The 72,089-nt window shown below is 39.2% G+C and overlaps 1 long non-coding RNA gene across 1 annotated transcript; it reads right to left on the bottom strand.

Annotated features, from left to right (window-relative positions):
• Positions 1-18,382: 18,382 nt before the first annotated feature.
• LOC127384364 (uncharacterized) lies at positions 18,383-50,172 on the bottom strand. The gene is made up of 4 exons (XR_007889411.1): positions 50,089-50,172; positions 46,200-46,395; positions 21,989-22,234; positions 18,383-18,459 (listed from the first exon to the last, which is right to left on the bottom strand). It is a non-coding gene; the product is annotated as an uncharacterized LOC127384364 (long non-coding RNA).
• Between the last annotated feature and the right edge of the window lie 21,917 nt (positions 50,173-72,089).

The following is a 72,089-nucleotide window of genomic DNA, read 5'->3' as shown; positions in this document are numbered from 1 at the left end:
GCCTGTAGCACTTTGGCAACCCTTCCCAGCACCTGAGCTGCATGACCACTCGCATCTCACAGAAGCCATAGGGATTAAGAAATGCTAGTAAAACACCAGCTCTTTTTCTTTTTCTTTTTCTTCTTTTTCTTTTTCTTTTTCTTTTTCTTTTTCTTTTTCTTTATCTTTTTCTTTTTCTTTTTCTTTTTCTTTTTCCTTTTTTCTTTTTTCTCTTTTTTCTGTTTTCCTTTTTTCTTTTTTCTTTTTTCTTTTATTTTTTCTTTTTTTCTCTTTTCTTCTTTTTTCTTTATTTCTTTTTTCTCTTGCCTTTTTTCTCCTTTTTTCTTTTTTTTTCTTTTTTTCTTTTTTATTCTCTTTTTCTTTTCTTTTTTTCCTTCCTTCCCCCAAGTAAATGCTGAAATGCAATCTGATGAACAGAAAGCTCTTGGAACATGTCAGATGGCTTCATAGAAAGCAAAATGCTCCCCCTTTTGGGACGGGTATGTTTTCTGATGTTGTTGTGGGACTTTTTTTGGTAGGTTTTTTTGTGGGTTTGGTGTGGGTTTTTTTCCTAAGTAAAAAGGAAAATTGTAACTTCCTTTACACCAGTACATTAGCATAATACGTTCCTGCCTTCAGGTACTGTATGTCATTGTTATGAGTACATTTTGACATCTCTCACACTTCCAGCACTCCAAAGATCCATGACAGAGCTGAATGAAAACTTTTTTTTACTTGGCAGGCGCAGTAAGAACACATAAAACCTGCCAGCTGTCAAGGATGTAAATGCTGATTTTGTTTCACTTTTTTAATGAATTAAAGCAGGATTGAAACCTGTCCAAAGACAGCATGTTTGGCCTTGCAAGGAAAGAAAAAAAAAATGAAAGGGAGGGATTTTTTTTTTTTTCCCTCTTTTGGCACTTACACTCATGCAGTGTTTATTCTTGGTAGCACAGTATAGGACAGAGCTGCACTGCTGAAAGAGCCTTGGCAGTGACAATCAGACATGAGACACCTTAGCAGGCGCTGGTTCTCAGAGGGCAAGGATTTTAGGGGACTCAAAACAAAACAAAAAATCTGCTTTATTTCAAGCCAGGCACCTGAAAAAAAGTAGCCCCCATTACTGCCTTGGAGATAGTGGCAGCAAATCACTGGTAACAGTCATTTGGCAGGTCATTTATGCCAGAATCACACTGAAGCCAAACTCAAATCTGATGTCTTAGATCTTTGTTTTTTCTTACAAACTAGACTTTTGCTGCTGTTTCACTGATGCCCATTGTTGGGTGGGGACAGGTGTGTTTTTCATTTGTAGGGCTGGTGTTGGAACCATTGTGTACCTCTGAGTCAGTGTGGTTGGTCCACCTACTTTCCTTGGCTCAAAGTCCAAAACTGATAGGGGTTGGAGCTTCTGGGAGATGTCCTGAGTGTTCAGACTTACCCTGTGTGATCATGGCACTTTCTCTGTGGAAAAGTATTGCAGTTCTGAGTTCCTCTGCATTGCATATCCAGAACCTACATTTCTTGCTATTGAAATGTTAGCTCCAAAACTTGGTTGGGGAAAAAAAAAATGCCTGGTTTAGAAATTGTCTGCAATTTGATTCCCATTTTCTTTCTTGGCTTCTTAAATTTACACTTGAAATGCCTTTGACCATTATCCATTATTCAATCTGATTGCTTTGCTTGTGATTGGAATATTACAGGCTCGTATATCTATTTAGTTAGTGACTCAAATTGCACACGTAGCTGCATATCTACTCCCTGGTGGAGTTTTGCCCTGTAGCACATGTACCCAAGCACTTGTGACTACCTCTCTAAACACGTGGGTATTCCTCTTCTGAGGTGAAAACATAGTAAAAGGTTTGCCAGGTGCTTTGACTTTCATGCCATAATTCTGCATCAGGTTTTCAGGTGATCTCCTGCCCACGAACTAGCCAATTTTAGATCATAGTTTCTAAGCTGTAGTTATGAGTTCTGAAGGCTACCTCAAAACCTTAAACACTGAACTGCAGTTGCCTTAAATAACACAAGCAGAGAGAAATGAAGTCTGCTTTTGGAAAATGTGGCGCCTCACATCAAAATAAGTTCACATTGACTGATGTTCCTGGGCCAAAGATCATCTTGGAAATACAGCTCAGCTCCGGACTTGGGTCAAGCCCAGTGCAAGGCCATCTCAAACACTGAGGGCTGAGCTGCTCTGCCCTGCAGTGCTGAAGAGCCCACATGCCTGGCAGGAGGTGCACAGAGCAGATTAGCTCTTGCAGAGATCTACAAACAGGCTTCGACTTCTGCTCTGTGAATAGACCTATTAATCCAGTGTAGCTTCTCAGGCAAGCCAAGCCCGTGCTGTACCTCAGCCAGATGGTTTAGACAAAATAAAAGTGAAGAACTTTGTTCAGACAAAACAAAAGTGAATCCTAACTATTTTTTGAAAACTCAAGATGAACCTTTATTTCTGAAGAAAAAGCATAACTCCCTTTTCCTCCCCTTGCCTCTCCCTCAGCCTCCTAAAATCCTGGCACCTACCTACTTTAGCTGGAACAGAAAGGCTCTTCTCAGATTTCCAGCCTGTCTTCAGAAGGAAGTATAGAAAATCTTGCAGGAAAGCCTTTTCTTATGAGCTTTTCAGGGAGATTTTCTGAATAGAGAGTCTTACACATTTCAGTTCCTTACTAAGTCTTCTGAGAAGCTTCCATCCCCAGCTTTAATATAATTCTGGAGACACAATGTGAAATTACAGGATGAAAGGCTGCTAAACCCTACAACCACTTTACTAAACTTGGTAGGACTGCAGGCGATGAGAAATACATTGAAAGGCAGAACCCTCCTCTCCTTTGTTGGAAGAGAAATCCTAATTTATAGCCAGTTAATTGCAGCACTTGTATGAAAGCGTGGAAAGGGGTAACCTTGTGCAATGAAATGAGGCAGCTCAGCAAATAAACATAAGTCACAACATTTTCCTCACTTTGAGGCAGTTGTGCATGTTGTGTAAAGGTGCAGAGCACCTGCCTCTGGATCCTGCTCTCACTTACCAGCCTTTACCTCTGCCTCTGCAGTGGGGGGAACCTGCTCATTGAAATGAGTCCAGCTGCATTCTTGATGAAAATGCAAGCGTGGATCATAAAAGGAAAAGAATCCCTTCTGGCTTTCTAGGTCAATTTTTATTCCCACTTGTTTGGGTCTGGGGGAGATTCCCACACTGTGAGACTTCCCCAAGCAGGGTCGAGGCACATCTACCTCCATCAGTGGTCTCAAACCTCAGGCTAAAGGAGCTTCATGCCTGCAGCCACCCAAAGGAGCTGTGGGTCCACAACATAAACACCCATTCATAAAGGGATGAGACAAAGTGACTTCAATCTTGCTTTGAGAAGGAAGAGGGGAAGACAGGGATGGTTGACCTGGAGGGAAAACTGGCCACCCCCTGCCCTCCTGTCCCTCAATTGCAGCACATTTTATGTCACCAACACACAGCTCTGAGGTACACCTTGTGCAGGGAAGAAGTCAGGGGTGACTATTTACTCACCTGCTGAAGTGGTAATTTGTGCTATATTCTGAAAGTTTGGGGTTTCCTGATGTTTGGGAGGCAAAAATCCCTCAAATTAGGATACTTGGGTTGTCTCTGTAAATGGAGACAAGGTGCATGGTGTTTGGCTTCCCTTTCTTTAATGGGGCCGTGGCACTTAATCATGCTTTATCCTTTTTAATGAACATTTTGCTGATGCAAATCATCTTCCAGATCTCAGTTTAAAGGGAAGTACCAAAAAAATCTGTTGGGAGACTGACTCTGTAAGATAGACTTGGCTAAAATATAGAGCACTGCACAAAGGTGAGCAAGAAATAAGTGCAAGGTAAAAACATCTCTTTGATAAGCTTGGGAAAACATTTCAGAGAAGAAGGTTTTCTGACCTGGTGAATTTTTCATTTCATAGTTATGAAACGAGAAATAATTCAATTCTACTTTTTTTCTCCAAAAATAGTTCAAAACAGAGACATTCTAGCACTGTTTTCAACCGGGGCTTTCCTGTACTTGATACTTTCTTTCTCTTTGAAGGGAGGAAAGAACACAAAGTAACACTGACTGTTTTGCCAGTTGAAAAACATGTAGAAAGTGTGAGAATACAGACCAGGAGAAAAAAACCAAAACAAACACATCCTTAAGCTTTGTCACTGTTTTCAGCTGGAAAAATATCAGAAAGCTGAAAATGTTTTGTTTTTCATACATTCTTAATTTGTATAATGGTTTCATAGGAAAACCATTGTCTTCTAGAGAGGTATTTGAGAAAAATCAGAGTTTTAAAGTGCTTTCTAGGCACATGAGTCTCTATTGTTTCTACCCACTGACTGATAACCAGGGCATTTATCAGGCTGGATATTTACACCTAGAGATAATCTAGTAACATGAAGGCAGTGGCCAGGTAGATCCTTCTGAGCGTAACAGTTTTCCTTTCTCAGGACCCTGCACACTTACAAAAGAGCAATATATCCAACTTTTTCAATAGGATAATGAAGAGCACATGCAACAAAAGCAAATTCACAACTTGAATAATTATTTGCTAACTACTCCAGGTCAATTGACCATCTCTAATAATTCTTATTTTACTGGTTTTAAGACTTTGAAAAGCTTTTTGGCTTTGGATGGCTTAATCAATCAAAAGTCTTGCATAAAAATTTGACTTAGTGATCTTCCACCCTATCATCCAGCTTTGCTTGATGACCTTTCCCACTCTCACTGGCAGTTATTCTACTCCAATAGCACTTGGGGAAGTCTGGGCAGCTGAGTAATTCAGATGCACTTTGCATATCCTTTTGCTCAAGCCACCAGTTGCAAATTAGAGCATAAGGTGCCATGCTTTCCCCTGACTCTACCAGAGCCTATTGCTTAAAAGATCCAGGTCCTATAAAAACAAGCATAGGTCAAAACTGAAAGCATGATGGAAAGGCCCATTTTACTCATGTATTTTTTGGCATGGAACCACCAAGAGCACATAATCTGTATAAATGTTAGCTTTCTGAATAAACATAACCTCTGATTGCATGAAAGCAGGGAATGAAGTTGAAACTTGTTCCTTTCCTTAAGCAACCTTTCAAAACCAGTGCTTGTTTTGTTCTAAACAGCCATAAATCTTGACAAATGATAATAAACAAAGAGCAACAATAGCAACAAAGCCAACAGAGCTCCCATAGGCACGTTACTTTGTTCCTTTCCTCAAGCATGGAAGTAGCTTCCCCACTACACACCTTAGCCTTCAGCTTGCAAAGCAGAGATGAGAGAGTCTTCAGGGCCAGATCTGTGGAGCTGGTTTGGGTGGCTACGATGCAGTGGGTGTCAGCAGTGCTGTGGGCAGTGCTTGACTGTCCTCTCTTGATATCTTTGATGGTGTCAGCTTCCCACTCGGGATCTGTGAAGGTTATATGCTCTGGGCAAAAGTCACTGCCAACCACAGTCACCGGGCAATGCATTTTTACTCATCTCCACACTGCAATATCTAAACAGGAATTCTTTTGCTTTTGTGTTGTTACTGCAGTTCACTGTGATGTCACTGATATATGTAAGGGCGTTTTGCTTTTTTTCTTTAGTATAAAGGGGACAGCAGGAGCATTCCTTTCATGTGCCTGGAAATATAAGAGGAAAAAATAAAATTGCTCCACCTAAAGCAATTACATAAAAAGGAGTTTCCACATTTTTAGTGCACTGAAGTATTTTTTAAAAGAGATTAAGAAGTGGAGTGTTCTTCTGTATACCATGATAAAGAATGCCTTAAAAATCCATTCTTCCCTAGCCATTTGTTAAGGAATGCAAAGCAATGCAGATGAGAAGACACGAAGGTAGACAACAGCTTTTGGTGTTAAAAAGTGGCTCATCTGTGGGTTCTGTTCCATTTCTTCCTCCTGCATTCTTTATGCCCTTGCACAACACAGGCCAACATTTCTAGGACAAAGTTTTGCATTTTTACTAGCTTTCCAAAAACAAATCAGAATTAATTAAGTTCTTCATTGGAGAATATGTAACAAGCTGATAAAGTATACCCTACATCAAAACTAATGCATGGATACCTGCTATACAGAGGACATGATTTCCGATTCTTTCCCCACATCTACAGCAGTATTTACCCTGCTTTTTGTCCTAGGACTATTGCTGATCACTCACATGCTGCTTTTCTGGGAAGACCAGCACATATGAAACTTTGTGCCAATTGCCCACATCAAACACGTCTTCCCAGTTCATATTCCAGCCTTGGATAACACGGACACCATTCACATATTATAGCTGATTAAGTACACCTCACATCAAGGATGACCTGGGGATTGCAGAAGGTGTGATTTCTGTGCACCTGACAATACACACATGCTTCTTCTGGAAAAGGAGGAATTCATATTTTTTTTAATGTAGGTGCATTTTATGTCGCTCAGCCATTTATCTGAGGTAAAGATACAATATATTACTTTTTCTAAAAAAAACCAAAACAAAACCACAACAAAACAAACAAAAACAAACAAACAAAAAACACCATAATGCTAAAACATTGCCCAGTTACCCTGGACACTTCAAAATGGCTTTTGTTTCCCACTGGGCTGCACGGCAGTTGCAGGACCATGACCCTCATGAGTGTGTATTAATTTTCTTCCCCATCAGATCCAAACTAACCTAAGTTCCAGGATTCCACTGTTCAGTTAGTAGTGTTCACAAACTGCCTATCAGTGAGAAACACCTTACTCAAAAAAATAATAATAAAAAAATCTATTAAAAAAAAATAAGAAAAAACCCACCAAAACCCCCCACACCTGGTTCATTCCAACCCCCTTGCAAACAGCTACAGTAAAGTTTCTGGCACTTCAGCATGATTGACATAAAAGTGTCTGTTAATGTACTGGCACAAATGCCTCCTGATGAAGTTATCCCTTTAGTGGTCACAGAAGGTCATCTTTTATGTCTTTACTCCTTTGTAAATAAGGTCTTAGGTAGTTCTCCTCCCACTTTCATGTCTACACATGATTTCATAGTTTATTAACTATTTTGGTGGCTTTCATTGTGTTGTGGGTTTTTTGCTTTGGTTTTTGTGTGGGTTTTTTTGTTGTTGTTGACTGACACCCCAGTTTTGCCAAAATGTGTCTTGATTTGCAACTGTGAAAGAAGGGCTGGGGCAGAACATGACCCGTGAGCTCTCTTTGTCACACAGAAGATGTGCAGAAAGAAAGGGATAAGGATTAGCAGATAAAGCCTGTTGCTCTGCTCCCATTCAGAGCACAGAGCCAGCAAATCTGTGGCATGTATTGATCACTGATTTTAGCTCTACCAGGCCCTTAATCCTCTCTCAATGCCTCCTAGCTGAAGCAATGCCCCGAAGAGCTTTTCTCTGTTTCACCCAGCAGACAATTTGGACAGGAGAGCTCCACAATCTTCTCTTTCCTATGAAGCAGGAGGTTTGCTTACTGCCAGAGACAGAGAAACGGGACACAGGGCTCCCAAAACACTAGCTTAGGGCTTTTAGCTTAAGCAAAATAAACCAGAGTGAAATAACCCTTTGTTGAAAAATAAAGCAGTGTAGTTAAGCATTTTTACACCTAAAGTCAATGGAGAGCAATGCAATGCAACTTGATAAAGCCTTTTTATATTCCCTAAATTCCCAGCAAACTGTAACGGATGCAAGATCTCATTATTTCAGTGACTTTTCAGTGCCCACCTTATCTTACTCGAAATTAGACCACTCATACCCATCTGCTTTGGTAGAGTTTCTTGACTCATTTTTGTATTGAAAAAATCTCTCGCGTTTTGTGAAATGCCAAAAATCTCTAAAGGCATTTCTGACATTTCAGAAAATATTCGGAGACTCCTGTCAGCATGGAAAGCTGCATGAATATCATTAAGAAAACATGATAAAACATAATTTTCTCTGAATTATGTCATATTTTTATTTTTTTGAAGTTAAAAAAAAAAAGTTATGTAGATGAAAACACTCAATTCTATAGATGACTTGAAAGTTCAGACTTGCCCTGGAGACCTTGGTCCCAGCCAAAGCAGATGCTGTAATAAAATTACACATACAAATACTTAAACAGGTTGTTCCTAAAACCAGAATTGCATTTATTGGAAAATCCCTACCTGTGGCAATTCTCATCTACTTGCTATAATAAATACTCCATTTTCTGCAGGCAAAGTGTTCATTTACCAGAAGCCCAGAAAGCGTTTGTGAATTTTTTGCTTTGTCTTCCAACAGCCTCCAAACTAAACAGCAGCCATAAATCCGTCCCTTATCCTTGTTTAGTTATTAAATGTTTCTGTTGGATCTGTTTCTGAGACATTTGAACTTTTCAGATGATGCTTTAGTAATTTGTAACGTGTCCTGCATTAACAACATGCACTTTGTTAAGGGGTTGCAATAAACTTTAAGCTACAATGACATGATGGCATTGCAACTCTCTCTGAAAACCCCCACAATCTTACTTAAAACTACTAAACTTTCTTATGCAACACACATAAAAATTTTGGGTGCTTTAACTGTATCTTGATCTTGCTTAGAAATTGAGGAATAGAAAAAGAATATGTATTACACTTCTATCTGTAGATCTTACAGACAAAATTATATAGCATATATATATATATATACACACACACTATCATTGTAGTACATAAAATGTACATACAATGTAAAATGTAATTTTAAAATGATCTAGAAAGAATGCGTGAGCTGGCAAACCTTGGATAATCTGAAGGTAGCCAGCCTGGAGACCTGAAGGCAAAGAAATGATACAACTGAGGTTGCCGAGCACTTGCACTGGGAGGGGGCCAAAAAATTGGCCAGGCACGCGGTGAAGCATATTTGGGCAGATATGGGGAATTCTGGCAGAGCTCACAGAGCCCAAATCATGCCAGCAGAGAGGGGTGAAAGGCCTGGGGAGGGGACCCTGCAGGCACAGCCTCCAGGAGAGTTCTGCCCCACTTCTGATCTACAGCCTTGGGAGCCCCAGAGTGGCAGGACCACTGCTGCTGGAAAGGTGCTGCTTGTGCAGGGCCAAAAGGGCTGCAGCTGGAAAGACATTGTTTGAAGTTGGATCTATTTTATTCTTTATTTTCTTTTACTTTTCCTTCCCAACCCCCCCTCCTCAGGTAGTTAAGCATAAGGCCACTTTTTTGATCTTACAAAATTCAAATGCCAATACAATTCAGGAACAGAATGAATTAATATTTTTACCAATTAAGATGTAGGTCTAGTGCTAAAGGAAGAACTTTCTGTCCTAGCTGGTTTTATTTAACCAAAGTGGTAGAAGACTGGGCAGTATGAACCAGGTTAGCTGTGCTAGAGGGTTTGTCCTCCCTGTTAAACAGGGAGCAGAAACACTTTCAGATGCAGCTGGGTCCTTAGGGTGCTGAAGCTTTCAGTGATAAAACCAGGCTCTGATGCTATCTGGGATAAGCAGCAAATTTGTAGGAAGATCCTAGTTAAATTTTGCCTTGCATCTCAGCAATAAGGCTCTCCAGAAAAGTTTTGTTTGTCACATTTAGAGTCCTAAGCAAAACCCCTGAGTTTCCAAGATCTCAAACCAAAAGTCTAGTGGTATCAGCTGTGAGAGACCCACTCCCAGGCAGAGGGGGTCTAAAAGCCATTGACAAGAGGAAGTGAGTCTGGTGGCTCAGCTTCTGCATTCATTTTTTAAATTATTATTCAGTGAAACTATTCTTCAAAATCTGTTCTTTCATGTTATTGAACTTTAGGAGGTCATCTAGGTATTTAGACCAATTTGAAAAAGTGAGTAGCTATGTGGCATTTTAATGTTAAAATCTCAGTATGTCTCAGATGTTTTCCTTCGTGCCATTATGTCTCCCTGACAGGTAAGGGGAGGTTCTGACACTGTTAATGTAACGTAGGGTGTTAATCTTATAATCGCCCTGTCAGCACTTTGTGTCAGGGTGTTAATGACCACCTTTCAGCCACTCAGAGCTGCCTGCCAATAAAAATACCACCGGCACCTATCCAACCAGCAGCTATGCAGCTACTTTGCTTTTTCCCCAAAGAAAAAAAAAAGAAAAAACCAGAAAATTTCACTAGCCATGTGGCTGTAAAGACACTCCTCTCAACTTACTCATTTCCTTTCCTTTCTGTGCACCCGCTGGCAGAAAAAACAACTTTGACACCAAGTCTTTTTAATGCATTTTGCATGCTTTATTTTAAATTTTACAAATTCTTTCTCAAGTTTTAAATAAACATAACACCTTGGACAGGATAAAAGCAGAATTTGTAACAGTAAGAAGCACAATTATTTGCTGCAGCTACTTGCTATATAAACAGAACCCAAAGAGAAATGCTGTATTTCTGTAATTTCTCAATGGTTAATATGAGTCTGTATTTTTCTCTCTGCAAAGGAGAGGGGCTTTTCCAGCTGCCTGACAGAAGGAATTGCACAATTCCAGATGAATTACTTTATATGCCTAGAGGAATTTTAGTACACAAATAACAAAGGGAGGCAAAGAGAGGAAGAAGGAGAGAGCACACACTCAAAATAATAAACAAAGAATAATAAACATTCTTGCATTTGTCCATAGGGATTCCAGATGCTGCTCCATTCCTCTGCAAGGCCTGACTGCCTCTTCTTCAGACTCCTTCAAAGCCCATGTAAAACCTCTGAAAAATCTCACTCTTAAATACACTGAAACTCCAGGCTATTCAGAAGCATTTGTACCCAATAAGGCCAAAATTGCTATAATATATGCTTATTACTCTCTGAAAGACTGTTCAGTTACAGACAAATCCACACAAAAAGAATTAGTCTGTGATGTTATGGTCCATGATGGGATGGATTTCTGTTGCATTTCTCTCAACCAAGATCCTTCAAAGAGCCCATTGCCATAAAACTGTGGTCCTTGTGGCCTGATAAAGTCTGATGATTAATTTCCTCCCCGTCCCACTTACCATCACAAATCCTACACAACTCTAATTTAAATACCACCACAAGTTAACCTTGAATAAGGTGTGAGGAGACCAACCAGCAAAAGAAAAGCAATCTCAGAGCTATAATGAAATCCCATATTGCAGTCAGTTTGCTGCTCTTACTGTCTGGTTGGATTCTGTGTTTTTTTTACTTACATTCTTATAGGTTTCTTTTAATCAAGTGATGTGGCTGATTGGCCAGGGCTGGTTCCAGCATCATGTGCTATCCATCTGGATTTTATATGCATTGCTTTTTCCCAACTGAAAAGAAACAGACATACTGCCCAACTAATTAGAACTCAGTCCCAAAAAAAGTAACATTTTGTTCCTAGAGAAAAATTTGTTTCTCATGGGGGATTTTCATGCAGACCAAAAAAAGTAGCAAAGCGTAAACAATCACCAGTTACCATGTCATGCGAAGCCAAAGATGCAGTCAAAAATGTTTCTGTATTAAAACAGAATTTACTTAGCTTTTACTTGCTATATTTTATAATAAGTATGAATGCTGGAATTCCTAATATCTTGGATGCAGAAAGATAGTCATTGCATCATTAGAGAAAAATTGTTTTTTCCAGTCTTTCCTTAGTATTTGACATCCTTTGCAACAGCAAATTCAATATGAAAGATCAGACACTCAAAACAGACCGAAATTTGCTTTGTCTTGCATTGACCAGGCATTAATATTGAGAATACAAATCATTTTTGCAAAGAAGAGAATGGAATTGGATTTTAAATGTAAGGGGGTATAAGATAATCTATCAATGACTCCAAGAAAAACACGATCAGCCAAGCAGTCTCCACGGAGATCATCCCCTGATGCAAGCCATAGCAGCCACTGGACTGCCAGGCCATTGAAATAGGATTGGCTGGCACTTCTATATGTCTTATATATTTAAAAATCATAGAATACATTCTATTAATAGAGGAAGAGAAAGACCAGCCCTTCCACCTGCATGTCCCAGAGCACTGGATCACCCAGCCCAGGTCTGTCTGCCAGGGGATTTTCACATCCCAGTCATTAGCTGTGCAGGGATTTCAGAGTTTCACGTGTTGGTAAAAGGCTGAGCAGGTCACTGTAGTTCAAAACAAAGAGGTCCAAGACTCCTTCCAAACAGCTGTGGTTCACATTTGAATTGTAGCCTTAAGAACTGTAAAAACCCCAGACCCCACGTTCCCCAAGGAAGTCTTGCATAAGCTTTGTTCTCAATTAATGGAGCACAAAGTAAAAGGTCCAGACTTCAGCTGACCTTGAAACACAGAGTAAATGGTCAAGTCTCTCTTACATATGTGCATATATTTACCTCGTGGTATCAGTGATGGGTCTGATGTGTGCATATTGAGGGTCAACTATAACCCCAAAATAAGCAAATTACGAGAAGCTAAGAAAACTTTTTCTTTTTTACATTTTAGAATTTTGCCAAAATGAGTTACTCCAGAATTATTTTACAGGTTAAGCAAATCTGTTTATCTGCAGTGGGATTTCACCCTCCCAACAGAATGTAGTTATGGACCAGCTTTCTCAGTGGTTTAGTTTTGATAAGTGAAGTAAAGTCTCCAAGAACGCTTGTGCAAAAAGGAAGCAGCTGCTTTTAGAGATGAAATGTTATGGTTAAGGAAACCTCGTGGGAATGTTATGACAGGCACAGTGCTTACAAACTGTAGAGATGTGAGGAGGAGGGAATGCTGTTTAATTTTGTGATCTCCCTGGTGGGAAAGTGGTTTTGGAAGAGTGGGAAATTCATATTAACTCAATTTGGTATTTCTGAGGACAGACATTCTTTATTGATGGCCTGGGTGGTGCTAACATAAATGTGCCCCTTTGCACTTCATTGACGGTGTAATAGAGAATACTTCTAGGGAAGAGACAAGTTCTCCCTTCTTGTCTTTAAACCCTTCCTTGCCCCAAACCTTTGACAAGCAGTTATTTTGGAGGAATTTTTTCAAGATATTGACATCTTGTCTGTAAAATTTGGACTGAGGCCACCAAAGCAATTTTCTCAGACTGCCACCATCAGCTGGTGGTAGCTTTCAGTTGCCACCAGCCTCCATTTGACCAAATTGGCTAAATAGAGGGCTAAACTCTTCACCACTACCAGTGGGATTCAGCCCCAAGATTAAGAGAAGGTTAATCAGGAGTGCATGGTCAGTTCCCTCATGCCTCTACAACTATAGCCAGACCTCCAGCAGCCCATCAATAGTATTTTCAGCTGTCCGGTCTCCTCGCTGTTATTCCCAAAGTGATTGTCAAGATCAGCATCAGAAACACAGGGGTTTTGTGCATTTGACTGAATTACTGCTATGAAACCTGTGTGCTACAGGAGACAAATTCATGCAGGACTTTGCAGGATGGCTGGGGAGTAAGAAAGCTGCCTTCTGTGTTTGTAAAAAGGAAGATGTTCAAGCCATTAAAGACCCCCAGCAACAGAAACTGAAAACTAACTGTTTCTTTGAGACTGCATGGCTGGTCACACATCCAAACCCATATGAAAGTTAACTAATTTACAGATGAACTTAACAGAAAACAACAACAACAACAAAACACCATAAAAGAGGAAACAGCAATGGTGGAAGAGGAAACAGATATCAATAAAACCAGTCAAGTGCCTGTTCTGCCCCCATTGGTGCAGCAGAAGATCAAGCAGGTATGTATGGTATCTCTAGGAAAATGGAAAGCCTAGCTACAGTTATCATTGGTCACTTCATTTTCCCTGAATTTATCATGTTCCCTTGAATTTATCCTTAGGTGGAAGAGCTGATTATAAGCTAGGTCTTTTTTTCTGTGTCTAATAGGGTACAGAAAGAAAATCAAAGAGCAAGCACCAGTACAAGGAGTGCCCTGCACATTTTAGGCAGGACTTGGCTGGCTCTGCTCGTGACACAGCCTCTGTCTGGCTATGCATTTAGTAGAAAATACTTTTTAAAATGTGATCACACAGCTTTTAAAAAATATTCACTCTCTTCTGACTCTGGCACTTTCCATCTGTTATACCTCTAATATCAGCTTTTCTATGTGGAATAATCAACACTTTGTTTTCACTACTTACATACTATATTATGAAAAATCTATAAACACAAGACTTCTCACTAATTCTTAAAATGTCACCATTTCTTATAGCTAAATATTTATTTAATTTATACCAACAGCTTTTTTCCACTTAATGCAAGAGTGTCCATCACCTTTGAACAGTAGTTTCCTGGAGAGATAAGCATTAGAGGAAACTTCATTTTGCATAAACAAGAAACATAGCTTTAAATTATTTATAGTGTTGGCTCTTCAGAGCCACGGATTCTCCCATTCTGAGCTTGCACAAGCTATGTCAGGAGCAATTTGACCAAACCATCTACATGTTTTAAATAATGGAGCACACACACACAAAGTGCAGTATCACACTTTTTTCCTAAAAGATACTTTGAAAGATATTGATACATGCTATAATTTTTAAAGTCCTGGCTTCTACCAAATATAAACTGTTATTTTGAAGGATTCAAAAACTTTATCCAGTTCAGAGAAGCTTCCCATCATGGGGAAAAGAGCGACCTTGGAAAAACTGACTGCTTCTACAGAGAAACTTGGTAAATAGGTTCCTGTCTGGTTTCCTTTCATCATTTACAAACAAGACTAGTTTCCAAATGCAGCTAAACTGGGATTACAGAACTGCTTTTAGTTTGTGTGACTAATAGAGGGGAAACTATCTCTTACCACGTGCTGAAAAGCATTGGAAAAACAATGATGGCCCTATTAGATTAAGGGATGTAAAAACTGGCCTAGTAGCAATTTCAGACTGACCACCAGTATGCACAGTGGTATTTTTCTGTTCTGTTTACCATATTTATATAAATATTCACTAAGTTTTTACTTCTAGGACTTCATTTAGCACTTCCTGTAGACCTTAAAATTTCATCAACTTCAGTGGGTGTATAACAGGACACAAGTTCAGGCCTAAGGTTTTGAATTATGCATCACATATTTCTTCCTATCTGAATGGAAGCCTGTTAGTACAGTTCCTGATCTAAGCATCAGGCTGCTGGTGAATATTTATATTGGAAGTCAAAATCTTTAATCAAAAGAGAGTTTCTAAACAGATGAGGCTGCTTTGGAAATTCTGGTCTTAGTTACATAACGATTCATCACTTCTCTGCTGTTTCAAAGCTCATGTCACAAACATAACACAATAAGGTCTGAATCAAGCAAGTAGCCCAAAGTTAGCAGTGGTATTTTCCTTCCTCTAATATCTGCCTGTCTCGGTGAGGCATGTTTATTCCAAACTTTCACAAATTATATGCTAACATAAACCCAAGATACATCCTTGTCTAGAATAAGTTCTTGTCTTACTGGTAGGAAGTATTCTAAAAATACAGCTCAGAAAATAATACGAGTTGAAATAGTCATTTCAAAGGCAATTTAGGTTGCTATGTCTTCAACACACAACTGAGAAATCTGTGATTGCTGAGCAGATTAGGTTTCTGACTATTCTTTAATGTGTTTATATATACTGAAATGGTCTTTGGAAATACTGTCAAAGCTGGATTGTGGATTAAGTTTATTAGCTTTGCTTATTTCTGTCAGTCTTGACCTTAGGAGGAAGACACCCAGGGACAGCTTTGTCTTTAACCCAGTTTCAGTCATTACTTCATTTGCTGTTCATTATCTTTATGGACCTCCGTTCATGCTTGTCCAAAATGGCACATTATTATTTTCTTAGTTCCCTCCAAGATGCGTAGGGTAAGGAATTTTTTTAAGGCCACATCCATCTTTCTAATTCTCCAAAAGAGATGTAGGAGTCTTGCAGTTTTCTTGGTAGAGATGGATTAGGCTATTATGATTCAATAATTTTATAATGGTTAAGAATCAGGTGGCCTTCAGAAGTGTCTCTAGTACCACATAAACAGAAGACCAGTCCCACACACCAGCCACAGAAAGAAGCACTGAAAGCCAGATGGTCGTGGGTAGAGAGGTCCCTGCAGCTGATGTGGAGCTACCACAAACACGTTGTTTTAACATGCTATGCTATCTTCTAAAGGAGAAGAAAGGCCTTCAGAGGCCTTTGAGGCTGGTCTCTTGTGTCAGATACTATAGTATCAAATAGACTCTTTCATTAATTAACTGAGCTTCAGAGCAAAAGCAATGAAGGTTTTTCATCTGGCTGCAGCAGTTCTTGACTGGTTGGTGATCTTCAAAAACTGTCATCGTCTTCCGTTATTAGATATGTTTATAGCCCAGTTGATCATAGCAAGGCAATTCGATTAAAGCTTTTAAAGCATTTCAAAACGTAGTGCTGGAAAAAACTTCCATATTCATGGTTGCTTCAAAGTCTTCCTGCAGAGTCTTCTCTGGCCTTTTAGTCACCCCAACAAAAACCATGAGCATGTGAATGCAAAACGTGATATATCCCTGACAATTTTCATGCCCTGTCTCTCTTCACAGCTAGGATATTTAAGAAATTAAAAAAATAAAACAAAGTAGTTGACATTTATTGAAGGAAAGAGGTTATGGAATTATGTCAAGCAGAACACTGCAGCAGAATAAAGCATGCCAGTAAGTTTAACTCCTAGAATTTTATTGCTCATCATAATTATTAACATCTTTACTTAGAACACCATTTGGATATCATTAAAATAAATGGAAATGGGCTTGGCCTGTCCCTACTATCCCTAAGAATTTTCTTAGACATGCTTTTTTTGTCACCCAGCCCACTAATGGATCATTTTTATCATAGAGTACCACTTTATATACATTAAACAGTTTAGCAATGCCCAGTGTCCTGTTGAGCTGGAAATAAAATTGCACAGATTTATCACTATATTGCAAATGACTTCAAATAAATGCTTGCAAACTGTATCTTCACTTAGCAGAGTCTTAGCAGTGTGTTCTCAATAACCAGTCTCTAGGTTCACACTATGAACCCAAACCTGGAGCAGAAGTCAGTTTCAGCTGCAGCTTTGACTTCACTCAGGTACTTCAGTTGCAACATCCCCTACAACGTGTATGGCCATGGAGCAACAAGAGGAGGAGACCGGGACTCAACCTGAAATGAAATCTCACATCATTTGGAAGTGATTTGCTGTTTGCCCCCTAAATAACCTAAACCAGTGATTTAAATTAATCTACTTTATCACTGAACTGGGCTAGATACACTTGCTAGGGTATACACCACATCTGCACTGTTGAGAAAGTAAGAGCCAGCTGAGAAGTAGGAAGGGAAAGCTGGGGACAATACTTTATTAAATTGCTCCTCTAGATCCACAAAAGGATATCCGATTGCATGTTCATCAAGGCTCTTGCAGTACTGGCTAATTACTTCTTCCAAAGCCAAGAACTTAGGTTGTTTTTTTTTCATATCACTTTTCTAGAAGCCCTAATTCATCTTAAATTGATTTCATCCTAATGCAGCCAGATAACTAAATTACTTCCTTGTACAGAGTTTGCCAAGTTGTCTTCCAAAGCACACAAAGACTCTCTGAATTACAGATAAGACCACTTAGCTAACAATACATTTCAGCACATTTTCCAAATATGGTCCCAAAGGATCATTTTTGTTACAGAGCACAACACAGTCATGATTAATAAATTGCTTCTTAGAACATATTTTAATGATAACGGCAAATAAGCAAAACAAAATGTTAACAAAAGACAATATTCTTCCCCTTGTTTACTTGGGGAAAGGAATTTGAGGAAAGAACTTTTGCCTCTTCCTCTATAGAATAACACCAGGAAATCTACATGGCAGGATCTTTGTGATCTTTTTCAGTTTGTTTCCTCCATAAGTATTTCCTCCCATAGAGGGTATGTGGGAGAAAGATCAAGCTGGAATAACTAACTCTTTTAAAACATTCTCCGAGGTGGAGTGCTACTTGCTTTTAGGAGTTTGGTTTCTTTTTTTGTTGTGTTTTGACTTTTTAAGTTCAATGCATAAGTGATGACCAAGCTGATTTAATGAGCAGTCTGCCAGCCCTCTGGGAAACACAGATTTGCATGACCTTCTCAGTGCCTTCCAGTCTTTGTTAATAGGGCTGAAAAGTCATGGGTTTGTTACTGTTGTCTTTAAAACATTAAACTGAGTAAAGTGAAGATATTCTGCCAATCTGAACCTAAAACTGAAGAGTCCAATAGTTTAGGTCTGGAAGAAAGTACATCTGCTTAGCATTTGGGTTTCCTGCTGGGAATCTCATTGCAAATTCTTCCACGGCAACTTTCCAGAGGCATCTGTAGCCTGTAGTAAAGAGTGTCCCTCCAGCAACATGCTCACACAAACATTGAACTATTTTACTCTGTCACGAAATAGCAGGAGACTGCCACCTCTCCATCTGAAAGGTGTTTGGGTGAGCAGTGACTCCTCACTCTGCCAGATGGTTACACATCAACTCACTGCAAAGACAGACAAAACAATCTGATCTCACTGTCATTCTGCCATTTTGCACTTGTGGCTTTCTCAACCCATCCTTTAAGAAGAAAGCAGAGTAAAGGATTTTACCTTTTTCCGTTTCTTCATCTTAATAAAGTTTCTCTCATTGGACGATGGCATCTTCCATGATTTTTCTGATTTTAACAAGAAAAGTTCTGAAAAGGCAGAAGTACTTACTGTTATTCTGTCCTATATACTGAGATGGTTCTCTTTGTGGTATACATGAAGAAAGACGATATTCATAGACCTCTGGCTTGATATTCTGTTTCCATATATATGTATTACTCTGCGTTTGAATACTGATTGCACATTTACTTGGTTGTCACAGCTATCCCTCAGTTATCCTGGCAGATTATGTCTATCAGGTACCAGCCTCTCCAGCTGAAGCACTTCTCTGCATAAATAAAGTAAATGTTCATTGCACCATGAACCTGAAAACCATTCTTTCCTCTGCCAAGAAATATCTAAGTATCAAGCTGATTGATTAGCTGTACTCTCCTCCCCATCCCTCAAAGTATGCAATATATTTTAAGTAAAAAAAACAGCAAAAATAATCTGGAAGCCAAGCTAAAGCAGGAGGGATTTTTGAAAACAGGTCCCCCCCCTGCCTCAGGTGAATGCTTTAAATATTGGGATGAGGTTTACTCTGGCCAGTTTGGAGAATGTTTCATTCAAAGACCAGAGTCACAGTGGAGAAACCTAAGTAGCGTTAAATGCCTTACTGTAAGGGATACAGCTGACACCTTGCTGATTCTCTCTGGAAGAGTTCAGCTTGCTGGTCCCCAGTGACATTATTCCGAGCTGACTTAGCTCTTCCCCTCCATTCATTAAGGAAGAGATGTGTCTAATTTTGGAGCAAAAATTCCTGCTAGCTGACAGGCTGTCTTAAAGTTAGGTGTTGCACTAGCCAGCATTGTATTCTTTAGAGATATAGCCCTGTACTTCTTCCATGCAAAGCTGCACTCTTCAAGTATTAACTGATTAAACAATAGTTAATTAGAATTAGCTTTCACTTCACATTCTTTAAGGTAATTTTAAGACACAAAGATGCAGGTACAAATAACAACCAGCTCTATTCAGAAAAAAACAGGTGGCTTCCACTGAAATCACAGTTAAGATCAGCCAAGATGCTTAACACTTATTTTTCCCCGGTGCTAACATATCCTAAATAACTGTCACCCATGTCCAACACACTTTCTTCTTTTTGTGCAGTAAATAGTCTATTTTTAGTTGTGTGTTTGTTCTGTGACACAAGCAAAAGAATACTATTGTTATTTTTATATTCTTGTGTACAATGTATTGTTTTAACTTGGAACAAAAATTACAATGAAGTTTTGAAAATGGCTTCATTAAACTCTAGTTTATCAATATGTTTCAGATATGCAAATGTTTTGTGCATGACTTCATCACTTCCAGCTGAAAGTCATGCTGTTATCACACGGAGGTTAAACACATGCAATCAGTGCCACAGTTAAATGTCTCCAACTAACTTGGAAATTCTTTGCACGAGAATCATATGTGTAGCCCTATTTGTCTTTCACATGATGTATTTGAAAATTATTTTGACTTGTGAATAGCTTGAATTTTTCTGGAACCCAAGTTTATCTTAAAATTCCTAGACTCTGATAATGTAATCAGGTGTATCCATCATAATCTTATCCACTTAAATGAAAAAAAAAATAGTTTACCAACGTTCTTTGGAGTTTATCTTTCATTTTATAAAGGAGCTTTGAGGATGTAAAAACATTCAGTAGGGGTCCTTGAAACAGACAGTTTCCTGAGCTCCAAATTTTTACCCTTTTTACATCTATAATTTCCCTTCAAGTAAGAAAATATACCACAATGTGATGCTCTGCTTATGTCTGGCAAGGACTCCGATGGCAGAATTAATTTTCAGAAGCCAAATACCTTATTGAAATATTTCTTGGCATTTTTTATCAGATCAGTAATTACATGCCTTCCAATAAAAGGAGGAAATGTTTTGTTATGTCTAATGATAGCTGAGGTCTCAAATTCTTTGAGTTTCCATAATAATTTGCTTCCTGCATTTGACTTCATTCCATTCCAAATCAAAGGTTTTAGCAATGAAAGGACATGTCAACCTGTGGACAAATCCTATATGACTGTATATGGTATAATCTTATGAATGAAACAGAACAACCAGTAATTGGTCAGTCACTAAGACTTTGACTATGTAAAGCAAAATGTGAGACTGGCAGCTTTTCCTAATTCCTCAGCCTAGTTAAAAAAACCCCAGCATAAAAATTGCTTCTTAGATTATGCTTCTTTTAAAAATAAAAAAAAAATTAAAAAAATCAGACTATATGTGGTGATACAGGGTGTTTTTTTCCCCAAAATTAAAGACAAGGAGTATAGTATCTGGTCTAGTTGTTAGGACAGATCACTATGAATAATTTACAATCTTCTTATTTCTTTGTATTCTGCTCTTTTCCTAGCATATTATTAAAGTTTGGGGAAGTTGCTTAGTGTGTGACTTGGGCTCCTAAATAAGTCGTTTGATTTTTATAAATGCCCAGCATCTGAAGATTCTTAGTGTGCTTCTGAGCTTCAGGTTTCTCTGTCAGCTCATCTGTGTCTCTCTTTTCCAGGAATGTAACTTTTCAAGCATTCATGTTCTCATATCTTCAGATTAATCTCCTGTGCTTTAGTTATAAAAATACAAGCAACAGGGCCATTTCCACCAAGCACTTTGGAAGTCATAGGCAAAGAAAATAGGAGTGGAAAGGATGAATATTGCCAGCTGATGATCCTTTTGCTTTTTTTTCCTTTCCTGGCAAGAAACCCTCTTACTCAAACTGAGCAAGTGACGCTTACACAACTGTTTTTATGAGCAAACTTCTGAAAATGCTACCGTTTGCCAAATGTGTCAAAAATAATTTTCTGTTCATCTGATTTCAACTCAATATTTTTTCTAGATGGCCAAAACCAAACCAAAACAAAAAGAAACAAACCAAAACCAAACCAAAACAACAAACCCAAAACTACACACCAAACAAATACCCACCAACTAACCTCTTTTACTTAAATTTCAGTGGGACTGGTGGGCAGAGATTTCAGAGTTTTTTACAAGACAAGCAGGCTGACATTTAAGAAGGCTGGCACTGGCATAATATTGCTTCTGTGGGAGTCAACAGTAAAAATTTCACTGGCCAAAGAACCATGGTCCCTTCTGGAAAACTCTGTTTTTTACCCACATGCCATGACTTTATTTCTTTCAGCCATGAGGGACTTGACCTGGTTCACTTAACCACCCAAACACACACCTCTTATGGCAACAGCAGGACCTCAGATGAGTTTAATAGGATGGTTTTCTGACCAGAATGTGTAGATGTTTGAAGCATCCTTTGATAAATCCTTAGCACAATTAAGTTCTTGTCTTTCTGGATATTAATGAAAAAATTAAGAGAAATTTAAAAGCAATATATAAAAACCTTTGTAAAACCCTCCTGCATTTGCATAACCTAATTATCAGTTAAACATTATTTAAATATCAAGGTATCTGCTTGTGTTCACATTCAGAGATGTATCTCTAAGAGCTGCATGTGCTAAATCTTGTATCTAGAGAGTTCTGAAGGCCAACAAATGTGGATTGATGTTAGCAGCACCAGGCACTTCCCATGAACTGATGCAAGGAAAATGAGGTGTTTGCTAAGGTTTGCTTACCTGGCTTTGTAAAGGGTAGCCTGGCTCCTCAGCTTCCCCCAGAGTTCCTTGTACCACTGACATGTGTCAGTTTCGTGCTGTTTTGAAAACACCAGTGACGTTCTGAAGGGATTTACTGTGTGCGTGTCATCTCCAGGTACATTTGCAAAAGTCTCCTCAGTAGCTCAAATCAGCAGACCCATAAAATTTCCAAGGCCCAAAGTCCTCAGAGCTCCCAAGCCATTGTGTCGGAAGCAGACACTATTTCTGCAAGAAGAAGAGGAGAGATACCGTAAGAGGAAGGTTATCATATCTTGCCTTTCACACAGGTCCACTTCCCACACACCTGGTCTTTGGGAAAGGTGACTTAGCTTTAAATTGGCAAAGCCTTCAGTCAGAGAACAAAGCTGGCACATCTACCTGTCTTCTCATCTGTGCTACATCAAAGATGCACCCTTTCAGTTTTGAGCAACTGCAGTGGATAGCAGTGCAGTCAGAAGGGTCTAAGCAAACCTCACTGGCTGGAACAACACAAGGGTGTCACTACAATAAAAAACTGATTCACTCCCACTGTTTCTCTCTCCTTCCTTCCTTCCTTCCTTCCTTCCTTCCTTCCTTCCTTCCTTCCTTCCTTCCTTCCTTCCTTCCTTCCTTCCTTCCTTCCTTCCTTCCTTCCTTCCTTCCTTCCTTCCTTCCTTCCTTCCTTCCTTCCTTCCTTCCTTCCTTCCTTCCTTCCTTCCTTCCTTCCTTCCTTCCTTCCTTCCTTCCTTCCTTCCTTCCTTCCTTCCTTCCTTCCTTCCTTCCTTCCTTCCTTCCTTCCTTCCTTCCTTCCTTCCTTCCTTCCTTCCTTCCTTCCTTCCTTCCTTCCTTCCTTCCTTCCTTCCTTCCTTCCTTCCTTCCTTCCTTCCTTCCTTCCTTCCTTCCTTCCTTCCTTCCTTCCTTCCTTCCTTCCTTCCTTCCTTCCTTCCTTCCTTCCTTCCTTCCTTCCTTCCTTCCTTCCTTCCTTCCTTCCCCATGCCTACAAATAACAAATAGATGGGATTCCAGAGAAAAGAATAACACTTGCATTTTTAGAGCAGCTAGAGGAAAATGTTTCCAGTGTAGCAGATAAACTGCTTTCTGAGCGTTGGCCCTACTGAACAATCTAGAAATTTAACAAGGAATGTTACCTGCAGCTGCTGCAAAACTGTATCAAGAAAAGGCTTACATTTTGCTGAGACGTGTCTACTATGCAAAATAAAGAATTATGCAATATTAAGCCAGGTATATATTAAAACTGAGGGACAGCCTGAGAGGTTTAAAGTTACCATTCTAAACTTTAGAAACTATGTTTATAAACATCTACCCCAGCTGCAAGTTTGTCTCAAGGGTATACATCATAATACAAGGTGTGAGTAAACAAACTAAACAAACTTCTCAATTTGTTTTGGATAGTGACATCCTTGGAGGAAAGAAAGAATTTAATTAAAGACATATACAGCATTGCTCTTCATAAACTTGTCCAAGTAAAACAAATCATGAATCAAATTTGTTTTATTTATTAACTCTTGAAATATGTGTAGTAAACACAAATTAAAACAAACAAACAAACAAACAAAACTAAACTAAATGCATACAGATATAATCATGACACTTCCTGAACTCTGGAAAAAAAACCATCCCATATAAAAATCCATTTAGTACAAATCATCCAGTGAATCCCCATGAGTGTAATATGGCTCTTTTCATATTATCTAATTCATTATAAGTTGTAAACAATGACACTTCCATGCCAGTTGGGCCAGTGTTTTGAACATCTGCATGACAATAAATAGAAAATTAAGTCACTAAGATTTTTATCTAGGTAATATATAAAGAAGTTCAAGCTAGACATTTACCTGCAATAAATAACACAATTTTTCCATTTTATTTCCCAACTGACAATCGCTTGAAAATTTTCAGCTGATAGAATTAATGTAATAAGTACTCCACAATAAAAGACACAATTCTGGGAAAAATATGTGATAGTAAGGTTTAATAATGTTTTTGTTTTAAATCCAAACATGTTAAACATGGACCACTTGACAAATTTCCATAGTACATGCATCAGATGTATCACAGTGCACTTCGGAAAACTGCCAAGTAGTGATGCAGTCAGGACCTGAAAATTTAAAACTCAATTAATTCAGCAAATGTGACTGCAGAATAAATCTTCTATATGTGGACATTAGAACGTCTGTGGTTCAAAGAGACTTTAGATTCAAATTCTTTACGTTCAAGAGCCTCTGCACCTCTCTTCTGGAGACAGATGCTTTTTAGTCCTTCCAATTTGTTAAGGTATGCAAATATAGACATTAACTTAAAAATGCAAAGATACTTTCTTAAATTATTTATTAGATAAGGGGAAGATGTTAATATTTAGCTGTGATTTAATTCCAGTTATTTCTTAAGCAGTTACATCTCATTTAGGAAGTATAGAAACTGGCTTAATATTTCTTAAGGAATGGACTGCTGTTATTTTCACCTGCAAGCATGATCTTAATCTGTGAAAATGACTCTTTCAAAGTCAAAGCTCTTTGGTTAGTTTAGTGTTTAGTGCTGGAAGATGATCACTCTTTAGCATCCACATAGCAAAAATGTGGATATTTTTTATTTTTAAAAGTTCATAAACATGTAATTCTCAAATAATGTCTAAGTGGTAATGCTGAACTGGTAATAGGATCTAGATTGTTCATCATTAAAAACAGCCCTTGAATCCAACACCGTGCAATGTATTCAGTAATGCAATTATGCTGGAGAGAACAGACTCAATAAGAAAATAAGGAGTGATGAGATTTTTGACTGAGACAGAATATAGACTATTATTACATTTGTGAAGTGCAGGACAAGGGAAAGGAGGAGGGGGGAAAAAAAGGAAGAAAAAAGAAGTCAAGAGTCCTGTTATCATAGATCAAATATGAGAAAAAGGAAAAAGCACTGGAAAACATTCAGAAAAGTGACATCTTCACAGGATTTATATGAATGTGCTACTTTTTATATTCTTAGATATGAAAAATTAGCTCTCAGAAGACACAGGAAGGAAAAGCATTCAGATACTGATGACAGAGCTGAAGAGTACAAAAAAGAGCTCAAGAGTACAAGATCCACTGAGGGAGAATAAGACATCTAAAAAATGAACCAGCTGCTGCACAAAGGGTAATTTATAACACCATGAGCTTCAACATCACATTTGGACCAGAAAGATAAGAAAAGCAGTTCTATATTACTCAATGGGCACTGGCAAGTTCTTCTTTCTATGTTAAGTCCAGGGCAAATTCCTAGACATCTGGAGTCTGGGGGACACTTCTGAATAGCTAAACACTAAAGAGAAACTCAAGGCCATCTCCTGGCAGGACAGAAACAAGGGATGCCAAGTCAATCTGGGAATCGTGTGCATGAAAAGTCTGCTACTGAGGGTTAGATCATGTAGGGAATAGCTTGAGGAAAAATTTTGGGGTGGTTGGAAGGCACAGATAGGGGATACGGCTGGGAGGAGGACTGGGGGGGTTTATGCTGTTCTTGGCTTAAGGATCACAGAGGTCTGTCACGAGAAGTGAGCTGAGAACCTGGCACTTAAGCTAAGGTTAGTGGATAAATGGGGTTTTAGTCCAAAAGAGTAAGAAGTGCTAAGATGGCAAAACTGGAACTGGCAAGATCTCTGAGAAATGAGTAGGCTGTCAGTATCTTCACTAAGGTAGTGCTGTTTTCACAAATGTCTCACAACAGGCTCCTTCAGAGCAGACCGTCTTTCCAGTTTTCAGCCACCGGTGCCTCTGAACAGGGAAGCCTGTGTATGCAGATCTGAGTATCCTCATGTGCACGTAACCAGCCAACTGTTTAAATAAGTGTTTTGCTCAGACATGTTACAGAACTGTGCATATTTTCAGATGTGCACAATGTGCAAGCCCAACATTGACAATCCAGCCCTTTCACCCTGAGTAGTTTAGTATGTCTCTTTTCACCCCCTTCCCCCGTGCCTCAGCCTGACATGAAAGCACAGGCAACATTTGGAACTAAGCTGGCTAAAAAACTACTTGGTTCATTGCTACACTTCAAGCATACGTAAAAATACAGTGCTGCTGCCTTGTGGCAGCAACACAGCGTGTCCTAGAGGTTAGTTTTAGTGTATTTACTCTTCCAGTACCTCACATCTTTTAGCTAACGGGCAACGTATGATGCAGTTCTGGTCTCATCACAACATGTGCAACATCTGGGAGAGCTGCTGCTTCTCAAGCCAACCAGGGCTCTGCTGACAGACAAAGTGAGCATTATACTGAAATGCCATTCCTCAGCTGTTTGCAGAATTAATTTCCCTGTAGAATTTTCTAATTAGTTGGCCCTTTCCAGCCCGTTCCCCACAGAGGAAGCAGAAAGGAAGCAAAAGGCTAGCACCTGCTCCTAAAGCTCTGGCTGAGAAAAAAAAAAAAAAAAATTAAGGATGACATATACAGTAAGTATTTAGGCACTAGAAAGGCTTCTATCCATGCAGCTGTGGGGATGAAGTAACCCTGTTTGAAAGCTTAATGGAGGTTCTTCTGTGGGGAAGAATTTCCAGTGGCTCACATTCCAGACAGTTAACCACATTACTGAGGGGAAGAAAAAGGGATTTGTTCAAGCATTAAGAACTGTCTTCTATTAAAAAAAAAAAACAAACAACAAAAAAACCCAAAACCAACCAAACAAAAAAAACCCAGCCCTGATCTGTAGAAAAGACAGACAGAGGAATCCAGAACTAAGAATTATTAGATATGTAGTTCATTCAATCACCTATGGATTCTCTTCGATCATTCTGTTTTTCTAAAACTTCAAATTAAAATCCATTATTGTGTTGGAATGCAGTGTGTGATTTTATCTCAAAAGTAACAATTACCACAACAGAGTTTGCTCCTAACTAAAGTGAGTCATTGGAACAAAAGAAACAACATGGTTATTGCTTTGAAATTACATCCAGTAAGTCATTGTTGAGGAAGAACACGAGAGGTATTTAATGGAAAATAAAAATAAGAACAAAACAATCCAAGAAAAGCAGTTTGCATTTCTGACTACACAGGCACTTTCCAAAAATATAAAGCAAGATGATGGTCAACTAAGAGGGAGAAAAGCTCCCCTATTGTGGATGTTAGAATAAACCACAATAATTTCAATAAACAGTTTTCACTGTCTTTCTACACTGCCCTTACAAAACGGTACATCTCAAAGAACTCAGGACTTAGAATATGATTTATCATCTAACTAAATTTTCATGTACTTACAAAGCTGCCTGAGAGTTGTTTGTTAATAGAATCAATGCATGTGTATCAATGCATGTATATATTTATTGTAGGGACATGTGTGAGTAAAAGACTTTTTAGTTAATAATGGAATGATTTCATGCATCAAGACACAGTGTTCCATTTTTATAACGTCCTAATTTTCCAGCAAAGTTGTAGATAAATAAATGAAACATGGAGTGTAGGTAGGAGTAAAGATTCTGTTAGACCAGAGAGAAAAAAGAAATAATGTTGCCTGCCTGGGACAAATGCCCAGACCTTACCCCACTCAAAGACAACTTTGAAATACAAGTAATGAAATAAGAAGGGGAGATATAAGGCAAGGCTATTTCTCCTTCTCACTGAAAATGCTTGGTAATATTCTCTGGTATCCTGTCTTTCTGTGGAAAATCAGTATATGTGAGGCATTTATCCTTGTCAGACAAGGTGGCAGTAATGTCTAGATTTCAAATGTTTACAACCATTTCAAGTGAACTGCCCCCCAAAACCTACATTGAAGAGAATAATTTCAACTTCAGAAAGCAAACAACTCTAGCTAAAATTATCTGCAGCTTTGCAAATTTCCCATGATACTTTAGTCTGGCCCATTAGCTGCACCTGTTCTGCTTTTCTTTCTCTTCTTTGTTTTTGGGGGTTGGGGTATTATTTCCTCTTCAATAGCAGGTGTCTGGCTTTTTAAGGATGTGTAGAATATTTTATTTCATTACTGTCTAGGCATTTCAAATAAAAAAAAAATCAAAACCCCTTCATCTCATTATTTCCCCCTTTGAAATCAAAAGTGAATAGTGGAAGGAGAGTATGTGCTTAGAAACAGAAACATAACGTGAAGTGTAAATCTGTTTTCCACAAATAATGATCTAAATTACTCAATTTAAAAGTTTCTCTTCATTTTTCACTTCGACAAAAGTGACAATACAATTTCTTAAAAGAAAAACATTTCACTGAAATAATTTTGGCTTATTTCTAGTCTGGGTGTAGACTTTCCAGAAATATAAGCATATATAAGCTGCTACGGGCAGCTCTTCTCCAGACGACCTCTACCCTCAAGCACAGAATTGAGTTAGATGTAATTTACCTGTGGCTCATTTGAACAGGCTTTATTTTTTTTCTTAACAAGTAAGGTGACATGAATGATAATTTGAGTGTAAAAAAAGACATATTGTTCTTAGATTATCACAATTCATAATATTTTTAGCTAAAACTGAAATCAAGGAAACAAGGTAAGAAAACCTTTATTTCCTTGAGGAAAGAATCTCTGCTTATTTGCTACATAGTGAAATTAAAAATATATCAAAACTAAGTATGGTTGTGTCAGTGACCTTTAAAAGCATGTTTGGGGATTTTATATCGATTGAGTTCTATTTGGCTTTTGATTATTTTTTATTGGTTTGTCTATAAATCTAAAACAGATGAAGAGAAAAGTCAGCAGAACGGAAAAGAACGATTTTCCCTGGGAAGCCTCTAACCTGTTGTAAGGAAGAATTCCCCATTATTGGGCAGCTGGCTCAACCCTTCTTTCTCTCAGTTACCAAGAAAAGCAAAAAAGTCAATTCCTGTACCTTCCCAAAAATGCAGGAAAATACTGCATAAATCGCTGAAGACAAACCTTTGACTCAAAAACCAGAATACTGGTTCAGGAACCATCTCTTACTGACTGCCAGCTGCGTGCCACTGTTGACTGGTGTTTTCTGGGTTTTAGGACAGTAAAATCTCACCCATGCTAAAAGGGAAAGGCAGAATGATACAGTCCTTGGCTCTAACTTTGACAAATGTCTAGCAGTGGTGAGAACAGTACAAGAATCAAAATGTATGGTTTGATGTCAGTTGGGTGACACTGTTCAAATGCCTGGGGTTACTGCTCACTTTCCCCTCTTCCACTTTCAACTGCCAGATGATCTCTGCTGTCTCCAGAAGCAGCCCCCAGACATCCAGCGAGTTCTTCTTGCTCTCATTCGTTCTTCTTTGCTCCGTTTTTTTTCATCCTGTTTCTCCATTCGGATGACTAACACTGTTTTCCCTGAGCATACTCCTCTGGGCTAATGCTGTTAAACAAACGGCCTCTGGCCAGATCCCAAGTTCCTGTGCAGACTCACTGACCACCTCTCTTTACAACATCGTGCACAGCAGCCGGAGAGAAGCTAACAGGTTGCAACATGCATATTAATATCACTTGTTCATATTCTTATCTCTAACAACAAATCTCTGTAGCTCAGGATATGAACTGCAAATGAGAGATGAGGAACTGGTTAGTGCTTATCGGGAATGATGGAATTTGAGATTTTGAGATGAAGGGGGTTTGTTAGATTTTTTCATTGGTTTTTGTTGTGTTTTTTTTTAATGAGAGGACTGACTGATGTTTATCAGTTGACCCCGGTTTCAGGTAATGGAGCAGTTGGCAGGGAGCTATTCATACTGATTAGATTGAGTGAGCTGGTATTCAGATTAGCTTCTGATTTCCCCAGTATTTTTGTACAAGCTCTTTATTGCTCTGGATAATTCTCTACTTCCTGGTTTAGGAAGTGGAACTGACATCCTCCTGGAGCCTCACCACCACCTCAACAGATTTTATTAAGTGAGACAGCATGATGGTCATAGATTAACCAAACCTCTTGCTATTTTTCAGTAGAAAAATTGGACCTCTGTGAAATTTGCTTCATTTTAACTGAGCAGAAGTAAGACATAACTTTATAATCTGAGAAAGGTTTATGGTACTGAGACTAATCAGACCACTTTTAACCAATATTTCTGTGGCTAAGGCAATTGCTGTCTTCTTTCAGGAACCAATCAAATGTTTGTGCAACCAAGGTAGTTTTCAGCCTTTACAAGTGCTGAGAGTCCTCAAAACTCTGCTGTGGCTAAAAGGAGTTATGACATTCTTTCCTTCTGTCTCCACTGCTAAACTCCTGGCCTGCAGTATCTTTGGGTTTCTTTACTCTTTCACAGCCTGTTACTTGCCACTGTTTTGTTTCACTTGTCTTCACAAAAGATCCTTGAAGTGATCCATCAGAGGAGCACATTCACAATCAGTTTTCCAAAACTTCCCTCATTGTATCTAAAAGCATAACTACAGATGAGAGTCCAGGTAGAACAAATAACGACTTTTCACAGATATACACTAGGATGTCTACTACACCAGTAAAGACATTCTCATTGACATTTTCTTTTCCACCCTGGCTATTAAACCTCATATTTCACATATCTTTATAGAAGACGGGGTTTGGTTTCCATGAACGGACCACATTATGGGGTTTTAATGTTATTCAATCTCCTGCAGGCTTTAATCCAAACCAAGCAACTAAAATAAAGCATGGCTTCCTTCCCTGAGATGGTTTCATAGCCCAGCTCTCCAGCTTTCTCCCCTACCACAAACATGCAACACAATTGTGCAACAGCAGAGGAAGGAATGGTGAGATCAGAGCCGTGACTGCAGACATCCTGACATGGGGATCTGGCAGCTATTCAACACAAACACAATTAGAGGACTTACCCTTGCGTGAAGTATTTGCTTTCTTGATAGTCACCAGCCTTAACCTCTAGGAATGCTTATGAATCAGATAGCGTTCCTTGAGGAGGCCGAGCCTTTTCAAGCTCTTCTGTCTTGTTTAGCCAACACAGATAGAAAGAAGAAAGAAATTTCACCCGTGATACAACTTCTCCAAGTGAATGCATTTAAAAGGAGAGGAAAGCTGTGGTCTCAAAATCTCTGCCAAGGATTCAAGAACAGAAGATCCCATGGTGCTCACTCCTCTTCCCCTCCACTATTATCACAACAGGAAAAAAATAACATCTCAAGAGACTTTGAAATTTGCACCAACCATGAAAGTTGGGGGCTTCCTGAGTCCTGCTCATCAGCTTTGTGTTACAGCAGGCTTCTCTGGCAGTGGTGAATCACAGAAGGATGCCAGGGCTTTGCAGCTCTTAGGAGAGTCATAGGATGTGTGTATCTGCATAGCTCCTTGTGAGTTCAATACAGAAAAGGTTCATGATTTTAGAAAATGTGGCCTAGTGTACAACTTTGAAATTCCGAAGCGTGACAACCCAAGTATTTGGGTGGATTTATTCCAGGTAGTGGTAAATCCTGGGCTTTTCAGAAAGGCAACAAAATCTTTACCATGGCAAAAATGCCTGATCTTGCATAAAGTATCAGCTAGCAAGTAATCACTCTGGGGCAGCAGATACAGCAGGAAACTCTCATTCCAAAAGGCCAAGGCTACGCTACTGCTGGCGCGCCAGGTAACTCACCCAGTTCGTCCCAGGTACCTCTGCATGGCAGAGAATGGCAGAGTCCAGCTAACCACTGTAACAAAAAGCAAAAATAACAATACAAGAAAAGCATAAGGATAGTTCCAGCTCAAAAATACTGAAGTTAGATTTGCTGAACTATGTGAACTTCCTCAGCAAATCTGCCATCTCAGTGCGTGAGCACTTACCCAAGAAACAACTTCCAAATTGCACTGCTGAGCAGCAGTGTAACAGCTGCAGGAGGAACAGTTGTGCAGCATAGCTGCCTTCCCAAGTGGCTAGATGCACTTTTCCATTCTTAGTAACTTTCACAAATAACAACAATTGGAAAAGCAGTGGAGAGTGCCAAAATATCAGATAGCTGAATCCAGTCAGAATGAGACACTCCCAAAAATATTTGTTACACTACAAAATTTCCCCCCCCACCACCTCCCCAAATATCCAGGGACAATTTTTTGCATGGTACCAGAAGAACACAAATAATGCCTCAGCCAGATACTAATGGTCACAGAGTTCCACCTATAGAAGCTGATTTATGTTATTAGGGTGCATGTGGAAGAAGCAGGCTATGCTCAAAGGACAGACTACCCAAGGATGGTACTAAACTACTGATACCAAACCAGTTGCATCAAGCAAGAAAATACAGCAAACAAAACTAGAGTAGCTCTGTTGACATCTGCAGACCTACCCAAGCCAGGCATTCATCCCAAAATAAAAAACTGGCAACCAATTATGAATGGATTCTGGTCTTGACTTTTTTGTAACTCCAGTAAAGAGGTACAATATAAATCTGCAACCCTGTATCCGGGCAATAATTGAAATACATCAAGAAAATGCTTGCAGTCATTCCAGTTGGAGGAAAAAAAGAAGAAAAAACAAGACAGATTTCAAAATCTATCTGTGCTTATAAACAAGGATGTTACTTTCCCCTTTCTTATCCAGAACTGCCCTTAATTGAAAGGATCGGTATCTACAGCAACTGGCGCTGCCCTGCACATGAATCCCCATTGCACCTCTTCCTTCTTTTTTCTTCAGTGGTTTTATTAACATTAGTGACTTATCTAAGTATTAGAATGCTTGGCTGCTTGGAAGCTTATCAACAGCAAACTTTATGGGCTGTTTAGTGATGGAAACAGGAGGAGTTGGAGCTCTCCCCCCCTCAGCTACCTCGATATGGAAGTCTTCAAGAAGCCATGGAATGTGCTCTCTGGAATTTTTGGTATCTTTAAAGTGTCAAAAGTGCAGAATTTCTCTTGTCAGTTGTCACAGTGTGACTCACAATTAGAGCCATCTGCTCTGTATTCACCTCCCCAGGGGCACCGCTCGTTTTTCACCAGCTTCCTGTTGTTGACAGCACAGTTCCTCCCTGTATCACTCTCCACCAGCACCCATACTCCTCACAGACGTTGCAACAGGCTTCAGCGAATTTCCCTTGGGAAAGCCTTTACCCTTGTTTTGCTAGTGACTGGGGAAAATAAGGACTGTTGAGAAAGCTCTGAGGGCAGAAGCTGGGTCTCTAAAGGAACTGAACAAATTCCATTGATTTTTTTTTTTGTTTGCTTGTTTGTTTCAGAAGGACTCCGTTTTTTTGTTTGTTAAAAAATCTCAGCTTTTCTCTAAATCCAATTTTATTTTAAGCAGCAGAGCAGATTGAAAAATGAAACATTGTTTGTGCTGAGCTCTTTTCAATAACTGATGGAAATCGATGAGTAATACTATCTAAATATTAGTCAAATAATTTTTCAAATAGTAGAAATAATTTTTAATAACAGACTTCCGATGGGAAACACACTGTCTACCCTTCCCCCTCCACACAATAAAAAAAAGTTATGCTACAGATTTTTCACACCAAGTGCTTAAGCTGAGTGAGGCATGAGCATGGGTTTGTGCTTGGGTTGATGTCCGGACCATGCAGAAATACCACCTGGGCTGGGTGCAGTGAGCTGGCCTGAAGCACAGCTTCACATGGTGTAGATCCAGCTGTGGCATTTTGCCTTTAAACACCTGTGGGCTGGAGGTTTTATTGAACAGGCTCTAAGCAGTAGCAATTACAAGTTGGCCACCTATTATGGAAGCAACTACCTGAGAGATTATAATATATTTATGCTTCCAAGAATTCCTGTGCTAAGGACGGCATCCATTGAAGAGCTCAGGAGGCCACAGATGTGGGCATATAACTCCTAGTATTTTATGTGCTCCTCTGCTGGGCATAGAGTACATCAGGGTGAAAGCCCAAGCTCCTCCACGCAAAGAGTGGAGAAAATGAGTGGTCACCTCAGAACAGGAATGCAAACAGGCAACTGGATAGCTGCCAGCTCCTCACTGTTTGCCCAACTGAATTAATAGGAAAATAGATTTAAGATTCTGCTTTCCCTGAAAACCCAGTTTTCCTGAAACTATCTCCAGTCCTGCAGGAGCCTAAGGTCTTAGATACTCTCAGATTCTATAGTCATTCTTCCCAGTTATGCCTGGGTTTGGTCATACATTTACAGATTGTTTCTGCTGCATAAGGAGCAGCCTAACAGAAAATTCAAACATTCAACATAATATAAAATGCTTCTCCCACAATAAGCTACAAATTGTATGCATGTAACACTTTTGTCTGAGGCTTTAGGGCAGTTCCTGAGCCCTGTTCCTGACTTGACACTGGTGATAACTGCTAATTCCTGTCATGCTCAGGAACTCTGCAAAAACTGATAAATCATCGTATTTTCTACCACAGTCTAGCAATAAAGATTAGTTGCATAACTTGACTGTGATTTGCTGGGATCTTTCCAGAACCAGTGGTTGGCTTCTCCCAGGAGCAGACTCTCTCTTATGAATTCACACCCCTCCAAACAAGCTTAGCAGACTTCAGATCGTGATGCATCTGCATTCGTTCACTCACATCACGTCAGTACAATGCACAGAAGCTTTTCGTTTGCCTTCTAAATCAGGATAGAATAACAGCTGAAATATTTCTCACTGACCCTGGTCTTCAAGACAAAACTGATCTTCTCTTTGCTATTTCAACATTCCCTTCACTGGGATTACATCTAAGGTCAACACAATTTGGGTCCTGGATCCACACTCCTTAAATTATAGAAGAAAAAAAAAAAAAACCTCCCACCAGTTAAATCGGTCAAATATGGTCTAAAGAAAGATAACACACATCCTCTGTTTAAAAACACATTTCCAAAAAAGCAACTCTAAACTCATCTCATAAAACTGTTATGAAATCCCTAGTTCCTCCAAACATGAGGAGAACTCTCTATAGACTGGAATATGAGTTCGTATTTGTTGGGTAAGCTAGTAAATCCAGATGAGGAGAAATCGGAAAGAGAAAAATGAAAGATTCTTTCTCTGCTGCCTCAGATTGCTCATCTATTATACAGCTCTTCTGTGTGGAAGGTTTGCAGTGTTCCACCACTGTATTCTTACTCAGAACCAGCATTTGCTGAAGGCATCAAAACCTGGATTGTAATAGATCTCTGTAGGATCAATTGTGGAACTGCCACTAAAAGCCCTTAAAATGCAATTACCACTTAATTTACTGTTCCAATAGCCTGATACACAATTCTGTGGCAAATTCTTTTTACAAATTACAAACATACTGACTTAGCCACCTATTAAATGCAAACTCCTTGGACTGAAGGACTCTCTCTGATAACTGTCAAGTTGTATTTAACATTCAGTGAAAGTCAAGGCTAGGCATTTTCCAAAATCCTCCCTGTTCAGCCTTCTTGTCCTTCTTTCCAAGTCTTCTGCAGTGATAACATCCTCCTCACTTACCTGTCTGAAGACTGACTCTGAATGATGGGGGAAGATGTTCTGCCATTTACAAGGTTAGCAGGATTGGATATGACAACCTGCTCCTTAGACTTCATTCTTCATATCTGTCCTTCTGTTTCCTGCTCATTATACCTGTAGCTTCAGCCCATGCACTGTAGTAGCGTCCAAGCACTTTAATTATGGAACTATCATCAAAACTATGTAACTAAATAGCTTATTCTTAGCAAATAAAGTTGTGTTTGCACCCCAGGTGATACCTGCCAGAACTTGCAAGGTTTAAAAGTAACATCCAGTCATAAGCACCAAGTTGTACTTTGAAATGTAATGGAAATGCTCTCTGTTACTAGTGCTTTGCAGAAGAGCAACATGCTAGTGAGGTCAACTAAAAAAGCAAAATTATACTGAAGGACCTCTCTTTTCAAGCAGAAACCGTTTAATGTATAAAAATTATCATGACTGATGGAATCTGGTTTTGCACTGAAAACTTCAAGCATTATGTCACAGATAGACCTGAGGCCTAACATTTAATAATTAATTTCATAAAAGATCCCAAGAGTAATAGAAAGGTCACAAGAGCTATTCCAATCCATGGGCAGTTAAGCAGGAGAATACTTCAATGCCCTTTAGCCTTTGAGTGTGCTGCAGGACAGGGGAGTTTGGTGCTAAACGACAAATTGAGTTAGAAATATTTGAGCCATAAACCATAGTAAATCTTTTAGCACTTGAAACACCATGTGACACTCCAAACTGAGAGCAAATGAAGTGCTAGTTTCTGCATGTTTAAAATGCATGGAGGCTGTTTACTGGATTATGCATTTTTTAACTATGTCTCCTCAGGAGCCTTCACAAGCTGATTGTCCAAAGACCCACCAAAGGAAACCATTTACACAGTGCTCCTCTTGCATGATTTAAGAAAAAAAAATGTCTCTCCCCAAAAGCAAAATTATTTAGGTTGCAAAGTCAAGGACAGCTAAATTAGGAAGTGGCAGATTTATGTGTGCCTGCGTAACCTCTACTCAGCCCTCTTGTAGGTCCCATGCCCTGAGTGAGACAGAGGTCCTTTGGAAAAAATAGTATGTGATTATGCAATTAAAGACTATCTCTTAATACAGAAAGGAGCTGAACTAAGCTTCTATTGGCAGCTATGAATAAAGCATTTCCTAATACTTAAGTTTTAGGCTTTGTGACCTTGGCACAGAAATTTTGGGAGGTGACATCTTCAGATGGCTTTTATATATAGTAAAAAATTAATTCTACTGTGACTACTGAGGCTTTATTGCCACAGAACAGCTTTCTATTTACCTGAGTTGAAGAAAGAAGAATATTAGGAACCATCTGGAAAATTATGCTCTTCCTGAAATGGGAAACAAAAAATCATTGTGGCCCTGAAGCTGAGTTGGCAGAAACTTTATGTAAAGATGGTTCTTCTGCTCTTGTTTTCTGACTAGTGTTGTGATCAAAATGGAAATTACAGCACTGAAACAAAAATTATTGCTGCCCTGATCTGAATCTTACCACATGCATTTTGCTGCTTTGGTTAATTACTCCAGTTATCAAAGTCCACCATCTAGTTTTACAGCAATACAAATTGTTCAAATTGTTTCTTCCTACCCAGTTTTGAGATCCTGCTCAGAATTCCTAAGGGAAGTTCATATTGACAGGAATCTTAAGTATTACTACCAAAAGCCTTCTGATCAACAGGATTGCACACTGCCAGGAAGAAGGATGTCTTAAGAAGCTGTCACCAATGTTGCTGCCACTTCTTCACGCCAAGTCCTTCCAGGCCTGTCCTGTTCTGACAAGACCCTTTCACAAGGAGGGAGAGCACAAGCATTTCTGCTATTTCATTCACCAGCAAACTTGCTTCTCTGCTAAAAGTATGCAGCAGAAGCCAGCAAAGACTTTGAACAGAATTTAGGTCAAGGTAGTTCTTGTTATTTTAATCTTTCTTCTCTTTATTTTATAGATTTAGTCAAGAAAATTAAATATTAAAAAAGCACATTAAGCACAATGCTAGCTGAGACTGTAAAAGTGCCAAACTGATGAATGAACAGTTGCTAAAAATTGGCCACCCTCTGTAGGTATATGAAGGTATAAAGTCATCACCCTACAGAATAACACAAAATGCCACATATTTCTGAGGCACTATAGTTGCAGATAGTCACTGCTTTTGATTTCCTGACTTTCATACTTCTAGAACCTTAGTCCTTCTTTTGTACATGTGGCATTTTTGGCTGAAAAGTTAACCCAAAGCCTGTGTATTCTAACAGTCATACAAACTAAAAAAAAAAATGCCTCTTGCTCCAGATCTTAAATGTGAAATAATTTCTAGCCAGGAATAAATGTTCACCTATGCATTTAAACATTGTGTTCTCCAAAACACTGTGGCACACAGTATAGGTGCAATTAAGACATTGTAGTCTTGACAACATCATGCAAGAAATGCAAGTATTTCTCATTCGTGAAAGAAAACTGCAGTACTATTCTTTTAACTCAGAATATTTCACTCAAGGATCTCAAAACCATCACCAAAATGAACTAGCTAAATAGCTATCAAGATGAACAATATTTTGAGACTGTTACATGCAAAATGAAGGTACCTTCATTGAAAAAAACAATACAAAGCAATACCACAACAGGACAAACTGCTAAAGCTTGCAGAAGCTGTGGGGATGTTTTGGGATTAGCTCTCCTACAGTGTGATTTTTTATGGATAATTATCACAACGGAAAATGTGGATCCTGGGGTCTTACCCAGGGTGTCAGTCAATCTTTCTGATGGGTTTCAACAGGCCTCACTTTTGTCTATATACTCTTGTGTTGCTAAAATAGAGAAGGGATTAAGGAAAGTCCATGACTAACAGCTGGACCTCCCAGAACAAGTCTAGCACCAGGGCTGTTACCAATCTGATCCTTACAGGGTAGAAAAATGTTCTGCCAGTGGGGAGCAGATGGAAGAAAAGTAGCATGGATTGTATGCTCAGTCTCCTAAGAGGTTATCATGGTGCAGACAGGAAACTGTGGAAGCCTTTGGGCCCAGATGTAAAATTACCAGGAACTCAGGGACCACTTCTGGGTGCAAAGAGGAAGGTGGCAAAGCTGTACCAAGCTGGCTGCCACCTGAGAGGCCATTTAGCTGTGTCAGTGTGGCACTGCACCACAGTGAGCAGACCTGACGAAGAGAAATACTGGCTGCCACATGAAGAGCAAGGACTTCCCTCTGCTAAAGAACAGCTTGTGAAAAGGTAGAGCCACTAGCTCTGCAGTGAGCATCATGCCCAGCGAGCAGCTTGACACAGAAGTCCTCAACTTTGAGAATGCTTTCACTTCAAAGGATTTCACTTGAACACGAGGATACACGCTGGCAACAGTGGGCTCCTTTGAGGTACCTTTCCCCTTCTAGCTATATTTACCTAAGCCATTTCATGCACAGAAAAGAACTAGTGAAAGGGAATACTCAGATACCTGTCAAGAATGGTCTTTATTGTTATTTCTTTTTCAGCCAGCACTTTGTTTTCTTTTAGTTTTAGTCTGACAGTCATAAAAAGCCATTGTAGGTGCAGCCCACTGAGAAGAGAACCACAGTCCTGCCTGCAGTGCAGAGGGCAGGGATCATTACATCGTTAGCGTGCCATTTGGAATTCAGGCTTGCTCTATTAAATTAAAGCATTTCCTGTAGCAATTGAGGCAGGCTAAAGAAAATAGGTGCTATTATAAAAGCATTGTATGGTTGGCCTTTTTCTCTGCAAGCCATTAGAACATGTTAGATAATACTTTTGAATTGCTGGGTCCCTTACCTCCCCATCCATTACCAATATGACCTAAATGTGAAGGGCTGCCCCTGGAGCCGGCAGCATTGCTGTAGATATACAAGCTGTAAATGAGACAAGGATTGGTCTACTGTGTTTTCATTCTATTTTGCCATGCCCAGGTTATGTATTCCCTGCACTGCAGGTTCCTATCTCTCTGGTTAGCCACTGCTCTTCCTGTGGGACCCTCCCGGGTGTCTGCTCCTCCCTGCATTTGCTAAGGAGATTATTTCGAATGGAAGTAGACAAGCACAGGTGGTAGGACCACCTGCTACAATCTCTTCTGTGCTTTTGAACAGCATAATAATGCTTGGGTTTAACCTTTGTATTTCCTTGGTATGTTTTTTTCTTTCTTTTTTTCTTTTTTTTTTTTTTTTTTTCAGCTGAAGTTAGTTTTCAATTCATTTATGCAGGGGGCTGAGAGGAGGGATTGTGACAAAAGACACTGTTCTCTAAGTCCTGGAAAAGCAATTTTCTAGAATATCACACCCATGGCAACAGGCTCTTCCTTTGCATTATTTCAAAACCTCTGGCAGGCCCAATAAAGTACAATCCAAAAGCTCTTTTTAAAAGTGCATTCCCCATCTCTCTCTCCCTTTGATACCTAACAGCTCCATGTGCCTTATTACCTGCCTGCTCCTGCCAGCTCCCAAATTTCATGTGGCCTTGCACAGCAGTAACAGAATATCTCACTGCCTCTTTTGGGTCTGCTACAGCTGAACACCAAATTTAAATGGTTCTTCATACACTTAGAATCAGCAAAGAAGACCTGAATCCTCAAGAGTTCACTGACAAGGAAAATCTAACAAATAGGTTTGAGAGAGATACTACAGCTTCCAGACAGGGGAAATAAATAGTTTCTCAGCTTATTTCATGTTCAGCCTTTATTATCACAGAAACATTTTTGCTAGAGTTTAACATCTCTAAAGAATTTTGGTGAAATTTATCTAAATAACTTTTGCTTCAAGTAAGGCTGGGTTTTCATTTTTTGTGTAAATTATGCCCACTGTAGAAAATATTACCAAACTCTGAGGTCATTTTACGACAAGTATCTCTGGGAGCACAACAAGAAGCACCAAACGCAAACCAAGCTTTTCAGGTGCACTTGTCGTAAGTGCTCTTTGGGGCTTAGCAGGAATCACTTAAGAATCTGAAGATGGAGAATTTATCCTTGAGCTGATATGCAATATTAGGCAACTTGCTTTTCATCTTGGTATTTGTTTTCGCTTGCAGAAACTAGCGAAAATTTTATTCTGTCAACTTTGAACAAAAAATGTCTAGTCACATCTTTATTCACTACTGAATGTTGCTTCATTTGCATTTCTGTATTACAACCCTCAGGAGGTGGTATTTTATAACAACTTGAGTCAGAGGCATACAGTGTTTCATTTGTGTTGCATGTGTCATCCTTCACTGGGATCCCTGTCTCCCCCTGGAATTAACTCAATACTTAGCTCTCAAGATGACAGAAAATTGGACTCAGCAAGCCAGCAGTGACAGACCTAATTGAAAACACTTATAGCTTTAGAGAACACCAGTGACGCAAAGATTTACCTGTGGTTATGGAGGGAATGTATGCAGCCTCTGTCTCACAAAGAAAGACTGTGTATGCCATTCTCTTCAAGAGTGTGTCTTTTGTACCTTCAGTACCTACAGGAGTGATCAGGAATGCGCAGAGTTTGCATTCCTGCAGATACATTATCTGAAAGTGTGGCCCTTTGTTTGCTTTACTTGTTTTGTTCTACTAGTCCTTCATTGTAAGAGACCTGTTCATACATTCCATTTTTCTTGGCCTTCTTGGCACCTCACAGTCAAACACTACTCCAGATTGATCCTTTGATTTACAATGTAGTGGAAGTACAGTCTATGTAAATTTTAGAAACAGACAAAAGAGTGTACTTGCCATCTGATGATTTCATTTCTAGCTTTCCAGCACCTTTGTTATTTCAGGGTATTTTTTCCTGGTGGGAACAGGCACATTCAGCTGTTGTTTTCATGCTGAAAGACTGTGTGGAAGCACTTCCCCCCCCCCCTCTTTTTTTTTTCTTCCAGACATGTCTTTCAGCATGTTTCCAAAGGCTTGGAATCAGCACATTGTGTTGTGACATGTGCATACTTGACATTGCTTTGTTCTCTGACTTCCTTTTGCTTGCAATCTTTAGGAAGTTATCTTACAATTAGCAAGGAATTTTGAGTCAGTGTTATTGCAGACCCAGCATATTGTCCTCTGCCATCTGCAAAGAAGAAAGCTTGGAACAGCACGAGGGAAGAATGTAATTTTAGTATTTTTAACTGGCTGAAGCATGTAGGATTCTAGCTCCAGTTCACTGCATAGAGAGACATAGCTTTGAATGTAGCCAGCTGAGAAAAAAAATAAATTACACACTACAAACATTATCTTAATTAAATTAATTAAAGGAAAAGCTAGACCATTAAAGTAACTATTCTCAGATTGGATACATCCTTTTTCTGTGTTTTGGTCTGGTTTAGTGATTTTCTCATCATAAAGCAGAGTGAAAAGGTATCTTTTTCCTGCAAAGTTTAAACAGAATTGTTTTATCTTCCCAGTTTTGCACCTTTATGTATGTGAAGCATTCTGATGTATCCTGTAAACAAAGCTGATAAAAAGAAAACAAAATAAAAAATAAAAAAAGAAAAAAAAAAAAGAAAGTTTTTTGTTTGCCTCAGTGACAAATATGTTCCTTCTCTAGCTGGCTGAAAAAACATCTTTTTATGGTGCTCTGTATTACCTTCTTGTATTTTAGACCATCAGCCTCCTGGAACCCAGACAAGAAGCCAAGTTGTTTTGAACTGCTTCCCTGTCCAGACAGCACAGCTCAAGAAAGAGAGAAGTGGCAGCCCTTTGGGCACAAGGGGATACCTTGAGAGCTGTCTTGGAAAAACTTCCACAGGGAAAGCCCTAGTTTCCCACAGTCCTGTCAGGCACTACCTGGCTGTGCTCCCTGTATGGCAGGTGGCATCTGGGGTTTGTGTGAAGAGCCACTTCAGGCAGGAGCAGCCTGGGAGCTTCCCATGGCAGCTGGATCAATTGCCTTTATGCCAGTGCCTCTGTGAAAGACTGTGGTCCTAACAAGGCTGGCAGCTGCCCTAGGTGCCTATTCTTCACAAAGCAGTACTGAGAACACCATTAGCATGGCAAACATGCTGAAAACCTCACCATTGTATCAGAAGAAGAGTGAGAGAAGCAATAAGAAACTGTGCCAGAAAGAAAGCAGCCACAGGTACATACCTATGCTAATGCAACACAGAAACCTTCTTGACTGGTAACTACATCTGTAGCCAGCTTCTTATTTCTGATACAAATCTTGTTATGCCTGCGCAAGCCATGAAGAATTGGCCTGATGTTCAGAGATGTTGAGGTCTTTAAATCTCACTGACTGCCAAAATTAGATTAAGTGCCTGAATCTGAAAAGGAGTCAGAGACATACCATGTGGTCAGTTGCTTATGCTTCAGTGGGACTTCTTGTAGACCATGATGAAAAGCATGTATGTTAGACCTTGCTCAACATCAGCTTGCTCTGGATATAAACACTCAAGTTTTAACATTTTGGCATTATTGCATAATAGATGTGTGATTTATAACAGCATCATCCAGGAAAATGTTGTTTATCCATTATGGGAGAGGTGGGGAAAGTATCTCTCTAGTTAGTATTTTGAGTAGCTTTTTCTTTATGTGCCATAGAATACACATTCTATTATTTGGAACAAAAATTTTGCTGTCAGGAGGCCCCATCTTCCTGCTGAAGTCAGGAGATGTTTTTTTCCTTAGACTCAGTTAATGTGTCATAAAACATCTGTTTCAGACTACAAGAACAGACCTGAGGAAAATAGAGCTTTTCACAGATACCCACAGGATCTCGATGCATCTGTCCTAGGAGTCCCAATTTTATATTGTGTGAAGATATGTCTCCATTAGCTTCTCCAAAAGACACAACTTGAGCATGTCTACACAGTGTAGCGGAGCGTGATACAGTGACACACAAATAAACAGCAGCTAAACTAGTTACCAAACTGGATGCTGTGGGAGTGTGTGGGTGCAGGGCTCTGCTCCAGTTGTGAGACCAGCTCTACCGTTTCCAGACAGCAGTGTAGACAAACCAGGGTTTGTCAGAGGCAGATCAGATATGCATCCCAGTCCTTGGCACTGGATAGACATGCTGAGTCCATCAGAGTAACAGGAAGTCCTGAATATTGAGCAATTATTCAACTACTGAGCAAGACAGAACGGTTTAGATACCAAATTTTAAAGTGTTGCTTAATTTTTTTCATTATGAATGCTCCTGCTGAAATCTATAGTTCAGATCACTAGATAAGAGGGAGAGCATATCTGAAAGTCTGTACAAGACTGAGAGCTTGCAACATAACAAGGAACGAAGTCCAAAAATGCATATTTGCCAGAAACACATCAGTAATGATTCATAAAACTAAAGTAAAAGGAAAGAAGACTATGGTGTAAATTCTAACACAAGAAAACCAACAATAACGGAATTGCCTAATCCTTGAAAAAGAGGGCATTTTTAATATTGGAAGTTTAGGTTTTGCTTGTTTATGGTAAAAAGTCCCCACAATTCAATTTACTAACTCAATAATCTAAGGATTACAATGTGTGGAGCATAAAACCAACCAGAGTAAAGAGAAAATTCTGTCTCCCTTGCAAATTTGTTTTCAGTCATTCAGTAAATGCTTCCTATTACTGGTATTTTCCTCTGATATAAATGGCATTCTGGGTGCTCACTCATGACAGCTGCACAAACTGGAAGTTTGTATAATGTCCTGTCCTGCATGGAGCACACCAAATGATTCTTTATATATTAAATAATTCCTTCTGCAATACATTTTCCACACACAGATGTACAAATCAATAAGCTAGAAGAGAAAGCAACTGTACATAGTAATGGATAGATTCAGTATATTCCTCTAAAAACTGCTTGGTTTATTTATTTCTTTTTTAACAGATCACATCAGAATAATCTATCATTTTTTGGCACCAGTGCTATTTATTAGTGTTATCTAAGTTGTACTACTTTCCTTGTCACATCATAAGTTAACCTTTCCTAATCACCACCCTGGACATTTACCAGGCTTTCCCTGGGGGTGTGTTTAACTAGAGCCATGATTTTCCTGTTATTAAGTACTCTAGAGCTCTGAAAGCTCATGTTGATTCTAGTCAGAGACTGTAGATAGATCCATGCAAGTCTGATGTTAGGGAACTAACACACTAATTGGACATAGGCTTATGAACTCCATAGTTGGTAGCGTGGTAAGATAATCAAAGAATCCTGCCTTTTTCTCCACTTGATAAACAGTTAAAAGTCTTCCCTCTTGGAAGCTGAATAGAAATGTTTTCAAGTCTTCCTCTTTTCTCAAAACATCCAGCAGTTTTCTTTCCCTAGATGCCCTTTGTTGTCTTGGCAAAGCACTGTGTCCTGCACACAGCACAAAGGACTGCAGACTAGTACAGCACAATCCCCTTCTGCCAACCGGCGCTGGATGTAAGCTTAGGTTCCCAAGCACTGACACAAGCTCAGCGTGTGGTTTTCTCTATGACCCTCACAGGAGCCTTCCTCTGCACCTCACCACACACATGTGGTGGAGTGTGGGGAATTCTACTAACATCTAAATTTGCAGCCAGCTGCTTAATCCTACCTCAGGAAGGGACAAAATGGCAGAGATCCTGGGAAAGGAAAAACTCCTTTTGAAACCACTAGAAGGAAGCACTTAAGCAACAGACATGCTACTCATGATAGAGCATTGCAATGCAATCCAAAAGCTCAAACAAGACCTTGAAGACCAATTGAATTGGTTCAAAGAACCAAACAACCAGACTAATCTCCAGTTTTCAATAGCAGAGATATTGACTGAGCAAAGAGTTGATAATTCAACATCTACTCTCTTGAGGGATCTTTTTCAGCCTTAACAGAGTAAGTTGTTGCCAATACATCTAAAACTAAAAATTTCTTAGGCTAGGAGGGGAATCCAACATGAGACATCCAGCTGTGCTGAATTAGAACACTCTACTTAAAACATCCCATCAATCACAGAGCAGGAGAATGCTGACATTATTTGTATGAAATGTAAGAGTGTTATTACTCACCTGCAATTAAAAAGAATAGTTTGATTTGGTTTCTTGATGAGAGTTACGTGAATATTTTCCCTTTTGCCAGCTTATGAATTTTGCCAGCTTCCACAATCTGAAGGTAGCATTCCAGATTCTGACTAAACCTTCAACAATGACACGATAAAAGTAATACAATTTTGGAGGGGAAATAATTCTTTTTCTGAAGCCTAAGTTATAAATCCATTTTATTCATCTGCACCCTCTGCAAAGGGCAGGCTTGCAATGTCATGAAAACACAGTTTTAATTGGCATACTTGTTGGCACAGTCTGAGAAGAGGCCAGGATCTGCATGAAGATTGAATTATTCTATCTTCCCTAGATTTGGACCCTCAAGGCATGGATGAAGATGAGACACTAATGGGGCAGCATGCAAAAGCTTGTATTACTAAGATAGATCTCCTTCATGGATAAAAAGAAATAGGAACCTTCAAACTTACAACTCTAAATGAGAACAAAGCTACAGATAGGGAAAAATATCAGACAAGGATCTAAGCAAAGATTGGTAATATAATGAAAGCATCGGAGCCATCTAGAGGGGATTTTGGCTAGATTACATCTTCCAATATTAGGAACAAGAAGTCCACAAGGCTCTGAGTGCAGGTTTATACCATGTCTGGCAATTTGAAACATTTCATGTGCATTAAATGCGCATGCAATTAAAGGGGGGAAAAAAAAAAAAAAAGACAGAAGACATGCAAGGGCAAGTAAAGACAGTTATTCTGAAGACAGAAACTCTTCAGGTAAATGCCTTTGGTTCAATTTATATTTTTTTTTCAGGTTCAAATCTACAGTTTTCTCCATATTATAGCACTTCATTTTAGCTGTCATTAAGTATGTCTCATGCCACATTAATATAATTTGACCATGTTCATCACAGGAAGCCAACATAAAAATTTTGGGGTATCAAACACAGTTTTTCTTGCTCCCAGAAACATTTGCTTGAGCATTTCTCTATCAGCAAATAAAAAAAAATTAAATACTCACAGGAGTAGAAAACAATTAGTGAGAGGAGTACCAGTGCAGCCATCTTAAAGCTGAGTGTTGATGCATGTCATGGGAACATCAAAGTCAGTTAGCCAGGACCGGTGCATTTAGGTCTGGGTGTAACTTTCTGTTGCATCTTGATGCCATATTAGACAGATATCCAGATGTCCATATGTCCATCCCTTCACTTTGGTTTCTGGAGGAAAGAAGTCAAGTTTGTGAGCCTGAAGGGTGCTCTAACATGCTTCAATGAGGCCCCTGTTTTAGTCTAATGCTTCAGAAGATCCCTCACAGTGCTGATCTAACACAAGCAAATACAGCCAAGAAACATAACTTCTGTGTTGCAAAATCAGGCATTTTGGATATCCAGTAGAGGAAAAATAACCACACTATACTGTGCTCATCTGTCAAAACTGTATCTCAGAAAAGAAGGTATATTGTGTCCCTTGAGCTTCCTAGCTCCATTTTCTCTTCAACACATGTATGACTTCATGCAGAGCAATTGCCTGAAGGCCTAATTTCTGTTAAATTTTCCCCATGTTACAATGCAGAGCAAGGTTATTGATCATGCTAGCAGGAAATTCACGTAAACACTGGCTCCTTTTACTACATCACTCACGCACTTTTCCCCAAGGTATTCTCAGAGACTTTCCATCTCAATTACGAGAAACTGTTTAAGTGTTTCATCCAGAGAGTCGATATTAAAAAGCAATGACTAGTCAAGGTCTTACAAAACACAAGTATTTTGTCAGGTAAATCTTTCTATATCAGTTCCCTTCCTTGGGGCTTTTTTCTGTTTCCCAAACTTCTTGAGGATGTTTGAGGGCTTAGATAACACAAAGTAACCTATCTGCTTGTAGTAGAGAGACAGAATGATTTGAAAATAGCTTATCTAAGGGTCATATCCTGCTATTGATTTTTTTTCAGTGCTCCCTATTGATTTCAGAGGTGAGTTCCACATGCAGATCAATACCAGGATATGGTCTTTATTTATTAGTATACTTCTGGTCATTTCACTCTACCCTAATGCCTCAAAACATATGGAGCTAATTATGGCTTTCAACATTACATTGGCTTTGTTGTCTTTAGAGTGAAGCCCTCATTTGGTCAACAGATTAATTTGAAAATATTGTTTGGTGATTTTTGCCGTAGATCCAGAAACAGATCCTGTGGCATATTATTTCAGGGCAGGACTGAAGCAGAGCAGCAGAGACACATGGATAAGCATGTTCTTTGACTAACCAGCAGCTGCAAACTAGCAGCAGTACTACATTCCCAGTAGAAGTTTCAGACAGTTTTTTGACAACAAGCAACTGTGCATTGAGTCAGTGGTCTGATTCTTCTGAGCTGGTCTAATGTTTAAAGACTTCATGTACTAAAGAAATATATGTCAGGCACTTGGATGGAAGTTACCTACTATAAATATCTTTTACTTATCAGGTCAGGAATACTAGAACAGCCATTTTCTAGCAGTTCACTAAGCTTGCAGTTTTTACTCCCTGGGGCTTGAAGGCCCCAGCTGACCTGAAAATTGTTTTTATGTATCCTCAAACTAGCTGTCAAGAACAGGACTGAATTACAAGACAGTTTTGTCAATTGTTCTGGCTCACTGATAAACCTTGGCCTCCGAGTCCTTCTTCTACCTACCTATGGCTTTACCAGCTGTATGTAAGTAGATTGCAGTCTGTGTGAAGAGGGCAGTGGCATTTTGCAGGTCCCAGGTTTGATACCGACTGTAAACTGGACAAGAACTGAGGAGTGAACTTCCTTTAAAGAGGCAGTGTATTTTCATCTCTCCCACTTTCCACACCATTTTAAAGAATTAGCCATGGGTCTAATTTGAATACTCTGCCCCTTAAGAAACCAAATCTTCTACCCAGAGTTCTAACACCTGCATGGCCAAAATGCAATGCTATATTAAAAAGCAGAGTAAATTAAACCCTTCCTATGTGCTATTCCTACATTACCTTTCTATACCCTGTAAAAAACCCCCACAGATAACCCTTCTCTGCATTCAGAAGGCCTTCTCTTTAAAAGCACAAAAGCAAATAATCTTGTCTTTACTTCTAGATTTACATTGGAGGCAGAGTTAAAGATGAACAGCCCAAAATTTTTCATCTATCATATAGCCAGTACAATGTAGGATTTGGATGCAATAATCTGACAGCTGCTTTTCAAATCCAGGTATGTTTGGCTTAACTGAAGAGAGCAAAGGTACAAATAAGCAAAGAAAAGAGAGTCCAGAGGAAACACAGAGCTTCACCATTTGCTCAACGGAGTTGGAGCCTTAAGAAACATCAGTGCTCTATTGACTTTTCTTCTCTTGTGCTCATTTACATCACTGGAGGGTCTGGCCTGCGCTTTAAAGAAAATACTGCTCCTTCTCAATTGTTAAATAGTGACAAAGTCCAGGTGACCCTAGCACAGAGTCTGAATGGTTTATGTCAAGCCTGGAGACAGTGACTCATGAAGTCACAGATGATCAGTTGATAAATGTCACCGGTATCAGAAACTTGGCCATTAACATGAGTGATGTGAGAACTAAGAGGTTAAGTAAAAGCTACCTTCATAATGAGGGTGCGACACAGAAAAGCAACATTGTGACCTGGGCTTGGATTTTTGGTTTCTCATTTCCCCTTAAGATGAATTTGGTTTTGTAACTTGCTTCTAGTTAGATGCCTTGTAAGCTTGGGGTTTTTGAATGCAACATACATTTTTCATGGACTCATTATCTGAGAAGAGACTACAAGAAATGTTATGAGTAGTTTCAGATGAAACAGGGGTGATTTTTCCCATCGGTCTGCTGCAATAATGTAGTCTGTTCACAACAAACTAGGAGGCTTTGGAATTGCCTGAGCTTCAAAGTGACTTGGGAGCTGGTTTCAAAAACGTTTCTAGTACAGAGTAAACTGCAAGCCACGAGTTCCCTTATCTACAGTTAAACATAAAACTAAGGACCTTGCCCTGACAAAATCTTCCAAAGTTTTCTGCTTAAATTTATAAGCACACAACACCAGATAACCACTGAGTTCCCTTCTCAGTTGCAAGTCAGAAATTCAATACATCATTCAAGTCATATACAAAGTAGAAGGTAGTATTTCATAGTGGTGATGACTACCTATGCAGTACATGAAGTATGTATGATATATTTTCAGTTCACCACACATTTTCAGCCATGTCTCTATTCTCCATCCCCTTACCAGCCACGCTTTGTTAAGAAAAAAGAAAAAGGCCACCAATATTACAGACAGATTTACCAGAATGAAGTCCAGTCATCAAAAGATTTACATAAAGAAATAGAAAGGGGTAAACAGTCCATTGTCTGTGAAGACTTTAGGCATAACAAAGAACACTCCTTTCAAGACTGAGTATTTAATATTTATCACACTAGTGAAGGTATCTTCCAAGACAAGAGTCTAAAGTACAATTGCTCAGATATTCATCAACAGATAATATGGACCATTAACAGAAACACACTGTGCAGAAATAAATCCTTTTCTGTTGCATTTCAGATTGAAATTAAGTTAGTATTTACCTACAAATACAGGGCAAGGGAGAAGGGTTTCCTCCTTAATTTTCCTCTTTAAAATTATTTTCATTTAATTTATCAGACAGTGGGAAATAGAAAAGTAAGCCATATCAGAATGAAACCTCATATGTGATATTTTCTCAACACCTTTCATAAGATTTTGTTTTGGTGGAATTTCTAGCCACTTGAGAAATTTTCTCCTTCTCATCCAGAAATAAGCAAGGCCAGCTTTAAGTGATTGCTTGGAAATTATTTTATCTTATGACACTCATCCTAATTCTTATCTACCTCAGCACTTGAAAGGAGAATCATTTACTCATCCCTTCCCTTCAGTAGCCATTCTGGACTCAATGAGTGTACCTGGTAGTTCCCCACATTTGCAAAGTGTCTTCATCCTCATGCTCTCCACATTCTGTCTTCCTGGCCTAATAACACACATTAAAGTTCTTGCAAGATCTGATGCCCACAACATGATCCTCCTCTTTCACCTCTCCCATGCTAGCTTTGCTCTACTATCAAAACTGCTAAAAGCTTAGTTATTAACTCAGCTGTTGGAACAAGTTGTGCTTCAAACTTGTGACTCCTGGCAACAGAAGAAAGGTTCCTTGTATCTCTGCAGAGCTGGAATTGCAAAACACGTATCGTGCCCCAGAACAACTGGGGAGGAATGAGACCCATCAAGGGATGCATCAGAGCCAGCTGAGCCTAAGTCTGCGTCAAGAAGAGGCAGATGTCCATTGGAGACTCTCTTATGAAGGATCAACCAATCTGCCAACCTGTCTTGCTTCCCAGGTGGCTTGTTGCTTGATAGGTGTTTGGTCTGGGATGTTGCAGAGATGTGAGACTTGTCAGGACCTTGGACTGTTACTCTTTGCTGTTCATTCATGTGAGCACAATGATGCAGATAGGAGTGAACATTCCAAGAGTGACCACAAATTCAGAGAACACAGGTGAAGAGGAAAGGCTTAGGGAGAAGTAGATAAATCTAGTAATCAGAGAGCTGATTAGGGGATGTGCTCTGCCGGACCCATTACAAACAAGGAAGAATTGGTCAAAAATGTGAGTGCCAAAGGCAACTGTAGCTGAGATTGTGAAGCTGAAAAGCTGAGAGAAGTGAGCAAGACACACAGTAGAATCACAGCCCTGGACTTCAAGAGAGTGGATTTCAGACTATTAGGTTTACCAGGCAGGATACTGTGGGAGGTCCTGACAACAACAATATGAGCAAGCAGTGTGCCCTCGTGGCAAGGAAAACCTACAGCACCCTGAGCTGTATTAGACTGCAGCCAGCAGGCAAGGAAAGTGACTGCTCCCATTTCTTGGATCCTTGTAAGGCGTTACATGGACTGCTATGTCCAGTTTGGGGCTTCCTTAGTACAAGAAAGATATTGATATATTGAAGTGAGTCCAGCAGAGGCCACACAGGGACTCGGAGGGCTGGAGCATTTGCCAGACAAAAAGAGATGGCTTTGTTCAGCCTTATGAAAAGAAGACTTAGGGGGGTCCTTCATTGTGCTCTGCAACTCCCTGATCAGAGACTATAAAAAAGACCAAGCCAAACTCTTCTCAGAGGTTAGCACAAAGATAGACTGAAAAATTATGAACACAAGTTGGAACACCAGAAGTTCTGAGCAGCTAAAAGGAAAACTTTTTTAAATCACAAGGGTGATCAAGCATTGAAAGAGCTTCTGGAGAGGCTAAGGAATCTCCATCCTTGAAGATGCTCAAAACCCGACTAAAATAGCTCTGAGCAGCCTGGTCTAGCTGAACTTGGTTTGAGCAGGCAGATTGCACTCATTCTCTGGAGGTCCTTTCCACTCTAAGATATTTTTTTCATACATTCCCTGTCTAGTAAATGATTTTTATTTTTTTTTTTTAATTACCTCAACAATTTAATCAGAATCAGCAAATAGTCCAAGAGTAATACCAAAGGTAAGAAGCCTGCAATGTTATATGTGTTTTCACTTTCATGAAAGACAGCAAGACCAAAAAAAATCAGACAAGAGAAAGGAGGTATCTTTCAAGAAACTATGCTACAGGTGATCGAGCAGGTTTCTTTACCTTTTTCTTCAAAGAGGGGAGTGGTGGCTGCTGAGTGATGTCCAATGAGGTTAATAACATATATGCTGACAGATGCTCTAAATAAAGTGTCAAAGGATGATTCCCAGAAATACTGTGTAAAACAACTGGGAATAATTTTTATCGGGTAAGTTACTGCACATTACCAATTAGCTGCATATGAGACATTGAATCCATCAGATTTCCTATTTGCAAACTCTCGAGGATTCTGTACTTGACAGCCTGAATGCATCATTGATCAAAAAGATGTGCCAGCTAGCATAAATAAAAGAAAGAAACCAACAAACAAAAAGTGCATATTGTCACTTGTGCTGACTGTTTGCCTCCTAATAATGACCTGAGCTGTCTGCAGCACCAGAGCACTCACCAGTTAGAAAGTCCTGAAACTTTTCCAGAGGCTGTTTTGTTTATTTCTGTTGCACTCAAATCCACTTAACATGGCACTGTGATAAACACCACTTTCACTTAAGTTGTCCTGATGGCCAACAGATTTCTTGCCAGGTGCTCTCAAAAAATAATTGTCCGTCTCATCCACTTAAGAAGCAGAGCTTACATTCTGTGCAAGCCTGCCATGTTTTCCTAACATACCTGCTAGTTTGCTGCTTGTAGTTTGTTTTTAGTTTTGTTAGCTGTGAAACAGCCAATGGTTTAATAAAATTTTAAGCCATTTCCTGTAATGGTCAATTATACAGCTACAAAAGACATTCAACAACTCAAAGTCCCAGATTAATAAATGTCTTCAGAAGGATCACAAGGGCTTGAAATCATAAAGGTCTGGTCTGAACAGAACCATCATGCTGGAGTTAAGGTTAGGTCTGGGTTTAAAGTCAAGCATGCTAGGGTAGACAGGGCAACCTGACGAATGACAGGCGTGACAAACAGTTATTTCTGACCCACCTAAGATGGGATACAGAAAACTGTTTGTAAATACATTTTTTTCTGTCTCGGAGTGAGATAGTGGAAAACATTCAGTTTTGCGGGATTTGTGGATAATGAAAACAATCTGCTAATAGAAGTATACTGGAATTTGTCATAGAGCAAAAGGTCAAAAAAACAGATCTAGAAAAAGTCTCTAAGACAGCTTAAAGCTCATTGTTGGTGTCTGTGTGAGACAGATGTGTGTTCTAATTTGCAAGTTCTTGATGTTCCTGGACTAAACTAAAATGTTCAGCTCACAGCTGAGACTTCCTTGGGACTGAGGTGGCTACTCTGCTGAGGACAGACTCACAGACACAGTTTACAGTGCCAGATAGTTTATACCCCTGGTCAGCAGCATATCTGGGGCTGGCAGAACTAACAGGGCACTACTGTGAGTTAGGCTCTGCACAGCACTAGGATTTCTGTCATGCTGAACCAGATCCCCAGCCCCTGACCTCGACTTAGGACTGGTGTTGGCCTGTGATGGCAGCCTTTATTTTTTCTTTATCTTTTTGTGCTGTGCTTTTTTTTAACAAAATAGGTATGTGAGAGCTTATGTAACAGAGGTTGCTAATAACAGAGTGCACATCTCTTCTTAACACAAGGAGTGTGGTGAGAAAATAGATCTTCTTTCACCTAAATACTCTATCTGAAGGAGCAGTCGAACAAAGTCAATAAAGAATTGGTCTAATACTTACATGAGATTCAAACACTATTGTAAATCTGGTTTTGAAAGTGTTGATTTTTCAGTATTCTTAGATTTTTTTTCTAATCCAACTCATATAATTATAAGATGAACCTTCAGTCCAAATTAGGACATTCATGTTGCAAGACTTTCACCTCAGTCAGTTTGACAGAAAATGTGTGAGTATTGCAAAACATCCTCTTTTTCTGTAAGCAGATAATGACCTGGTCAGATAAAATACTGGCAGTAATTTTCAAAAGATTCTTAAAGACATTTAGGTTATGTCTAAGTGACCTTAGTGACTCAGAGGACTCTGTGACCTCAGAATGACTCTGGCAAACACATTTGCAAGTTGGAATGAAATTTTCTGTGCATTTCCCCAGAATGAGCATCCAAATTGGAAGAACTGAGTGAACCCAGCACCATGAGCCTTCCAGGCACCTTACAGGAGCCACATACCATTTGGGGGACTGGACAGGCAGGAGCACAGCTGGCAGAAACTGCCTTTTGCCATCAGCAGTGGTGATGCACTAATGGTGGACACAAGAAAGCCAGGGCATCAGACAGAGGACCTGATGCCTCCAAGGAGCAGTCTGGTGGCCTTTTGCTGACACAGCCCCCATTTCAGTTCAATGTCATCAGCTGCTTTATTGGAGACTTGGCTCCAAGGGATCTGGGGATTCCACATTCCCAACCTATTCAAGAGGGAATTTCCTCTGGGGCATGCCTGCAGCAGTCACCATAGCTATCTGCTGCTTGGAACATCAGTCAGATCCCCACCCTCGTGGGAGGGCTCCTAACCTGGTTTCTCTCTGCTCCCACCTCAGCTCTTGTCTTGTCCCTCAGGAAGCTGGACAGCCCTGTGGCTGTCCATCACTAATTTTTATCATCTGGATGATGCTAATCAGTGAGATAGAGAATGGAGTAACTGTCTAAACTTTAATTAAAGTTAGATGGAGCTACTGTAGCTGTGAGTTACTGATCAACTTCTATAATTAACTGCATTATTTTGCCTGGCAGCCATTTAGCACAAAGTTAATTCATGCTTTTAAGACACAGAGATGACTGTCCATCAAATAGTCAGCATAGGAGAAGAATGGCTATTCCCTTTTGGTTAGAGACAAACCTCACTTTGAGTGGGAGAAAAAAGACTCTAACAGTTTAATAGTTTTAGTGCCATAATAAACTAAAGTTATATTGCAGTGCTGTCTGCAGTTCCTAGTAAAAGCAAGCACCCCCATCCACCAGGGTAGACCCCTGTCTCCATATAAATGCTTACTAAAAAGCTAAATCACCTTAAAGGAAGGATTTTACTGTCCTCCTGCTAAATAAGCTTTATGAGCCATTTGCTCAATTGAATCCTGTGTCTCGTCAAGAGCACCAGCTGTATACCACACTTGTCAGCATTTGTTCTCACCTTCCATTCAGTTGTATCTTTTTATACATTGACAGCTTCTATCATCAAATTTAATGACGTCTTTTAGACAAAGAAATAATTGACCACTGAGATCTTCTTTTATTTGCAGTATGCCTAATAAACAAATTTCTCAGCAAGCCCTCAGACGATTAAAAAGCATGTTCAATTTCTATAAAACAGACGTGATGCAGAAACCATCTACATGGCACCAGGACAGGTGCAGAAGGATGAGACACAGAGCTTACTGACTTTTTTTCAAAAATAATATTTTTCTCTTAGTCCAGTTAATTTTACTGCCTCCAATGAAAATATATCTTCTGCAAAAGATTCTGCACTAGACAAATTTCTCTGTGAGCCTGAATCATATCTTACACTCACAGAATCACAGAATCCTAGGGGTTGGAAGGGACCTTGAAAGATCATCTAGTCCAACCCCCCTGCCAGAGCAGGATCGCCCAGAGTACATCACACAGGAACGTGTCCAGGTGAGTTTTGAATGTCTCCAGTGAAGGAGACTCCACAACCTCTCTCAGGGCAGCCTGTTCCAGTGCTCTGTCACTCTCACAGCAAAGAAGTTCTTCCTGATATTCACATGGAACCTCCTACGCTCCAGTTTGCACCCATTGCCCCTTGTCCTATCACTAGACATCACTGAAAAGCCTGGCTCCATCGTCCTGACACCCTTAACATACTTGTAAACATTGATGAGGTCACCCCTCAGTCTCCTCTTCTCCAAGCTAAAGAGACCCAGCTCCCTCAGCCTTTCCTCTGTCAGTTTCTTTGAGACATTTTTTATGTTGCCATCCCAGTAAAAGTAAATAAACAATTAAAAAAAAAAAAAATCTGAAGTTTGCTGAGCCTTGTTTCCAACTTTGTAACTTGCATTTCTAACATTCCTTGTCTTCCACATAAACATGTCTTCCTCTTGAAACTTATGCAAGGCAATGCAGACCCTGGGAATGTCCATGCAATTGCATCAGGACAAAGTCACCTTTAGGTATGCAACTGTCAAGAGTCAATCATGCCACAAAAAATAAATATATAGAGTGTAGTTACAGTTATTATGATTCTTGGTTATGAGAGATAAGGTGTAATTTCCATCAGTAGCAGAGAATCCCAAACCTGACAGAAAGAAAACTAACCCTAGACTTAGTTAAGCAAAATGCACTTCAAAGAACTGACTCCAGATTTTGGAACCATGAGATGCAGAACAGTGCATGCTACTTTAGAAATGTATTCCCATGGTAGCACAAATGACTGGCACTGAAGTGTCACAGATCATGAGATCATGACAGAAGGTATCTGAGAAATTTCTTTGCCTGTTTTGATGTATAGGCCATTTCCTCAAATGCAAATTTTTAGTAACAGTTTTTGAAGCCACTGAGGAGAATTTCCCAAGGGAAATGCATACAGGTCTACTTGTGCTCCACAAAATCTTTCCTCTTTGGGGAGGAAAGGAAATACAATGCTTGCAAAGACTGTTTGGTAAGAAAAGCATTTCTGCTGCCCGTGCATGTCCCCAGCCTGTGGAACACAGTTTGGAGCAGGTCTCTACTAGACAGCAGGGGTAAAACAACGTTTTTCAAAACAAAGAATTGTTTCCAGAAACTAAGAACATCCTGTGAATAACTGCTCTACCACAAAAGAAAAGGAAATGGAAGGGGAGGTAGTGTCTTCAGGCTTTGTTGTAATGCTGATTTACAAGATTAGCTCTCTAACAGAGGAAACTGTGTCTGCTCCATGGTACAGCTTCTAGAGAGCTAGGAATTTAACATACATTTAAAATAGAACAACTTCCTAAGTTGGTGTGCAATGTTGTTATGCCACTCACAGAGACATGAAAAAACCCACGCTGAACAACCATAATGAGCCAGATGTCAATGTAATGCCTATCTCCAGCTTGGTTGTGAAGCCACCGTAGATCATATCCTTGGCTTAAAACATGATGCCATCCGAGATAGACAAAAATCTGGTTTGCACCAGGTTATTTTCACCACTTATAATGTCAGTGATTCAGATTTCAGTTGTCTCACCTATATTACATGTCCACAGAAACAAAGCTATGAGCTAAATACCTCTAGGCGGACTGCTAACAGCTGGTTCTCAAGCAAGCAGAAGGGCTCTCTCACAAAGGACAACCTGCATCTGATCTGACAATAATCCTTCCAATCATAGGGTGCTAAAGAACACCAAGATGGCTCCAGGAGGTGATAATAATTTGCTTCCACAGCATGATGTTGCCATGTGAAGCATGCAGGTAACAGAGGCTACAGCCCTTCCCTGGGAATTTTCTCCCTGGAGCAGCTTAATGATGCCCACCCCATGTTACACAACCTTTGCACTGTTCCTCAGTGCTTAAGTCTGGCACAGAGTACTACAGATACGTCACCTCGTGGCTTATCATACCAGCTGGCAGAGAGGCTACTGAGTTACACCACTCCCTTGAATCCCGTGATAGCCTGCAAACTGAACACATGTTGCTCACCTGATGCCTTATTTGCTTGTTGGAAAAGCAAGTGACAATGTACAATGCAGCTTCACCTATCTAATTCAGAACTAGCACTAGAACTACTTCCGTATACAATAAACACATTTTTATTCAAGACATGCATACTATTCAATGCAGCAACTATCAAGGACTGGCAACATTGCAGAAAACTGAGAATCTATTAGCAGAAATTTAATTGGTGAGAAAAGTGTAGCTTGTAAAAAAGAGAAAGAGAAGTAATGGAAATACTCTTTCAAAAACTGAATTCAGGTACAATAAAACTATGTTGCAATTAGTTTTGGCTATAAAGGTATAGTTACCTGATGGAATCCTTCCACATGCATTCTGTATTGTTTTCATATAATGTGCACCTGTTTAACAAAGAAGGCAACATTTACTGTTAGTTAATAAATCAGCCTGACTTTATGCCCTTGTACTTAACCCAAACAGACAAGCTGAACTCCTTAAAACAGTTCCTGCAATTTCAATGTATTGATTTATCTTTTAAAATACCTGAGACCTGAATTCATCCCAAACTCTTTCAAAGTAGTACAGAAGCCTGAAGGCTGGCCCTGGTAGTAGGTGATCTTGGCGTGTTTCCAAAACCTCATGATTAAATGTACAAGACAGAAAAATCTTTTTCATCCTTCATTTTGGTCTGTTTTCAAAAGTTTTTGGAGAGCTGTGTGCTGTGTCTTTATTTGGGACCTCTGCAGGTCTTTTTGTTAGAAAGTCTCTGGCCACACAGTTGTCTCCAGATCCCCATGAAATGCTGGCAGACACCCACTCAGAGAACGCACAGTCATCCCATCCATGTCCCTCCTCAGCTGTGCAGTATGTAGCTACTTGATACCATGCTCAGTTAGCTAGAGCACTGCATAAACTCCCTGGGTCTCCAACTACTTGAGTCTGTTTTACCTAAATAAATACACAATTCTGCCACCTTTAAGCAGACCATAAACATTTTACAATGTGCCTCTTCTCATCATATAGTACTACATTCAGAAAAGGTGGCAGAATCCAACCTGCAGATGTGCAGTCAGGTATATGACAGATGGACAACTGAGCTTGGCTGGGAACTATCATAGAATCACAGAAAGGTTTGGGTTGGAAGGGACCTGAAAGTTTATCTAGTTCCAAACCCCCTGCATGGGCAGGGACACCTCCCACTAGACCAGGTTGCTCCGAGCTCCACCCAACCTGGCCTTGAACACTTCCAGGGATGGGGCAGCCACAACTTCCCCAGGAAACCTGTGCCAGAGTCTCACCACCCTCATAGTGAAGAATTTCTTCATAACATCTAACCTAAATCTATCCTCTGCCAGTTTGAAACCACCACCTCTTGTCCTATCACTCCATGCCCTTGTAAAATGTCTTTCCCCAGCTTTCCTTTAGGCCCTTTCAGATACTATCTCTGAAAGATGTCACTAAGTTTACCTTGTTCTCCACCTTCAGCAATCAATGACTGATTGGTATAATGCCACCCTCATTTTATCACTAGCAAGAAAGCCTATTATGAACAGCAGATGTGCTGTGTTACAGACCTGATTATTCGCTCTGCAATTCTCCAGTGCTTGAGCTCTGTGTCCTAGAGCAAAACCCATGCATGCTACAGCCAGTTGCTGTAGAGTATCACTAATATTTTTTCTCTGTGGAGTTAAACACAAACATCAGCTTAAGCAGAAATGGGTGCAAAGTCCCAGCCCTTCCAGCTGCTCTCTGCTTTGAATACCAGTCTGGTTGTTGGATTGAAAATTTCAGCAATAGTACTTGTCCACCTTACTAATGTCTTGAAGGCCTTAATTTAAACTCCATAAAACAAGCCAAGCTTCACAGAGCAGCAAAGTGCTTCGCTTGTGTAACAAAATAGACTCATGAATGATTATATCAATTATAATGAAAATCCTATGCATTATTAATTTAAGATAGGAAGTACAGCACTAAAATAAGATAATATCTCCTACTGTAATTCCTTTCCCTGAGGACTTTGTTGCTATAGGCCCAAAAAATAAATGACAGGCAATGCAGTGTCATTGGGTGTACCCTCTTTTATTCAGTTACCTAGCATTCACTTTGCAAATTTATAGTTTTTCCTCATCCTTTTTAATTGTGGGTGTTTTTTTCCAAAATAGTAAGAATATTTTCTTATTGGTACATACAGTTTGTTGCAGGTATGGTGGTATCAGTAAGGCATAGAGAGCATAGGGTTATGAAAGTTCATATTGCTCACAAAGAGCAAAGGCAACATAGATTAATCTGCTCTGACCCCTAGTCTTCCATCAGAAAGCCTCTTGGTGCTCATGTGCATGTAGCTACATTCTGGATTTGCTTTATGCCGGTCTCCCAGTTTTGTTTCTGTCACACTGCTTCATGAAAATAAACTTGCCATCTCAACAGACCTTTTCTTCAACAGTAAGGATTTAGGATGTCTTGTGAAGACATTGAGGGGCTACCTCATGCAAAGCCTCAAGAAAATTTTGGGGAAGTCCTAATCCTACTAAATTCAATGGCAACTTTGCCAAAAACTTCAACACTGTCAGGACTAAGCCCCCTCTTGATTTACGACATTATCTTGATGATGAGTATTCCTGAAAGGAGATTTTGCTAAGTAGCCAATCAAAATAATTTGTCAGTCTACCTTCAGTCACAACTTTTCCCTAATTTGCATAAAACTATTGAAGATTTTAGTTTCTGCAGAAAAAATAAATCAGGTAAGTTTGGCTTAGTTTTAGGTTTCACTGGAAAAGTTACACTCAACTTTGGTATGTCACTGTTTGCTTAAAAAACATTCTTTCTGAATTCCACCATATTTTTTTTCCTCTAAAGAGTTTTAGGTCATTCTTGCTAGAGATGAGTGGATTTCATCAAGCTGTACAACTACTTTGATGGTCTGGAGTGTATTTTACTGGGTCATGGATTTGCAGCCTATAACATTTGCTTAAGGAGCATGTCATCACATCTCAAACAAAAACAGTACTGTCATTTGAGCACTTTTATCAGGCTTTGCTGTCCTGGTATGCAATGAACCACAGAACTTGTTACGAACACTTTCAAATTACTACTTCACTGGGACAAGTGAATCAAGTTAAATTTGTATTTTGGGCTGTTTTGCTGGTTTTCTGACTGCTAGAACTGTGAAGTTTTAGGTTGTGGTGGGTAGTGGGTAGAGCTTGATTGTCAGGTTTCTTTTGACTTACATACATTTATGCATGTGGTTTGCTGTTTATGTGGAAGGCTTTATTTAGTTTGCTTGTTTGGCTTTTGTCCCTGAGCTGTTGGATTCAGGCTGGGTTCTGCCCTCACATGGAGATGCTAGACCCACAGAATCATGGATAGGGTAAAAGGGTATTGAAGGCAAATAAAGACAGAGAATCTTAAGTTTCCCATGGTATCAGCTCTATGAAGAATTTTAAACTGTGTCTAAAACACATATGAGTGTCCCTAAAAACTCAGAGATAACATATTCAGAGCTCTATGCCTCTCCATTCCAAAGCTACTTATAATTGCCAATATGTCTTCTAGTTTCTTTACCTAAGAATATTCTGAGAAACCAGCAGGGTTTATTCTGAATATAACAAATCAACTTATATTTATACAAAAGTTAGAGGGAGGGCATCTCCCCTTCTAGTGCAGATAAATTATTTAAAAGGGAGGAGGGGAGAGATAGGTTCATAACCAAAGTACATGCCTTATCAAAATTGTCAGGGCTTTTACATTCCATTTCCTTGTGATAAGACTCTTGTGCTGAGCTGGTATTCGGAAGCGAGCCCAAAGGGCTGACTGATAAGTTTACATAAGGAAGGAAATAATCAATTTAGGGCTGTTACTGAATGAGTTCTTATCATGTCCATTTCCTCACTATTGCTTCTCAACCTAAATATTACATGTTTAGGAGCAACTTCAAAAGATTTAGCATTTTAGCCTCTGCATTTTATTAAGGAAAATCAATAGCGCAAAGAATTTGCCTGTACCACAACAACAGTAAAATTCACGTCCTGACAAACTTTCCTTTTAAGACACTGATATTTATGATGATGAAAGCAATATATTCTTGTAGGAAGACTACATTTTTCCAGCCCACTATTTAGTATTTCAGGCACAGAAGAGAGATTTTAAAAGGTACTAAGAAGTAGTACACCCATTTCCCCTTCCAACTCAGTGGATTTCTCTTCTCTTCTGTAATCTACTTTGTTTAACTGCAGTCTACTTTTTCTCCAAGAAATATGTTTTTTTTAAGACCCTGATGACAACAGCATGATTTGTGGGTGCACATGACTTGTCATACTAAAATTAAAAAATCTGGCTCTTACTTTGAGTCTGCATTAAACTGTAAAAAAAAGTACATTGTGTCTGGTAAGGGACCAACTATAGCCCCTTTGTCTACAGTAGCTTTGCAGGGCTCCTGAGAGCTTCATCAAGAGCATAATTGGTTCCACAGGATTGAAAATCAATTACTGGGAGAGAGTGGGGAGGGAGAGTCCCAACTTTAAAGAATTAAGGTAGCAATTAATAGATTTAAGTCGGTTGTATCACAAATTGGTATTCAAATGTAAAACAACTAAAGCTTTCATACGAGAACAATATTTGTTTCTCCGTACTTGATCTGGCTCATACCTTGATCCCAGTCAGTACTTAAGAGGATTTACTTAGGTCTTAGCTGGGATGTTTATTTTTCCACGAACAGTGATTACATTTGTATCCTAACATGTTTGTGACTGGATTGCATCCAATCATTATGAAAAAACACTGAGATGCTGTAAAACTGCTATTTCTATAAAACATTCTTCACTGGCATCCAACCACTACAGCAAGTGCTGCAGAGCACACCAGTTGTGGCCAATTTCCTGTGCCAGCAAATTTGAGAATGATACCAGGAGCAAGTTGCAGCTGAGAAAATGTTCAGAAAATGGTGCTTTGGATTGATGTCTGCAGTGCACTTGTGTTTAGAACCAAAGCATGCAAAGATTCATTTGGAATCAGGGGCAGGACCAAAACAAACAAAAACCTCACACAACATGGAAGTATCGAAATCTTGATAATACAAGTGAAGGATCTGGGCTTTTTTGAAGCTTCCAGTTAAGTTAGGAGCTGACTGATGTCTTGCTTTTAGGGTACACATGAAGCGTAACCCATAGAAAGCCAAAGCTGTACTGGCATATCCATTAAATCCCTGGTAAAATATGGCAAAGACTATACCTGATCTTCATGCATAGGAGTACATCTGCTGTTTCTCACCTGACATTATTGGATATAGATCTGATTAAGTACTTTACTGTCACCTGATAGTAGTTGGCCTAAAAACAGTAAGAAAGACCACGCATTTTTCTATGTTTCTGGATAACATGGATACATGGAACTCATCAACTCCTTAATACTTACTTAGACTACTACAGCGCTTTCAATGCTGGAGCCAGTTTTCATAGTCACAAGGAACTGCAAACAACTTGGAAAACAATGGACTCAGTATTAAACAGAGCGAGTAAGTAGGAAGAGTGTTCCATGAATACCTGTTCTCTGACCTCCTAAAGGACAAAGATCATAAGAAATGACCTCTCAGGATATAATCGAAAACTTTCCTGCTTGTTAGGCCTCTTTGTTAGTGTAGTACACTGCATTGTTTTTTATCTGAGGTCATGCTCAGACAGGAGCTCAATGTATAGCAAAAAAAACCTGGCAGGGTTTACTCCCTCAGGGACCTTGATTCTGGAATCTACTTCTTCCCCTGATCCAGCACAGCCTGTATTTTTAGACCATCATAGCACTTCATGTGGTTCATCCATTTCACTGTTAGTAGCCTCCTTCCCAAAGCTACCATTACAAACACTTGCCCCACTCAAGTTTCAGCACTGTTGGATCCAGGTATTTCATTCTAGCACATCTTGAATTTACAAGGCAGCAGACCATTTTCCTTCTGGAAAGGTTATGTACATTTCATCACCAATAGTGAATATATAGTTTAATGAATTCATCAAGAGCCTAACTGAAAGACCTTGAAATGGAGGGGAATCTGTTCAGCAGTTTGCAACCTCAAGAAAACACATAACAGTCAGCTTGGATTTTTATATAACACAAAGGATGATGCATTTGCATTTAACAGCCAATTTTAAGCAAGAAATGTAATGCTCTCTCCCTGGGCCCCATGATGTATGCAATCTCAGCTAGGCTTTGATCCAAAGCCCTTGACCTAAGTCTTTGAGGTACAAATACTGTGGCACAGAAATTGTTTGATATGGATGCTCTCTAAACTGTTTCCCAGAGAACATTCAAATAAAACAAGCATTGTACTTCAACAGGCAGTCCTATACTTCTGTAAGAAAGCTGACATTAATTTACAGAGAGGGCAACAAAGTTGTCCAAGGATCATCAGGTGCTAAAGATATGGGCAGGCCTTCCTGCTGTCCAGCACATCGAGTAAGATGAGAAGATCACTGAAACAATGTGGTAATGAGTAACCAATTGTTTTGTGTGAGACTTTCCATGGTACTCTGTCTGTACACTTTATAAATCATTGACAGGTTTGCTATGCAAGTGGTCCCTGGTACCTTGTAAACAGAGCTTCTCCATGCTCTGTTGATCTTTCCACTGCAATTTGTTGCAGGTCTAATAGCTGCTTAAATCATTTCTGACATCTGAAAATACAGGCCAGATCTAAAAGTGTAAACCAGAACTCTTAAGCTTCACTCCTAAATCTAGATACCTACTGCTGAGCTTGAAGTATCTGCATTAGAGTGCTTGACATTATAAATGCAGCATGATCAGTGTCTCTCCAGTGAGTTTATTCTATTGCATATGTAGTGCCCATTTCCGATGTCTCGATTTAGGGAACAAAAATTGGAAATTCTAGTCCAAGGTCTGGAACACTCAAAACAGAGATGAAACTCTGGAGTGAGTAAAATTTGTGTTAAGTCTCTGGACAAGAGTGCCAATTCTGCAGAGTGACAAGAGCTCTCTGCATGGCCCAGCATCCCCAGGTAGTCACACCTCTCTAGCAAGTGGCCACTGTTAGGAAATTTACTTACCAGCATTTACTGCCTACACAGTCTCCTGGAAAACATGAAGACTTAGGGATCCCAAAGTTACCATTACGGTCTTCTCTGAGCTGTCAAAGTCCAGCTATAAGAACAACTTTTACAGGAACTCTATGGCTCTTGCTAACAGCTGGCCCATATGAAACGGAAGCATGAAGATGGTGACCACCTAGAAAGCAAAGACAACCCATTACATACAAGCAGAATGTATTTATTTATTTTAGTTCAATGAAGCAAAAGTTCTTTACTAAACTAATCTCTTGTGTAGCAGAACAGAGGAGTTTCATATTGTAGGGAATGGAAGTACTCAATCTTGGTTTGATTATCTCCACAAGCTTCAAAGTATAAGTACAGCAAAATTTGCTCTAAAAGTCACAAGTAACTATGCACATGGCAAAATTCATCACTTGTTTACACACGTTTCATTTCCATCTTACGTGGAAGTGCTAGACAGGCAGAGCTTAACCTCTTGGATTCAGTTTGTCTGCGTAAAAGGGACAGTAATACTCACTTTCCTCAGGAGATAATTTTTGCATGATAATTGTTACTGTTACAGTTAATTGTTATTGCTAAACCAGATAATTGTCACATCAGTAACATGAGTTTATGCCACTCGCTTAGGATTGCTAGGTTGTCATTACACTCATAGTTAATTGTAAAGTGGGTTAGTTATTCTTTTTTACTTTCTATGACAATAAGAAAATCTAAATATTCCTGTACTCTGGGCTAATAGCAGCAAATACTGTGTACGCTGACAGACCCTACAAACAGAAAGTTTAGTCAGACAGCAACTGATTTCAGCAAAATGCTCTGGATTTACATCAAGAGGAATAAGATCAGACTGATTTTTTATTAAATTTGTCTGCATTTGTAATCACAGGCTTACTAGCCTACTACCAAAATTTGAACTAAAAGTCATCAGTACTAGTGCCAAAAATTGCATTCTGGCCAAAACAAATATCTTACTTTCAATAAATAGATTTTCACTTTCCTGCCTAAGACTAATGTTGTTGAATTACAGCTGAAAAGCTCAAAAGCCCTCGGCTTCTAATACAAGCTACAAATGAACGTAAGGGACATGCTGCACCACAGTCCAAAAGCCAGCAAGGTCTTCCAATAAGAGTCTAGGAACTCGACAGAAGCATGAGCTAATGTAAAAAATATTAAGAAATGTAACCCCAGTAGAATTGTTCCTTATATCTGCCCTTTTCAAGAAACATTTTTACTGGTGTAACAGCAGCTAATACTTGGAATTCTCAAGTCTGCCTACAAAAGCATTAATGAAAGGGATTTAGAAAAATATGACACACGGCATAGCTCAGGACTGCATAAAACTGCAGATGATAGTCTTTTTTCAATTATTCTTCACTTATTGGAAAAAACAGGTCACTTCATTTTCATCAGGGTTTTGCTCTGATGTCCTTCAGCATAATTTAATAAATAAAAACACAGGAAGAGAAAAGGCAGCAAAATGGAGATACAGATGGCAAGCCAGGAAGTTTTTAACTTTGCAGTAAAACTGATATCCCCACAGCAAATCAATACTGAAACCTCAGTCTGAATGCCAACCAGCCCTGTCAGACCTATGTTCTCATATTTTTGTTTTTCAGTGTGCAAGAAGCTGTGCAGTCTGAGGAACTAAATTAGGCATCTGTCTTCTCAGTCTTAACAGCGCAATTCAGGGGGTCACTCCAGCCACACTCTTCAGGCCTGCATCCAGGCTCCCTCTGTCCACGAGCATCGCTACAGCTGCAGAAGGCAGTTGTGTGCATCACTCACAGTGTGGCAGGAAATTGGTCACAGCGTGGGGTACATTTCTCCTTCTTGTTATCATTATTTTCATTCACAGAAACAATTTAATAATCAACAAAGGAAGAAACTGCCATAAGCATTAGGCTGTTTTGTCTAGAATCCTGGCTCCAAGCCTTGAATTTCTGCCACTGAGTGATACGATAACGTTAGTAAATAATAATACTAATAAGATAAACAATATCAGAAGATAAAAGGAATACAATATCTACTGTAAGCACTCCTTGACTGATATTTTGTCTTTTTCTCACTTGTATTATGGCACACCACTGATTATCTGCTTTCCTGTATGAGTCACATCACAAATTATATCATTTATCCTTTCAGGGGGCTCAGGTGATATAATAAACCATGGAGAGCAAAGCTTGCCTTGCACCCTAATGTAATCTAAAGTGCCTGCTGGTGTAATTGTCTGTCTGTTGACTGCTCTGCTTACAGGGCATTTAAAGCAAAGAAAACGAATACATCTGAATGCATTTTTTTGCTCCATATATACCCATCTCATTCTTCCATACCTCTACACCTGACACTTTCTCTTGCTTTCTCTTCCCTGTCTTTTCACTGCTTCCTTGTCCTTCCCTTTCCCAGCTTACTTTCTTCCTTCTCAGTCTCCAGTGATAAACGAATCCTTTATTTTTCCAAAGCCTGAGACGGAAATTGTGTCCAACCCTTTAAAAATTATTTTGGGGTCTTTTAGGTAGGTAAGGTATTCTACATGTTTTAACCAACAATCATAGTATCATCAAGTGCAAGCCAGAATGCACTGAGCACATTGTCCAAGTGAGCTCAGAGCCATCCAGCAGATCTAATCAAACCCACAGCCAAATCAAACAGAAACCACAGCAAATGGGAAGAATATACTGAAACATCAGTTCTGCGTCACTGTCTTCCCCCTATCCTTCTCATCTGGTCTACAGATTTGGGTTACAAAAATATTTGGTAAATGTCATATAACCTTCATCTGAGCCTGCTAACTCATCAACTTTTTATTGCATTTACTCTTGAATATAATTAACTATTTTTTTCATTTTTAAGTTCAATGATTTGTAATCATTTATAATTGAAATGCTTCAGATTATCTCCGTTTTGTACAAGTTCGGTGTTGCTAAGGCAGCAGATATATCTGTCTTCAGTACATCATCTCAACATAATAAGATGAATTTGCTCTAATGATGCCAGGTCATAAAAAGTTTTTTTCAGAACTACAGATGTAGTTTCTGTGCATTACACTTCCAGGTCATACCACATGGGGTTTTTATTTCTATTTGGACAAATATTTTGTACCCAAGGTGCTACTGTACACCTTATGCATACCATTCTTCACACATTTTTCCCTGAATAACTGCATTTTGCAATTGCTGGAGAAATTATCAGATATCATTCCACCAAACACTAAAGTTGGTGAAAACCTGGTTTTCAAAATACAAGCTGAATTTACATTGTTTAGTTCCGACATATATTCTATAATACGTCAAAATTCATAAAATTAATCCAATAGCAATTGCATTAAGCAAGACCCTACTATGAGTTAGGTAATAGCTAAAAAAAAAAAAAGCATTTTATGATTTTTAAAATGAAGTCAATATTAATTAGTTGTCGTGCTGTCTGCTTCATGAAATTCAGCTTGAAATAGCATGCCTATCAAGGCTGTATTTTTAGAAATATTTTCCCACAATTTCCAAATGATGAAAGAAGTGGCCATACAAAAAATTATTCTTCTCTAGTGCTTCATGTTATGGCATAACTTCTACTTTCACTAGTCACTCTCTATTCTGTAAACAATATATAATTATACATTGTACAAAACTATAATCATTGTTGGTTTGTCATTTTCAAAGAGCTACCTGGAAAACAGAGCTATGTGAGACATGTATATGTCATTACACAAATTACATTTAAAAAGACTATCTCTACAATCACCAATGTATGGAAAATTTTTGTTTTCTATTTAAAAATACACAAAACCACAGAGCTAATTTCAAAGATTGGTGAAAGAGAAACTCCTTTCCTAGCCTGGGTTTCATTAATGCACTATAAATATTCTTTGTTTCAGTGTTTGTACACTGTTACTACCATTTAATGCAGTGATTCCACATGTCAGTTTTTGGTTTTATCCATGACTCGCAAAATGGGCAAACCCATCAGAAATCCATTATCTCAGGTAGCTAATAAGACATAAATTCCCTGAACAGATTTTCTGCCTCTGTATAGGGTATCACAAGGCCTTGGAGCAATAATAGTGCAATAGGTAGAGAAACCTTTACCCTTATCCTCACAGCCCCTGTTCTGGGATTGCAACACACAAGTCTCTGAGCTGTGGGTTATGTCAGGGATGACTCAAGGAGTTTTGACCTTTTTTAACCATAGTGAGCACAAAGAACAGGAGCAAGAAGGCTGGGAAATAAGCACACTGCTACATCTAGTCACCAAACGATTTTGTTGCTCTCACAAGCTGGGGCCCACTAAGTGTCTCAAGAAACTAACTTTCAAGTTTGCAGTGGGACTGATGCTAGAGGTCAAGGGATCCAAGTCCTTTAAGACACTAATAGCTGAACAAACCTTACAGGCTTTAACAAGTGATGGAAAAGTTGGAAAGTGGGGTCATGATTTCTCATGTATTTGAAGGCTTAAGTTATGTTAACAACAGTGTAGGACAGAAATATTTTTCTTTTAATCACATTCTGATTCGGAACCAATACTTGCACCATCCCAGCAAAACACCAGTGAGCAGAAAATACTAACATGCTGATGATATGTAGTGCCTCCAAGTGCCTAGTAAAAGTCACATAGTGTACACCTTACAGACATTTTACACAGTATCACTCACTGGAATAAAGGTGGTCTTGCTTTTCTTTCCAAAACTGAAAGATATAATTTTGTTGCTTTTTTGTAAACTTTTTTGAAATTATGACCATCAGTACAAAACATATCTTCAGGAACAATCTGACTTGCCTGCATTTCCATTTATTTATGGTTTATTTTCAGCTCTCAAAATGTGATTCCAAACTACCAAACCCACAACAGCTGTTTTCAGAAACTAGCATTTCTTATCATTCAGTATCAAGCATTAGAGCCCATTAGAGTATGGAAGGAATGCCATAAATGAACCAGGTTCCTAGAATCCTAGCAGATTTGATTCAATTTCTAATCAAACTGGTTCCCAGACTTAATTAAATCAGCCTTTATTTTTCCTACATGTTAGCAGGAAAAGGACTTTTTTTTTTCCCCAGAAGCAATTGCTGTAAATACAAATGGCTAAGCACTCAAGCAGTATATTAACAATTCTAAATCTTTTTCTTCTGCTCTTGATTATAAAACCCCTTCCTTTCAAGCAACAGCAATGCCATTCTTTACAGTATAAAGAGTATAACGAAAGATAATCTGGGCTCACATATCTGTCTTTTTCATTCTTATACACATTCAAGGTGACCCCTTCCAACATTTCAGACACCCTCATCTCCTTAGAAATAGCTGAAGACTTCTTACAGATTGTCTTATGCCCAGGATCTTTTGAAGTGTATCAAATGTATTAAACATGAAGGAAGAGAGGAAGGAAGGGGAATGAAATGAATTGATACTGTGTTACTACACATGTTTATTTCAACCTCACTTGAAATAAATTTGTCCAGTTAGAGGATAGTGACTTCCCATATTACAATCAACAAGGGGTCCAAGTACATAAGTAATACTGACTTTCACTGCTAAAAGCAGTGTACTACTGCTTTAAATGTTAATCATGTGGTGACATGGCATGCTTCAGTGTTGAAAAGACAGCAACCCACGGTAATGAAAAGTGACACACTGCAAGGAGCAGTGTGGAAAAAGCATTAGATTTGTATAATGGGCTTCCCAGAGAAAAAAAGCAAAGACAGCTGCTGTCTGATAAAAATATATACAACCAGTCAGAAAGAATAGGGTAGGAAAATAAAGTTATATCAATTCAATTCACAAGAGGGAATATGTTGGCTTCTAGTTCTTGAACTAAAAAATAAACAAATAAAACAAACAAACAAAACAAACAACAACCCGCTGAATTTCTGACTTCGTAACTATGATCACTGGTAGTACTATAGTATGTCTGTTCAGTTCTGCTGACAAACTTGCAAGTGGTTTAGTAGCTTTAAGCTATTTCAGTTGCCAATTTGATAGTTTGATATAAGCACAAAGTGCTTGATCACATTTATGACCAATAAGCATCATTAATTACCCAAGAGGGAAAAGGTCTACTAAAATACTCAACTTCTACAGGAAAAGACTTTTCCCTGTAATTCAGAATATTGACTTTATAATGCAAAACCGCACAGGCAAAGACATATGAAGAGTGTATATATAAGAATGGGCAGGCATTATCCCTTCTGGGTTGTCAGCTGGTGTTGAACAGGTACCAAAGAGGCAGATCTCTGCATTCCTTCCCCTTTGTAAATGCACAGCACTGGCCTCACATCAATGCACAATGCAGTTTTTAGCTGAAGAATAATCCTAGGGATTTTTCATACCCAATGAAAATACTGAATGTAAGAGTGCTAAGATGGCTATAAGAACACAGCAGGATCATGTCATTTGCAGTAAAGACACCATGTGATGCTTCTATTATGACTTTTATTACAATAACTCAGTTTCTTTATGTTTTACAGAATCAACCTACCTTTTAAGAATTTTTTGCTTATTTATTATGATCTGGCTACATTGTTTTCCTTTCATATTATATTTCATTACATGAAAAAAGGGTATGGTGTTTATCTCCTAATTTAATAAAAAAATCTCCTTTACTGTAGAAAAAGTGCTAGGAAGTTACTCAATTCCTACACGATAAAGAAAAGGTCCTTAATCTGCTGACATTGCAGAAATTCACTCATGTTTCCTTCTTATTTATTCAATTCAATTTCTGTCACATTTTCTTATTCCAGATTTTCATTCTATTTTGTCAACATAAAGGCAACTCCTCACCTTTTAACGTTTTGTATTTATGTGATTTAAAAAATATGTTTAATTAGACATATTAACGATGTCTAGTTGTTAAGCAACACTTTATAGTCAGGATTGGTCACAAAGGAAGCTCTTACATCACAAAGGTCCCAGTGCTTTTGAATGATTTCTCCACATTTTCATCCATGCATGCTGCTGTATGCATAAAGGGTGACATCACTCATCTGCATTATTGTGCTGTACATTCATCAAAGTACTGATTAGAATCTGAAAGTTCTCAGATTGCAGTAGGATTTAGTAATTTGTAATCAGATACATAAGAGTGAACAAAAGGAAGTATCAGTGCTCTCAAAGGGAGTTTGTGACCTTCTCGTGCAGGTTCTGGAATAACTTTCTCGGTTGATTTTAAATTGTACCTGAATGGCAATATAACCAAGCAGCTGAACGTATATTGCAGGTGGGACAAAGTTTTCCAGTCAAGTATCAACTGTGTTATTACACTTTAATATTTTAGCATGTATTTAGGAATATCAGTACATGAGAAGGAAGAAAGACACGAGCAGCTTAGTGTGGTGCGCCTGTCAGACTTCATTTGATGCAGCTAACATCTCTAGTGGTGATTTCTGATTTCATATGGGCATGGTACTGCATTGCTGCTGACTTTTAATTAATTTGAGACTGTGAAAGCTTTTCATTGCACAGTAATGATGCCCACAATGTACATGTGAAAAATGTTATGATGACTAACATTATGCGTATGTAGTGGGTATGAACTCTCCCTCTCTAAGGACATGCAGCAGGTTGCAAGCTACATCATGAAATGAAAAAAGCCTAGCATTTCATTTTTATTTCAATAGTGCATTTGTTTCCGTTTAGACTGATTCTTCTATCTGCATAGAATGTCAATAAATCATTCTATACTTGACTATTCAAGCACAGAGCATATCCCAGAGAAAGTTTAGAGTTTCAAGTCAAGACATCTTTGTCAATGACCTCAAGGCTCTCGCAGAT

The sequence above is a fragment of the Apus apus genome, chromosome 4, assembly GCF_020740795.1.
Source record: "Apus apus isolate bApuApu2 chromosome 4, bApuApu2.pri.cur, whole genome shotgun sequence".
Lineage (NCBI taxonomy): Eukaryota > Metazoa > Chordata > Aves > Apodiformes > Apodidae > Apus > Apus apus.
Note: the sequence above shows the minus strand (reverse complement) of the source record. Positions and strands in the feature narration are given on the sequence as shown.